The 72,089-nt window shown below is 38.9% G+C and overlaps 1 long non-coding RNA gene and 1 pseudogene across 1 annotated transcript; one reads left to right on the top strand and one right to left on the bottom strand.

Annotated features, from left to right (window-relative positions):
* Positions 1-26,140: 26,140 nt before the first annotated feature.
* Positions 26,141-28,126, top strand: LOC110895030 (annotated as a pseudogene).
* Positions 28,127-30,873: 2,747 nt separating this feature from the next.
* On the bottom strand, positions 30,874-38,618 carry LOC110905158. The gene is made up of 3 exons (XR_002572941.1): positions 38,484-38,618; positions 37,912-37,929; positions 30,874-30,899 (listed from the first exon to the last, which is right to left on the bottom strand). It is a non-coding gene; the product is annotated as an uncharacterized LOC110905158 (long non-coding RNA).
* Between the last annotated feature and the right edge of the window lie 33,471 nt (positions 38,619-72,089).

Raw genomic sequence — 72,089 nt, 5'->3', positions numbered from 1 at the left:
AAATATGATTTTAGTAAGCCAAGGACCTTAAAATGCGAAATATACCTTAAACGGGTCAAAATAAGCATATGAGCGAAAACAGGTTAAGAATTCATAAGAAACACGTGATTCGAACCTAATATGATGGTCAATATTGAAATGATGTATCTCATGAGTTTATAGATCTAATAAACAAGTTTGTTTGATATAAACACGAACGGGTCAAAATTTGGTAAAAAGGGTAATAAGTCGAAGATTTAAAAGTCTAAAATTTTGTTAATCCGGATGTTGGGTTTAACACCATGAGATGGAGAATTAAATTATGGACGCGTAGGAAAAAGAATCGTGTAAAACGGATCAATAACGAATGACTTATGTCCGTTTTCGTAAAACTTGGTTTGGCTGGAAATATGCAGCAACATAAAATGAACTTGCTGTCAAGAAGGGGGCTAGGTGGGGCGTCTAGCCCCCCTGAATCCCAAAAATTGTTTGTTTACTCCGTTTTTGTCTTGGGAACTCGTTTAAACGCGTTTTAAGTTGCGTATGACTAATTTAACTTACGTTTTTATGAGCATACGTGTATGCACATATGTAAATAGGTATGTATGTATGTATGTTTGTATGTATCTATACATGTATGTAGAAGTGTATGTAAGCATGTATGCGCGTACATATGTAAGATTATAAGTGTGTGAGCAAATACACGCGAATATATGAAGTTGTATACGAGTAGGCATGTATGAGTTGGTTATGTTGCAAATAGGGACGTATGTATGTATATATATATAACGTCATGAGTGTGCATAAAGATGTAGGTATGGATGTATGTAGATATGCATGTATTAACGTAAACGTGTTTATATGTGGGTATGTATGTATGTATGTATGTATGTAATTGATTATGTATGATCGTACGCGGGTATGAATGTACGTAAGTAGGTATGTAAGTATGCATGTATGTATGTACGTACGCAAGGTTTCAGTATGCCTGAATATGGATATTATTATTAATGTACCTTATGAATGAAGTGTAACGCAGGTACAATAAGAAAGTCTCACCACAGGTTGTATAATCAGATGGAAGGCTGGAATGTAAAGAGAATAACGAATTGAAAAGTAAACAAGAATGAATCTTGTATGTTACAATGTGTACCAATGTTATGAATTTTGTGGTGACCGCAGGTAGTACGAGTCACGAAGGATCATCAAAGAGTCGAGATCGAAGACCGAGTCACAAATGAGATTGTACGGGAACGTTGATGTCTATAATCTAGTAAACATAAGCTATGTTTTTACTTGGTAAATAAGTCGATTGATGGATTTATATGAAAGAGTTATGTTAAAGTTAAATTTTAAATGAGTCAAGGTATTCATAATGAAAGAAATTTTATGGCACGAAATTCCGCTGCGACTCTTCGTCAAATACGTATTAGGGTCTTACAAGTTGGTATTAGAGCCCTGGTTTGAGAGAATTAAGTACGAGAGTATAAGTACTTGAACTCAAACCTGTGTGCTCTTGTGATAAGGAACCCGTACAATCCATGACTCGATCAATATCTAAAGGTAGAAATGGAATGAAAATGTGTATGTATGCATTCATATGAAGAAACTAACAGTTATATTATGTGTAAGGTAAGCATAACTGCTTGGGGAGAATGACCCGTGAATGCGGTCTAGAACCGGCATTAAGGCAAGTGATAAGACAAATGGACCCCAGGTACGTAAATTTAACGTGTGGGCATATGAAGTGGTATAACTAAGCGAGTGAAAGAAAATTTTAAATGAAACATAATAATGACATGGCAATGAAGTTTTGAAAATGATACACGTGCCGAAACTTAATTCTTCGGACATAAGGTGGCGATTACACGAAGACACGAAACTAGTATGTGGATTGTGTACCTGGCCAGTACTTAAGAAACATATGACGTTCGTGAGACCGTGATAATTGCTACAAGTATGTCCGTTGGAATTAGGTAGTAGGTGGACGTGAGGGTAAGGAGGAACGTAAGACTTTCAGGAATGAGAGTATGAATGATATGTTAGAATCCGCGAGACGGATTTGAAGCATGAAAGTAATGAAGTATGAATGCAATGCTTGAATCCGCGAGACAGATTCAAGGAATGAAAGGCATGAATGAAATGTTTGGATCCGCGAGACGGATCCAAAGAATGAAAGATGTGAATGCAATGTTTGAATCCGCGAGACGGATTCAAAACATAGAAGCTACTAAAAGTATGAATGATGTGTTTGAATCCGCGAAACAGATTTAAGATATAAAAGACGAAACTAATCTACATAAGAAGAAGTCGGTAGCTTGACGATGTTTGCGTCAAACAAGTCATGTAACTAAATGTAAAGCAAATGAACAAAAGAATGATCGTAATGGGCATGCAAACCTAAATTTTAAAACAAAAGAAAGAAGTCCGAACAAGTTATGTGTTAAATGTGTTAGTAATTGACTCTTAGGAGTCATAATGAATGACGGGCTACGACTCGGACAATGATTTAAGTACGAACAAGAAGGGTAAGTTTTGTTAAGAATACCGAAATGATGTAATGAATGTCTTTGCAAGTAAGCATGAATGGAAAGAAGTACGAAGAGTACCTCAATGCATCTATGGTAAGTAAGAAATGACAGTCTGACCTGGAAAGGTCAAACTGCAAAGGTTGATGAAATGAGGAACCAGAATAAAAGAATTGCATGTAAGGAATGAAATGCGGAATGTGTTAAAGTTTGTACGTAGGATGCTGAAAAAGGAAATATAGGTGAGTAATCACCTAGTATAATGAATGCTTGAATGAAATGTGCTAACCGCTAAAATTGTAGATGATAATGTTAGGAACTTTTGATGTGATGAATAAATATGAACTGAGATAGGAAGATTACTTATAATTATGATGTGACTATGAAGTCAAACCTAGATGTGTGTGTGCAAGAGGAAATGAGAAAGGTTTCGGGGACGAAACCTTATTTAAGGGGGGTAGATTTGTAACACCCCAAAACCCGAATGTTTATATTTGTTAAATGTTCTAATATGGTACATCAAGAAATAAATAACTAGGTTATTTGTCCTAGTTAAAGTATGGTAGAAACAAATAAGGAATGAAAGTTGTGTCAATTCTAGTTAGTGACAAAACTTAAGGGACCAAAAAGGTTAGGATGGAAAGATGGGTTTTATTTATGAAAATCAACACACACAAACACACACATTCGTGTGTTCTAGAAATCGATCAGGAGCTCCATGAGCTCAAAACCCTAGCTCCCATCCATTTCATCAAATCAAAAGGCAAGATGAAGCTTAAATTCATAACCGAGCATGGATTAGTGATCACCTTCTCATGGGGATCGTAAGGTATGTCTTAAAGATTTGATTGGTGATCTTTCACGAAGTGGGTTATGATGTAAGTTGCGAATTTGTATGAAATTGGGAATGGGTGTGTGTTAGAATCATCATATAGAACATGTATTATGCATGGTTTAGGTTAATTTGATGTTTAAGGGTGAAACCCGTTTGTTATGGTGAAGATGATGACATGGGTGAATCATCCATGTCCAAATTCTTGCTTATTATTGATGTATTTTGATATATATGATGGATTCTTGTTAGAAGAATTGAAAGAAATGTGATACTACTAGGTTTGATGTTTATATATGAATGATTCATGTTAACTAGTAGGAGGATTTGATGAATTATGTATGAGATTAGGAGATTGTGCATGAATTAGTTGTACTTTATGTTTAGAAGGTAGTACATACACCCAGGGTATGATGAATTTAGAGATAATTGAGTTTAGATCACTAGTAAGTGATTAACAATGTAGTTATGAAGTGGGTTTTAGATGATGTAATGTAAATTGATGTTTACTTATGTTAATGATGTTTGGAATCATACATGTGTGTGAATGTTTAAAGAAATCGGATAAGAAATGATAGATTAGCATGTTATAAGGTTGAATGATAAATTCCATATAAGATCCGTGTAATGAAAAGGTTGTGATGAATGATGAATAAGCTAACTATCTTGAGAATGATATATGATAGTTGATGCTTGATAAGCGACATGGAAGCTTGGGACAGAAGCGGGTCAAATGGAACTTATGTGCACGGGAAGCGTACTCGGATGCAAGGTAAGTAAAGCTTACACCCCTTTTTTTGTAGAATATCTATTCAATGTTTAGATTACAAACATGGTAAGTAAATGTGTGAATTATGATGTTCCGACAAGTCTTGGTATGGGTCGGAACATGTGGTTATGTTAAGAAACTAAGTTGATGGTTAAATAGGGAAAAAGGGGCATTATGGTAATTTTGGTTGCAAGTTAACGAAGTAATAAGTTACATGGATGGGATAATGAATAGCTAATATCCCACAAGGATTAAATGGATATTTAGACTTAACGGGTCAAATGGTGAAGATGTCACCCTTTGGCGTTATCGACTAATAAATTGTTTTGTTAAGTATTATGAATTCACAGAATATATAGGATAAGAATTTGCGTTGCTATTATCTAGCAATTTAGCGGATGAAGTATTAAAACGGGTCATAGCTTTGATCCGAGTCAGGTATGTGCATTTACAATTGTAGATAAGTCGCATGATTGGTTAATTATGCAACGAAGTCTTTTGTAGTAAAGGATGGGTCAAAGATGACAAAATCGCCCTTGATGGGTAAAACGGGCAAATGGTCTTAAAAGTTGATTAGGAACAAGCTATTTGATTTAGTGAATGTTTTGAAAAAGTAGGAAAGCGAGAAATATGATTTTAGTAAGCCAAGGACCTTAACATGCGGAATATACCTTAAACGGGTCAAAATAAGCATATGAGCGAAAACAGGTTAAGAATGCATAAGAAACACGTGATTCGAACCTAATATGATGGTCAATATTGAAATGATGTATCTCATGAGTTTATAGATTTAATAAACATGTTTGTTTGATATGAACACGAACGGGTCAAAATTTGGTAAAAAGGGTAATAAGTCAAAGACTTAAAAGTCTAAAATTTTGTTAATCCAGATGTTGGGTTTTAACTCCATGAGATGGAGAATTAAATTATGGACGCATAGGAAAAAGAATCATGTAAAACAGATCAATAACGAATGATTTATGTCCGTTTTCGTAAAACTTGGTTTGGCTGAAAATATGCAGCAACATAAAATGAACTTGCTGTCAAGATGGGGGCTAGGTGGGGCGTCTAGCCCCCCTGAATCCCAAAAATTGTTTGTTTACTCCGTTTTTGTCTTGGGAACTCATTTAAACGCGTTTTAAGTTGCGTATGACTAATTTAACTTACGTTTTTATGAGCATACGTGTATGCACATATGTAAATAGGTATGTATGTATGTTTGTATGTATCTATACATGTATGTAGAAGTGTATGTAAGCATGTATGCGCGTACATATGTAAGATTATAAGTGTGTGAGCAAATACACGCGAATATATGAAGTTGTATACGAGTAGGCATGTATGAGTTGGTTATGTTGCAAATAGGGACGTATGTATGTATATATATATAACGTCATGAGTGTGCATAAAGATGTAGGTATGGATGTATGTAGATATGCATGTATTAACGTAAACGTGTTTATATGTGGGTATGTATGTATGTATGTATGTATGTAATTGATTATGTATGATCGTACGCGGGTATGAATGTACGTAAGTAGGTATGTAAGTATGCATGTATGTATGTACGTACGCAAGGTTTCAGTATGCCTGAATATGGATATTATTATTAATGTACCTTATGAATGAAGTGTAACGCAGGTACAATAAGAAAGTCTCACCACAGGTTGTATAATCAGATGGAAGGCTGGAATGTAAAGAGAATAACGAATTGAAAAGTAAACAAGAATGAATCTTGTATGTTACAATGTGTACCAATGTTATGAATTTTGTGGTGACCGCAGGTAGTACGAGTCACGAAGGATCATCAAAGAGTCGAGATCGAAGACCGAGTCACAAATGAGATTGTACGGGAACGTTGATGTCTATAATCTAGTAAACATAAGCTATGTTTTTACTTGGTAAATAAGTCGATTGATGGATTTATATGAAAGAGTTATGTTAAAGTTAAATTTTAAATGAGTCAAGGTATTCATAATGAAAGAAATTTTATGGCACGAAATTCCGCTGCGACTCTTCGTCAAATACGTATTAGGGTCTTACAAGTTGGTATTAGAGCCCTGGTTTGAGAGAATTAAGTACGAGAGTATAAGTACTTGAACTCAAACCTGTGTGCTCTTGTGATAAGGAACCCGTACAATCCATGACTCGATCAATATCTAAAGGTAGAAATGGAATGAAAATGTGTATGTATGCATTCATATGAAGAAACTAACAGTTATATTATGTGTAAGGTAAGCATAACTGCTTGGGGAGAATGACCCGTGAATGCGGTCTAGAACCGGCATTAAGGCAAGTGATAAGACAAATGGACCCCAGGTACGTAAATTTAACGTGTGGGCATATGAAGTGGTATAACTAAGCGAGTGAAAGAAAATTTTAAATGAAACATAATAATGACATGGCAATGAAGTTTTGAAAATGATACACGTGCCGAAACTTAATTCTTCGGACATAAGGTGGCGATTACACGAAGACACGAAACTAGTATGTGGATTGTGTACCTGGCCAGTACTTAAGAAACATATGACGTTCGTGAGACCGTGATAATTGCTACAAGTATGTCCGTTGGAATTAGGTAGTAGGTGGACGTGAGGGTAAGGAGGAACGTAAGACTTTCAGGAATGAGAGTATGAATGATATGTTAGAATCCGCGAGACGGATTTGAAGCATGAAAGTAATGAAGTATGAATGCAATGCTTGAATCCGCGAGACAGATTCAAGGAATGAAAGGCATGAATGAAATGTTTGGATCCGCGAGACGGATCCAAAGAATGAAAGATGTGAATGCAATGTTTGAATCCGCGAGACGGATTCAAAACATAGAAGCTACTAAAAGTATGAATGATGTGTTTGAATCCGCGAAACAGATTTAAGATATAAAAGACGAAACTAATCTACATAAGAAGAAGTCGGTAGCTTGACGATGTTTGCGTCAAACAAGTCATGTAACTAAATGTAAAGCAAATGAACAAAAGAATGATCGTAATGGGCATGCAAACCTAAATTTTAAAACAAAAGAAAGAAGTCCGAACAAGTTATGTGTTAAATGTGTTAGTAATTGACTCTTAGGAGTCATAATGAATGACGGGCTACGACTCGGACAATGATTTAAGTACGAACAAGAAGGGTAAGTTTTGTTAAGAATACCGAAATGATGTAATGAATGTCTTTGCAAGTAAGCATGAATGGAAAGAAGTACGAAGAGTACCTCAATGCATCTATGGTAAGTAAGAAATGACAGTCTGACCTGGAAAGGTCAAACTGCAAAGGTTGATGAAATGAGGAACCAGAATAAAAGAATTGCATGTAAGGAATGAAATGCGGAATGTGTTAAAGTTTGTACGTAGGATGCTGAAAAAGGAAATATAGGTGAGTAATCACCTAGTATAATGAATGCTTGAATGAAATGTGCTAACCGCTAAAATTGTAGATGATAATGTTAGGAACTTTTGATGTGATGAATAAATATGAACTGAGATAGGAAGATTACTTATAATTATGATGTGACTATGAAGTCAAACCTAGATGTGTGTGTGCAAGAGGAAATGAGAAAGGTTTCGGGGACGAAACCTTATTTAAGGGGGGTAGATTTGTAACCCCCCAAAACCCGAATGTTTATATTTGTTAAATGTTCTAATATGGTACATCAAGAAATAAATAACTAGGTTATTTGTCCTAGTTAAAGTATGGTAGAAACAAATAAGGAATGAAAGTTGTGTCAATTCTAGTTAGTGACAAAACTTAAGGGACCAAAAAGGTTAGGATGGAAAGATGGGTTTTATTTATGAAAATCAACACACACAAACACACACATTCGTGTGTTCTAGAAATCGATCAGGAGCTCCATGAGCTCAAAACCCTAGCTCCCATCCATTTCATCAAATCAAAAGGCAAGATGAAGCTTAAATTCATAACCGAGCATGGATTAGTGATCACCTTCTCATGGGGATCGTAAGGTATGTCTTAAAGATTTGATTGGTGATCTTTCACGAAGTGGGTTATGATGTAAGTTGCGAATTTGTATGAAATTGGGAATGGGTGTGTGTTAGAATCATCATATAGAACATGTATTATGCATGGTTTAGGTTAATTTGATGTTTAAGGGTGAAACCCGTTTGTTATGGTGAAGATGATGACATGGGTGAATCATCCATGTCCAAATTCTTGCTTATTATTGATGTATTTTGATATATATGATGGATTCTTGTTAGAAGAATTGAAAGAAATGTGATACTACTAGGTTTGATGTTTATATATGAATGATTCATGTTAACTAGTAGGAGGATTTGATGAATTATGTATGAGATTAGGAGATTGTGCATGAATTAGTTGTACTTTATGTTTAGAAGGTAGTACATACACCAAGGGTATGATGAATTTAGAGATAATTGAGTTTAGATCACTAGTAAGTGATTAACAATGTAGTTATGAAGTGGGTTTTAGATGATGTAATGTAAATTGATGTTTACTTATGTTAATGATGTTTGGAATCATACATGTGTGTGAATGTTTAAAGAAATCGGATAAGAAATGATAGATTAGCATGTTATAAGGTTGAATGATAAATTCCATATAAGATCCGTGTAATGAAAAGGTTGTGATGAATGATGAATAAGCTAACTATCTTGAGAATGATATATGATAGTTGATGCTTGATAAGCGACATGGAAGCTTGGGACAGAAGCGGGTCAAATGGAACTTATGTGCACGGGAAGCGTACTCGGATGCAAGGTAAGTAAAGCTTACACCCCTTTTTTTGTAGAATATCTATTCAATGTTTAGATTACAAACATGGTAAGTAAATGTGTGAATTATGATGTTCCGACAAGTCTTGGTATGGGTCGGAACATGTGGTTATGTTAAGAAACTAAGTTGATGGTTAAATAGGGAAAAAGGGGCATTATGGTAATTTTGGTTGCAAGTTAACGAAGTAATAAGTTACATGGATGGGATAATGAATAGCTAATATCCCACAAGGATTAAATGGATATTTAGACTTAACGGGTCAAATGGTGAAGATGTCACCCTTTGGCGTTATCGACTAATAAATTGTTTTGTTAAGTATTATGAATTCACAGAATATATAGGATAAGAATTTGCGTTGCTATTATCTAGCAATTTAGCGGATGAAGTATTAAAACGGGTCATAGCTTTGATCCGAGTCAGGTATGTGCATTTACAATTGTAGATAAGTCGCATGATTGGTTAATTATGCAACGAAGTCTTTTGTAGTAAAGGATGGGTCAAAGATGACAAAATCGCCCTTGATGGGTAAAACGGGCAAATGGTCTTAAAAGTTGATTAGGAACAAGCTATTTGATTTAGTGAATGTTTTGAAAAAGTAGGAAAGCGAGAAATATGATTTTAGTAAGCCAAGGACCTTAACATGCGGAATATACCTTAAACGGGTCAAAATAAGCATATGAGCGAAAACAGGTTAAGAATGCATAAGAAACACGTGATTCGAACCTAATATGATGGTCAATATTGAAATGATGTATCTCATGAGTTTATAGATTTAATAAACATGTTTGTTTGATATGAACACGAACGGGTCAAAATTTGGTAAAAAGGGTAATAAGTCAAAGACTTAAAAGTCTAAAATTTTGTTAATCCAGATGTTGGGTTTTAACTCCATGAGATGGAGAATTAAATTATGGACGCATAGGAAAAAGAATCATGTAAAACAGATCAATAACGAATGATTTATGTCCGTTTTCGTAAAACTTGGTTTGGCTGAAAATATGCAGCAACATAAAATGAACTTGCTGTCAAGATGGGGGCTAGGTGGGGCGTCTAGCCCCCCTGAATCCCAAAAATTGTTTGTTTACTCCGTTTTTGTCTTGGGAACTCATTTAAACGCGTTTTAAGTTGCGTATGACTAATTTAACTTACGTTTATATGAGCACACGTGTATGCACATATGTAGATAGGTATGTATGTATGTTTGTATGTATCTATACATGTATGTAGAAGTGTATGTAAGCATGTATGCGCGTACGTATGTAAGATTATAAGTGTGTGAGCAAATACACGCGAATATATGAAGGTGTATACGAGTAGGCATGTATGAGTTGGTTATGTTGCAAATAGGGACGTATGTATGTATATATATATAACGTCATGAGTGTGCATAAAGATGTAGGTATGGATGTATGTAGATATGCATGTATTAAAGTAAACGTGTTTATATGTGGGTATGTATGTATGTATGTATGTATGTATGTATGTATGTATGTATGTATGTATGTATGTATGTATGTAATTGATTATGTATGATCGTACGCGGGTATGAATGTACGTAAGTAGGTATGTAAGTATGCATGTATGTATGTAGGTACGCAGGGTTTCAGTATGCCTGAATATGGATATTATTATTAATGTACCTTGTGAATGAAGTGTAACGCAGGTACAATAAGAAAGTCTCACCACAGGTTGTATAATCAGATGGAAGGCTGGAATGTAAAGAAAATAACGAATTGAAATGTAAACAAGAATGAATCTTTTATGTTACAATGTGTACTAATGTTATGAATTTTGTGGTGAGCGCAGGTAGTACGAGTCACGAAGGATCATCAAAAAATCGAGATCGAAGACCGAGTCACAAATGAGATTGTACGGGAACGTTGATGCCTATAATGTAGTAAACATAAGCTATGTTTTTACTTGGTAAATAAGTCGATTGATGGATTTATGTGAAAGAGTTTTGTTAAAGTTAAATTTTAAATGAGTCAAGGTATTCATAATGAAAGAAATTTTATGGCACGAAATTCCGCTGCGACTCTTCGTCAAATACGTATTAGGGTCTTACATCCTTGACAAGTTTGAGGTCGTTTATAGTCTGTTTAAAAGCATTTACTAATATAAAATTTCTAACAGCAGGACAAAGAATGAAAAACTTTAAAGGAAAGTTTTAAGTTATTGATGCTAGCAATTTAGTTGAAGCACAAATGGCACGGCACAACTCTTATCCTTTTATTATTTTTTTAAACAACAAATTCATGCCACCAGCAAAAGCACCCGATTATATCCAGCTCCACTAGGCATAATATGCCTATACACGAATTCAGGAGGAAACCCAATAAATATCGGAAAAACCCCCTTTGTGGGAATCGAACCCAGCACCGATTGGTCCCAAATCCTCATCCGCCATCCCACCCCCAAGATGTCACTAGACTATAAAGCCATGAGCTTATCCTTTTATTATTATTGTCATGAGTAAATTGCCAAAATCGTCCCTGAAGTTTGGTTATGTTTGCCAGTTTCATCCAAAACAACTTTTTTGTACCATATTGCCCTTCACTTTTAGAATTTTTTGTCATTTTCATCCAAACGTCTAACTTATTTGCTAAAATCGTCCCTAAGTTTTGTGATTTTTTGCCATTTTCATCCATATATGTGAAAGAAAAAATAACCTAAGATAGACATTTGGATGAAAATGGCAAAAAATCTCAAAAGTGAAGAACAATATGGTACAAAAAAGTTGTTTTGGATGAAACTGGCAAACATGCCCAAACCTCAGGGACGATTTTGGCAATTTACTCTATCGGTTATTGTTATATATTATTATTTTGGAAGCAGTACCTTGTAGGTATAAGATCTTGAACAGGACACACATCCAGACCAGCATTCTGCAAAGAGAAGTAGCAAATTGAGTTGAAAAGGCAATTCTTTTGATATGTTTTAAAAAAAAGCCATACCTTTAAGTTTAAAATTAAATCTAAAACCACATCAGCCGCCAAAGTAGCATCTGCTGTGAACTCTAGAACACCAATACAAGTGCTTGGGAAAGACAAACCCAAACAAATAGGAAGCATGACAGAAACATTCAATCCGGTATCAACTTCGGATGGAATCCAATGAAGTTGATTCACACACGACAAACGATTCAGGAATGCACCACCAATGTGATTGTAAACATCCATATTATATGTATGGTTCTCAGAATATTCCCTATACATGGCAAACTCGTTGGAAAGATAACCGACCGCAAATGGTTGATTAGAAGTTGAAAGTAGCCGTCTGCCGCCGATTGTTACAGGTGCCCAGAACTGACATATGTAACCCGCCATTTGTTTCATTTTTGTTGTAGAAAAAGAAGATACTATCTTCTTGTGTATCAGCGGATACGCTGCAAGTGATTATGTATATGTATAAGAATTAAACATGAACTCAAATATAAGAGATCAACTATGTTGGTATCATCGTCATCGGAAACCCAGGACCAGTCGGAACGGATCGAGTTATGACCGCATTCACAATCACATTCAAACGAACAACAAACTTGACAATACTTCATCACGAATCAAACGAACAGTAACTATACTGAATGATAATAAAACTAACCGAATAAACTTCTGAATATGTATATATGAAACAGAATTCAGCATGTGCGTAAACGAATAACTAACAACCCTATTTATACTTGATGAAGCGTTGTGTCTCTTTGATCAAACAGGTACGAGTTGTATAACTTCCGTATGAAACGTCGCGTCCTTTTCTTCATAACCGTTGTATCTGGATTATTTGTTAAACACACCGTTTCTTGCTGCTAGGCTTCTACTATTGGACTGATCCAAATTGTTGTCATGCTGGGCTGGGCTAAACAAGTTAATAAAGACACGGACTAAACTTGACACAGTTTGTGGCCTACGGCCCAAATTCGAAACTAAACAAACTAGACACTTGTCACACCCTCAAAATCCACACGCGGAGTATTACCGCGAGGCGTGTGACGACCAGGATCTTAGCCACTAATTATTTTGAACGGATTATTTGATGTTACAAACGTTAGCATAATTAGCGACCTAATTTAAATTTTTCAAAACATTGTTTAAGTTCACAGCGGAAAGGGGAAGAAACCACATCATAATTGAAACCACAAGTTTATTAACATGTTACTTACGAACCACGCACTCCTTCCGATTGCAACGTCCGTCCAGAGCTGTATCGAGCAACCTGCAAAGCATGCAGTAGAGTGTCAACATAACGTTGGCGAGTTCACGTGTTTGCAGTTTTCCAGTTTTAATTCCAAAAACTTGTTTTAACCAGTTAATTTACCCGTTTATACATGCCATGGGGAGCTACCCCATAAGTAAGCGACTAAACTGTTTTTCCAATACCGAACACTAGGTAACCGTTGCGTTTCCGCAGGATGCCCCGATGTCAATGTTCTATCATCATTGACGGATGCCTGAGTACATTAGTTCACGACCGATCCCATACCATGGCACGGTGTGAGGTTGGTAAGACCTAAATAGCGCTATCAACTAATAACCCGTTCGCCTGGCCCCGGCGACTAATCGGTATTATGTATAGTAGGGACTTGAGTGATAGAGTTTCGTTTAGTGTTGCTCGTTGCATTTCCGTATAAACAGTAATTAACTAAAAGCTCCCAATAACAAGAGAAGAAAAGTAAGTTTGTATCCCTCACCGGGGATAATGTTGTTACCCGTATCCCACACAAGGAGATAGAAATACCGCATCCCTCATAAGGAGATAGTAAGCAATTCCAAACCAGGAAAAGTTGTTTCGTTCCGTTTCCCAACCACCGGGAATGCATGCTTTAAGTAAAAAGTAGTGAACTCACCTTTGCTTTGCTCGGTAGTCAATTTACTTGTGTTACGTTGGTCAATCATACCCTATTATGGTTATTAAATATTTATTAGGTTCGTATGCAAGTAGTGTCACGCACAAACTACACGAATCTAATACATAGCACGTAAGTCACACTAGCATATACGTTATTGGGCCTATCCTAACATATGAGCAGTTAAACACTAGCAGCACATAGTCCAGTTAAGCAGTGGCAATTAACACACAGTCCAAAACAGGTTATCACATAGTGCGGCCCAATAACGGAGTCCAACAGCCCAGTCGAAACTAGGTAGTCTCGACTCGAGACTAGGAGGTCTCGAGTCGCAACCTAGCGTTTTCGAGTCGCAACCGAAGATTTCGAGTCGCAACCGAAGATTTCGAGTAGTGCCTTCTTGAGTCGAGACCCTGAGGTCTCGAGTCCGGTCTCGAGTTATGCACATATGAGTCGCAACCGAGTAGTGTTTCGACTCGCAACCACTGGTGAAACCACTGACGAGTGGTCTCGAGTCGCAACACTGATGACCAACTGTTGAGCCGAAACCACTAATGAAAACAGTTACTGGGTGGTTCCGAGTCGAGATCACTGATGAAGCTCCTGTTCTTGACTCGCAACCATTGTGGGATCTTTCAAGAACCCTTATCCAGATCAGTGCCATCCAATCAATTTTCATTAATATGTTTTATTCTACCGTACTACTGTCGAATCAGATCAAAACACAGAAATTTCAAATATTCATAACATCTCTAAATAGTTTATCATTTAGGGTTTTCATAGTTTCATCCAACAGATTCATTCAGACAAGACAACAACACACATCATACAGGTTCCTAGTCAATTATGAATTACATTTCATTGTCCTTATCATTACCTACTGTTTCACCAATGATGTTGAAAAATTAGATTTATTATCATTACTTACTTGCATCAAAACCCTATATCAAATCAATAAACATACATTTAGATCTAACCAATAGCCACAACACATACTAGTTCAACCATTTAAATGTAAACAGTTTACTATATCATCCTTAATAATCATCAATCGTTCCCTAAATCCATCGGTTTTCATCAGTTTGTTTTAGGAGTTTTCATGCTAATAAAACAACAACTTTATCATATTAAATCACATATCAAAATCCCAATGGACATTCATTCACAGAAACCTTCATAACTATCGAACACCCATCAAAATGAACATAATTCCATTTCATAAACTAAAATCACACAGAGTTCAAAGACCAAGTACTGATGGTTATTCACTGACCGAGAAAATAAGAGGTGACAGGGGGGGGGGTGCTCGCTGCCACCGCTCCAGCCGTTTCGGAGCTCCGGCGGTTAATCGTTGCTGGTGAACTTTACTGCAACCAGCATTGTCCATCATCAGCTACTGTCACCTGCCACTAGAGTCACCGGAAAAAGCGGCAGCCGCCGTCTTCGTCGCCGCACCATCGTACGGAGGTGGTCGGCACTCTCCCTTCTTAATTTTCTGGGTTGAATGTGCGTTCATAGGTATCGAAGGCTTGTGGAAAAAAAGCATGTTGGTGAGCTGTATGCGGTCCGGAATAATCGTTCGAGGACGGGTCAGAGGAGGAGAGGAGCGAGAGTAGAGTGAGGGGTGGGTGAGTGGTTAATTCAGGTGTGGTTCGCCGGAAAGGCGGCGCCGGAGTCCTGGCTCAGGTTGCCGGAATCTCTGATCGAGAGAATGAGGGAAAGGGGGAAAAGTTTTGTGCGTGCGGCTGATTGAGTGAGCAACTAGGGTTTTTGGGCTTTTTGCAAAGAAAATGAAGAGGTGGGAGGTTTAAGCTTATATTTAAAGGGTAGGGTTTTAGGTTAGTTGGGTTGGGCCTAGCCCAAGTGCGTGAATTCGTCACACGATTAGGCTCCCTGCTCAACGGACTGGCCTAGTCCTGTTAACTAATACGTAAATAATAGGATCTCTCGTCATGGATTATTATTTCCGAAATAACAATAATGATAACAAATATAATACCAATAATAATAATAATGATGATAATAATAATACTAATAATAATAATAATAAAATGCTCGTCTGTCGACGGTCAGGGTCAAGGGTTCGAGTTGTCACATTCTCCCCATGTTACAGGAATTTCGTCCTCGAAATTTAAGTAAAAGTCATGCGATTCACTCCATATATATATATATATATACACACACACACTTGGATTACTATTTGTAGATACAAGCGTTTCCACAGAAACCCACAAAACGAACATGTAAGTCACATAGCACATAAAATCACATAGCACGAAAAATCCCGTAGCACAAGACCCACATAGCTCGTACGTATCTCGCATAGTAGAATTTCACAAATTTAATTATAACATCCAAGTAACGCACAGGAAAACTCGAAGTGTCACATTATCCCCAAGTTCAAGAAATTTCGTCCCGAAATTTAGCGCGCAGCCACTAACAAGCTAGTGTGATTAAACGTTTTCGTGGGGTGTCACATCATCCCCATGTTGGCTTGAAATTTCTTCCCGAAATTCAGTTGTAGCTTCAGTGCTGGAAGTTATGTTTGTAAACAACTGGGGATACATGCGCATCAGCTGGTTTTCCCGTTCTCAGGTACACTCTGGGCCACAGCGTGAGTTACAACGAACTCGTTCTGTTAGCTACACTACGCTCGAGGGTTTTGATTTCTTGATCATTGATCTCAACCGGTTTCTTAACGAGGCGTAGTTTGTTGCTGATCACGAGTTTCTACAAAAAGAACAACTAATGTTTCGTCTGACAGACACTTCTGCAGATTAGGCACGTAAAAGACGTTGTGTACCGCACTCAGCTCTTCAGGCAGGTTCAGTCTGTAAAGCTACCTTACCGATCCTCCCGGTAATTTCGAATGGTCCAACATGTCGCGGATTAAGTTTGCCCTGTCTGTCAAAACGTACCACACCCCTCCCAGGGTGAAACTTTTAAGTAGAACCCAGTCTCCGACTCGGAGTTCTAGAGGTTTCCTACGCTTATCCGCGTAGCCTTTCTGACGGTCTGGAGCTGCCGCCATGCGTTGTCTATTCTGGGCAATCCTACCCGTTGTGTCAAGTGCAAGTTCTGGGCCGGAAATTTGGCTTCCGCCCAACACAGAGGTGACCGGCATCTGCGTCCGTGCAATGCCTCAAATGATGCTGCCTGAATGCCAAGGCGGTGGCAGTGGTCGGAAGAGATTCTACAAAGGGAAGTGTCACTCGTGTCCATGGTCGATGACACATGTTCTTAGCATGCCTTTGAGTGTTTGGATGGTGCATTCTGCCCAACCACCAGTTTGCGGGCGATAAGCGATGCTCATGCCTAACAGTGTGCTAAAAGTCTTTTGTGCACAGCCTTGCGACGAATCAGATGCAAAACGTGGGTTTCGATCAAAGGTGATAGAAGTTGGCACTCCGTGCCCCGCAGCTACTCCTATTAGGTAGATGGTTGTAGGTTCAGAACTTATCGGTTTCCTGTGTCGCATGCCGTCGCGTGCCGTTACTAGCAGACATCTCATCAATGCCTCGAGCAGGTTAGAATTAGATGGAAGCATCTCATAGATCATCTTCCACTTGCTGGCGTTCCGGCCTATCGAGCATCTCCCTAAGGCCAGGTGATACTTTTTCGAGTTTAAATCATGAGGGGTTGCTTATATGGTCGAGAAATGCGGGCTTCGCGATGTCCAGAGTCGCGTGTTGAAAACTCAATAAGGCGGTTTGCGTCGTAAAAGTATCAGGGTAGAGCGTGGGAGTCGTCCTGTTTCCCACCGGTTTTCGGAATGGGTTCGGAAGTCTCCGAAAGAACCAAGTGTCGAATTTTTGACAGGATGGTGTAAATTCGAGTGTCGTAACTAGGGGTTGATCGTATCGAGTTCGAAGGACAGTACTTGCCACACCCGTTACCCCCGGGGTATCCTTGGCAAGTCGCTCCAACGAGTAACCTTCGCTCCAACGAGAAGGAGAAAGATCATGGAGATCCGTGAATCATAACATGAGCAGCGAGACAATGCAAGAAGGGTAGTCATATTTGTTGCGTTCATCTTGAGACAAAACATGAAGGCTTTGGGATCGGCAATAGGGATTATCTGTCGTCGATGAGGTAGCTGGTCGTACAAAAGTTGTGGGCGTTCAGAACAAAGGACGTCGCTTGCTGATAAGGGGTGCTACGTTGATGTGGTTAGCACAAAAACGAAGTAGCTAGTGAGGGATGGTCGTCGCGCGGGTCAGTAGATTTTAGGGTTTACCGAGACGGGTGGCAGGATGTGATTTCTCAGGTTGGTAGAAAATCAAGTTCGAGTGGATTAGTCTGAGTCGTGCATATGAGTTTGAAGTAGCTCTTGCGTCGTTGAGGGGTTCGATGTGAAATTACGAAAACAGGTTCTCGAGAAAAGTACGATTGAAGTAATATGTTGTTGAATTTCAGGGGCTGAAAAGTTTGTCGGCCAAAGGTCGAGTCGTTGAATTCACCAAACTGAAGAGAGATCTGGTCAAGGTTTCTAAACAGAGAAACGTGGATGTCATGATAAAGAAACGATAGGAGCGGGGATACCATCCGAGCGATAAACACGAATTCGTACGAAAGCTAGCGAAAGGATCCACAGAATCAGAAAAAAAGTCGTCAAAGAATAACGATTCTGGCAAATGGAGGATAAGGTAAGCATCTAGATTACCGTATTCGTCGGTGGGTTGACTGGCTCGTGTCTTCGTCTTGCCACGCTTTCAAACACCCCGGTTTGTAAGAAAGATATCACCTTGCTGGGTTTCGGGGCGTGTTAAGGTATAAGGTTCATCTTGAATAAGGATTAACCGTGTAACGAGGAATTAGGGGAAATAACTTCATGGTCGATGGAAAGGTGATACGATTGCTGGCATTACAGTGAGAAGCATACACCACATATGCTTTTTGTGTTCGAGACGTGCAAACAGAAACTCGAAAAGCGTAGACTTACTAGAACGCTACAAGAATCCAGGTGATCAGTCGGGTGAGGGAACAAGTCCCACCATTTAAGGCGGGAAAAGAAATACACAAGTAAAAAGGATGTGAATGACGTCGTCGTTCCTACTAATATTCCCTGTTGTAGGGGTGACTCCCCTTTGTCGATTCGTTTTCGTAACTTCTCTATGCGCTTCGTAGCAGGCCTCTCCTAAGCTAGTATATCGAGCGATCGTTCACCGCGCCGATTCGTTCCAATCCAGGGGTGATATCAGGACGTACAGGGATGAGGGCTTGGAATAACTTGTCCCTTGCCCTTAGCGTATCATGGTTTCGAACCAGGTTTAGGAGGACTCACTCCTGCTTAACACGTAACATGCTAGCCTAGCCTTCGCATGATCCACTGTATTAAATACTAAATAAACGCACATATATGCTAATTATACACGTACACACATGCGTGTTCACACACATAAGTTATGCACAAGTAAATGTCGTTAGCCTACCATTACCAGGTGAGCATCTGAGGTTGACGAACCTTGCAATCCGGAGTGTGGTGTAGTTGTGGTTTCCATTAAAGAACGGTTATAGTCTGGTTTTCTTAAAACCTAGTTCGCTATAACCAATGGCTCTGATACCAATCTGTCACACCCTCAAAATCCACACGCGGAGTATTACCGCGAGGCGTGTGACGACCAGGATCTTAGCCACTAATTATTTTGAACGGATTATTTGATGTTACAAACGTTAGCATAATTAGCGACCTAATTTAAATTTTTCAAAACATTGTTTAAGTTCACAGCGGAAAGGGGAAGAAACCACATCATAATTGAAACCACAAGTTTATTAACATGTTACTTACGAACCACGCACTCCTTCCGATTGCAACGTCCGTCCAGAGCTGTATCGAGCAACCTGCAAAGCATGCAGTAGAGTGTCAACATAACGTTGGCGAGTTCACGTGTTTGCAGTTTTCCAGTTTTAATTCCAAAAACTTGTTTTAACCAGTTAATTTACCCGTTTATACATGCCATGGGGAGCTACCCCATAAGTAAGCGACTAAACTGTTTTTCCAATACCGAACACTAGGTAACCGTTGCGTTTCCGCAGGATGCCCCGATGTCAATGTTCTATCATCATTGACGGATGCCTGAGTACATTAGTTCACGACCGATCCCATACCATGGCACGGTGTGAGGTTGGTAAGACCTAAATAGCGCTATCAACTAATAACCCGTTCGCCTGGCCCCGGCGACTAATCGGTATTATGTATAGTAGGGACTTGAGTGATAGAGTTTCGTTTAGTGTTGCTCGTTGCATTTCCGTATAAACAGTAATTAACTAAAAGCTCCCAATAACAAGAGAAGAAAAGTAAGTTTGTATCCCTCACCGGGGATAATGTTGTTACCCGTATCCCACACAAGGAGATAGAAATACCGCATCCCTCATAAGGAGATAGTAAGCAATTCCAAACCAGGAAAAGTTGTTTCGTTCCGTTTCCCAACCACCGGGAATGCATGCTTTAAGTAAAAAGTAGTGAACTCACCTTTGCTTTGCTCGGTAGTCAATTTACTTGTGTTACGTTGGTCAATCATACCCTATTATGGTTATTAAATATTTATTAGGTTCGTATGCAAGTAGTGTCACGCACAAACTACACGAATCTAATACATAGCACGTAAGTCACACTAGCATATACGTTATTGGGCCTATCCTAACATATGAGCAGTTAAACACTAGCAGCACATAGTCCAGTTAAGCAGTGGCAATTAACACACAGTCCAAAACAGGTTATCACATAGTGCGGCCCAATAACGGAGTCCAACAGCCCAGTCGAAACTAGGTAGTCTCGACTCGAGACTAGGAGGTCTCGAGTCGCAACCTAGCGTTTTCGAGTCGCAACCGAAGATTTCGAGTCGCAACCGAAGATTTCGAGTAGTGCCTTCTTGAGTCGAGACCCTGAGGTCTCGAGTCCGGTCTCGAGTTATGCACATATGAGTCGCAACCGAGTAGTGTTTCGACTCGCAACCACTGGTGAAACCACTGACGAGTGGTCTCGAGTCGCAACACTGATGACCAACTGTTGAGCCGAAACCACTAATGAAAACAGTTACTGGGTGGTTCCGAGTCGAGATCACTGATGAAGCTCCTGTTCTTGACTCGCAACCATTGTGGGATCTTTCAAGAACCCTTATCCAGATCAGTGCCATCCAATCAATTTTCATTAATATGTTTTATTCTACCGTACTACTGTCGAATCAGATCAAAACACAGAAATTTCAAATATTCATAACATCTCTAAATAGTTTATCATTTAGGGTTTTCATAGTTTCATCCAACAGATTCATTCAGACAAGACAACAACACACATCATACAGGTTCCTAGTCAATTATGAATTACATTTCATTGTCCTTATCATTACCTACTGTTTCACCAATGATGTTGAAAAATTAGATTTATTATCATTACTTACTTGCATCAAAACCCTATATCAAATCAATAAACATACATTTAGATCTAACCAATAGCCACAACACATACTAGTTCAACCATTTAAATGTAAACAGTTTACTATATCATCCTTAATAATCATCAATCGTTCCCTAAATCCATCGGTTTTCATCAGTTTGTTTTAGGAGTTTTCATGCTAATAAAACAACAACTTTATCATATTAAATCACATATCAAAATCCCAATGGACATTCATTCACAGAAACCTTCATAACTATCGAACACCCATCAAAATGAACATAATTCCATTTCATAAACTAAAATCACACAGAGTTCAAAGACCAAGTACTGATGGTTATTCACTGACCGAGAAAATAAGAGGTGACAGGGGGGGGGGTGCTCGCTGCCACCGCTCCAGCCGTTTCGGAGCTCCGGCGGTTAATCGTTGCTGGTGAACTTTACTGCAACCAGCATTGTCCATCATCAGCTACTGTCACCTGCCACTAGAGTCACCGGAAAAAGCGGCAGCCGCCGTCTTCGTCGCCGCACCATCGTACGGAGGTGGTCGGCACTCTCCCTTCTTAATTTTCTGGGTTGAATGTGCGTTCATAGGTATCGAAGGCTTGTGGAAAAAAAGCATGTTGGTGAGCTGTATGCGGTCCGGAATAATCGTTCGAGGACGGGTCAGAGGAGGAGAGGAGCGAGAGTAGAGTGAGGGGTGGGTGAGTGGTTAATTCAGGTGTGGTTCGCCGGAAAGGCGGCGCCGGAGTCCTGGCTCAGGTTGCCGGAATCTCTGATCGAGAGAATGAGGGAAAGGGGGAAAAGTTTTGTGCGTGCGGCTGATTGAGTGAGCAACTAGGGTTTTTGGGCTTTTTGCAAAGAAAATGAAGAGGTGGGAGGTTTAAGCTTATATTTAAAGGGTAGGGTTTTAGGTTAGTTGGGTTGGGCCTAGCCCAAGTGCGTGAATTCGTCACACGATTAGGCTCCCTGCTCAACGGACTGGCCTAGTCCTGTTAACTAATACGTAAATAATAGGATCTCTCGTCATGGATTATTATTTCCGAAATAACAATAATGATAACAAATATAATACCAATAATAATAATAATGATGATAATAATAATACTAATAATAATAATAATAAAATGCTCGTCTGTCGACGGTCAGGGTCAAGGGTTCGAGTTGTCACAACACTAATTAACGTTTTTGACCCGTAACATAATAAAACGAAAAACATAAACGAAACGCGGCAGATTAATCTTCGGATGATCTTGATTATGATCTTCATTCACCTCCCTAAGCGAGAACATCCGAAGCCCGCATCTTGATCACTTCTTGCAATTGTTGGTGACATCTATCTTGACCACCACTTCGTCATCACTCGTTTCTTTGAGCCAACCATTGTTGTTTGATTTTTCAGCCATGACGTTTGCATTCTTCCCACGCTTGCCCTTCATGAAGTCGAAATACCATTCGACTAGTTCCAAGTAGTAAATGTAGGCAACCTTGACTTCGTGTGCCGTCCGGCTCATAACCATACTTAGCCGCGATCACGTCCCATAAATTCTTTTCCATCACTTCCTTGAATCCACCGTTAAGCCTCACGATTCGATGTAACAAGATTAGACTAACTTCAAGACCATCGATTAATTCGGGTGGCATTGCTTTTTCACATACGATTCCAAGAAAACTTGGAATAAAGCAAATTATAACATTCTAGAATGGTGCATCGTAGAACCTTTGATGATTCTCTAGTTCCTCGTGCAACATGATGAGATCTTTCGCTTCTAGGCAACTTTCAACGATCACGTTATTTTCGATAACATCTTCCTCGTGTTGTGAAAGAATTAACGCTCGTTCCCGAAGCGTTTCTTTTGATTCATACGGATTATCTTTTTCACCCTCGAATTATATCATGAACGCCTTCTTTGCTTTCTTGGAATAAACAATTTCTTTCTTTCTTGCCCTTGAACTTTCACCATACGCCTTTTTCTTGTTCCTTTCCTTTTCGAATACCTTCTCATAGTAATCTTCCAAACACTCTTGAAACTCCTCCTTTTCTTTCTTGTACCCGTTGTCAACATCAAGATTATCATAAAACGTGTTGAGATAATCTTGTTCTAAGTCCACTTCCGACTTATCTTCATAAATATCAAACCCCTTCGAACGACTTCCGAACATCTTCTTTTGTAAACATGTATCCCCCATTGTAACCGTTTCAATTCCTTGAAACTAGAGTTGTTCTAGCTTAACACATTCTTGTCTAGACTAGGAGCGTAACTCACATATGGGATTGTTTTGTCCCTACCATCCACCGGGACTCTAACTTCTCCAATACCATGCACAAACGAGAAATCCTTCCTATTTTCGTTTATCACTAACCCAAAGTGCCTTTTGAAATACTTGAACACATTCCGGTTTCCCGTCATGTGTGTTTTGTATGTAGGATCAACAACCCAATCGAATCCGATTTACCGCCACACGTATCCTTAACCAAATAATTACTTTCAACTGGTAGTGGCGATAGATTAACATACACCGTAGTCGGTCTCAACCGATTTTCCCTTGTCTTCCCTAGAACGGTTTCCATCATTGTCACAACCCTTTCCTGTTCCTGTCAAACCTTTGGCTCTGATACCAATGTTGGTATCATCGTCATCGGAAACCCAGGACCAGTCGGAACGGATCGAGTTATGACCGCATTCACAATCACATTCAAACGAACAACAAACTTGACAATACTTCATAACGAATCAAACGAACAGTAACTATACTGAATGATAATAAAACTAACCGAATAAACTTCTGAATATGTATATATGAAACAGAATTCAGCATGTGCGTAAACGAATAACTAACAGCCCTATTTATATTTGATGAAGCGTTGTGTCTCTTTGATCGAACAGGTACGAGTTGTATAACTTCCGTATGAAACGTCGCGTCCTTTTCTTCATAACTGCTGTATCCGGATTATTTGTTAAACACATCGTTTCTTGCTGCTGGGCTTCTACTATTGGACTGATCCAAATTGTTGTCATGCTGGGCTGGGCTGAACGAGTTAATAAAGACACGGACTAAACTTGACACAGTTTGTGGCCTACGGCCTAACTTCGAAACTAAACAAACTAGACACTAATTAACGTTTTTGACCCGTAACATAATAAAACGAAAAACATAAACGAAACGCGACAGATTAATCTTCGGATGATCTTGATTATGATCTTCATTCACCTCCCTAAGCGAGAACATCCGAAGCCCGCATCTTGATCACTTCTTGCAATTGTTGGTGACCTCTATCTTGACCACCACTTCGTCATCACTCGTTTCTTCAAGCCAACCGTTTTTGTTTGATTTTTCAGCCATGACGTTTGCATTCCTCCCACGCTTGCCCTTCATGAAGTCGAAATACCATTCGACTAGTTCCAAGTAGTAAATGTAGGCAACCTTGACTTCATGTGCATCGTCCGGCTCATAACCATACTTAGCCGCGATCACGTCCCATAAATTCTTTTCCATCACTTCCTCGAATCCACCGTTAAGCCTCACGATTTGATGTAACAAGATTAGACTAACTTCACGACCATCGATTAATTCGGGTGGCATTGCTTTTTCACATACGATTCCAAGAAAACTTGGAATAAACCAAATTATAACATCCTCGAATGGTGCATCGTAGAACCTTTGATGATTCTCTAGTTCCTCGTGCAACGTGATGAGATCTTTTGCTTCTAGGCAACTTTCAACGATAATGTTATTTTCGATAACATCTTCCTCGAGTTGTAAAAGAATTAACGCTCGTTCCCGAAGCGTTTCTTTTGATTCATACGGATTATCTTTTTCACCCTCGAAGTATATCATGAACGCCTTCTTTGCTTTCTTGGAATAAACAATTTCTTTCTTTCTTGCCCTTGAACTTTCACCATACGCCTTTTTCTTGTTCCTTTCCTTTTCGAATTCCTTCTCATAGTAATCTTCCAAACACTCTTGAAACTCCTCCTTTTCTTTCTTGTACCTGTTGTCAACATCAAGATTATCATAAAACGAGTTGAGATAATCTTGTTCTAAGTCCACTTCCGACTTATCTTCATAAATATCAAACCCCTTCGAACGACTTCCAAACATCTTCTTTAGTAAACATGTATCCCTCATTGTAACCGTTTCAATTCCTTGAAACTAGAGTTGTTCTAGACTTAACACGTTCTTGTCTAGACTAGGAGCGTAACTCACACATGGGATTGTCCCTACCATCCACCGGGACTCTAACTTCTCCAATACCATGCACAAACGAGAAATCCTTCCTATTTTCGTTTGTCACTATCCCAAAGTGCCTTTTGAAATACTTGAACACATTCCGGTTTCCCGTCATGTGTGTTTTGTATGTAGGATCAACAACCCAAATCGAATCCCATTTACCGCCACACATATCCTTAACCAAATAATTACTTTCAACCGGTAATGGCGATAGATTAACATACTTACTTGGACAAATCGATGCGATATGACCAAATTTCTTGCACTTGAAACAACGAATTCCCGGTTTCCTTGGTCTTCCAACCGGTGCACTTCCCTTCATTCCGGATTTCTTCACGAACCCATTTGGAACCATTCTCTTTGGAAACTTCTTTGCCAGTGACTTCCCGGTTCGTATGGTTGGCTTCCCCTGCGCGTACTCATTAATCCCTTCCGCTGCCCGGCCGCACTTTCCACTACGAACAACATCTACACCGTAGTCGGTCTCAACCGATTTTCCCTTGTCTTCCCTAGAATGGTTTCCATCATTGTCACAACCCTTTCCTGTTCCTGTTAAACCTTTGGCTCTGATACCAATGTTGGTATCATCGTCATCGGAAACCCAGGACCAGTCGGAACGGATCGAGTTATGACCGCATTTACAATCACATTCAAACGAACAACAAACTTGACAATACTTCATCACGAATCAAACGAACAGTAACTATACTGAATGATAATAAAACTAACCGAATAAACTTCTGAATATGTATATATGAAACAGAATTCAGCATGTGCGTAAACGAATAACTAACAGCCCTATTTATATTTGATGAAGCGTTGTGTCTCTTTGATCGAACAGGTACGAGTTGTATAACTTCCGTATGAAACGTCGCATCCTTTTCTTCATAACTGCTGTATCCGGATTATTTGTTAAACACATCGTTTCTTGCTGCTGGGCTTCTACTATTGGACTGATCCAAATTGTTGTCATGCTGGGCTGGGCTGAACGAGTTAATAAAGACACGGACTAAACTTGACACAGTTTGTGGCCTACGGCCCAAATTCGAAACTAAACAAACTAGACACTAATTAACGTTTTTGACCCGTAACATAATAAAATGAAAAACATAAATGAAACGCGGCAGATTAATCTTCGGATGATCTTGATTATGATCTTCAAACTAACAAACTCACCTGAAGATGAGTTAGTATTTTCAGATCCGCTCCAAAAAACCCATGGAGTTAAATCAGAGTGAGGTTGAATGTGATGAAGAGGGGAGGTTTGGAAGGCTTGAAGGAATTCGGAGATGGTTATTCTCATGTCGACCGATAGAAAGAAAGTGTAGATCATGTAGGGGGTTTATATAGTGGTTGAATGCATGATTTTGGAAACAAAAGTGTATGACTTGTATGGAAGTTATCTTACTCCGTGATTTTATATTTTTTTAATTAAATTTGAAATCAGTGGATCCTATTTTTTCGTTACTGGGAGGCAAAAATTGGGTCCACTCAAATTGGGTCGGATTAGTTAAAATAGAATAAAATTAAACTCTCTTGTATCATATATGCAGGCCAAGAAATTGTCCGTCAGCTATACTTTTAAAGTGGCTTTTCTAGTTGGTGATTTTATGTTTGCACAATCATCATGGTACCTTGTGAATCTTGAAAGCCTGGAGATCATAAAGCTTATTCGTCAGCTATATCATTGCATTGTCTTGTTTTTACTTCAATATAGGAGTGATAAATGGGTCGTGTTTGAGAGTTGGCCGGTTGAACCCGATAATTTGATACCAACTCGAACACGACACTAGCCCGAAAATCATGTTATGAGCCTAAGCACGACATAAGCTTTCGCACGCTGACAATAACGTCCGAAATTTATTTAATTTTTCACATTTTCATATTAATACACTAAATAAATTATAATTTAGAAACAAAAGTAAAATTGTATATAAAATAATTACATTTAAAATTTTAAACTGCAAAAATGGTCATTCCTGTTTAAACTTTTATATTTTGGTATAAAATGCCTGATCCATTTAAGTTATGACAACATATTTTTTTATAATTTGTAATAATATACATGTTAAACGGGTCAACCCACAGACTTACCACTCTGCCAGGTCAACCCGACACAATTTGTTTAGCTAAATGTGTTTGTGGGTTTGACTAGAAACTATTTAGACTAAACCCAAACCCGCAAATTTTGTGTAGGTTCGTGTCGACTGTCTTGTTTTCGAGTCATGTCAAAAATTCACACCCATGCTTCAAAAGGCTTACATTAGAAAACAGAAGCTAAAACTTGAACTATAAAAGGGTATTAAAGATTTTGCTAACGGTGAAATTAAGCAAGCTTTGAGTTTGTTCGATGGTGAAGTTGAACTCGATGAATACTTGATCAAAAGCTGCTATAAAACAGCTTCATTAATCGTTGCTAGTAGTAAAGGAGTGGCGGTCTTTAGCGGGGTTGACAATGACATCAACGAGCAAATGTACCAATCCGGCGAGAAATCTTGGTCTGTCATTCCAGGTTGTTGATGACATATTGGATTTTACACAGTATGCAGAGCAGTTGGGAAAGCTAGCTGGCGGTCACCAGGCGAAAGGAAACCTAACAGCACTAGTGATATTTGCCCCTGAAAAAGAGTCAAATCTGAGAGAAATAATCGAGTCAGTGTTTTGTGAAACGAGTTCTCTAAGTGAAGCTATTTAGCTTGTGATGAATAGTGGTGGGATTGAAAGAGCCCGAGTTCTTGCTAAACAGAAAGCTTTGCGTGGAATGCCTTCCTCAAAGCGAGTTTTGGTTAGCCCTTGAAGGCTAGATTGTGTGTAAGGCTGGCTCTGAGAATTCATGCACCTTGTTCGAACTCGAAAAAAACGTACCCTTAGGCCTTAACGAAATTGGGTATTGGGAGGTCTAAACCTAATGACAATGGGCTATTAACTAATCTTTTTTTTAACATAAAAAGAGAAATTGACACATTAAGTGTATTTATGATAATTTACATCGAGATAGTTGGTAAACGGGCTACAAGCTGCGCCGCTACTCTAAACTTTAAAATAGTTTTGTAAATGGGCCTATGTTGGTGTTTGTATGGGTATACTCTATAAATTTATTTTTTTTTTACATATACATATCATTTTTTTAAATAATGTGCCCTTCGAAATATCGGGCCCTGACTGGTCGTCCTCCCCGCCCACCCTCAGTGCCGGCCATGATTGTGTGGTTCGAGGTTATACATTGGCTTTTTATCATAGATCCGGAAATTCTTTTTAAAAAGAGCATAGTTAAGATCAATGTGATCTGGATCACTATTGCAAGCAAGAAATGGGTAAGTGCTTATATAAAATGGTGATTTATTTGGGATAAAATTCGAGTTTCATCCAAGGCATAAGTGATTCCTTAAACGTGCCCGCAGACGGTGAGTAAGAAGTTGCAAACACTGCAGTCGAGTGTGGGCTCGAGACTTGAACTTTATCAGCTAGCTAACTAGAGCCGGTCAAGGGCGTTATAAACACTTTTCATGGCGGGAAGCAACACCTCCCAAAGTTCTTGATAGCTACCACCTAATATCTCATTTCCAACAGCGATACCGGCAATGCGCGGCCCGGGCAGAAAAGGCTCTACATTTTCTTTAACCCAGTTCATAGCCTGATCTTCATTCACGCCTCTATCTCTTAAAAATTCATTCCCCTTCAACCGGACCATTATTTCATTACCTGACCCTTTAAAATCCTTAAAAATTCATTCCTGAGCTAGACCATTATTCACCATCTATGTACATAATTCAATGAGCTTGGGCTACAACTATAACAAAATCATTTGTACGATTAAGGATATAAGACCAGATATCAGAAATCTGTAACTTTTGAAACACGCAGTTCATTGAATAGTTTGCAGGCAATATAAAGACGGTATACCAAAATCACAGGATCGCCAAAGGAACAAGTGACAATCAACATAAAGAATCAATGAAATAAAAGAAAGTCATCAGAAGAATTACACAAAAAACAGATATGAACTCATTTGAGAAATTGATGGTGTTCGATAAGCCTGTTTGTAAACAGCAACAATTTGAGCTAACATGATGGTGACCTTGAGGTGCTGTAAACTACAAGCTTTATAAAAGATGGATGCTTGGTAATTGGTTTTAAGAACTATTCTATTGTGTTTATCAGGCCAAATAAAGAGGTGACAAAACAAACGCACCCGTGGCAACGCGCGGACATTCCTACTAGTGTTTTATAAAATTCCAAGTATTTAGTTACGCTACACTTATTTTTATTTATGCATTGATATAAATTTTATTCAAAAGCGAGTTGTGAAGAGTAATAATGTACAAGTGATCAAACAAACATATATATATATATATATATATATATATATATATATATATATATATATATATATATATATATATATATATATATATATGTGTGTGTGTGTTATTAAAGCTAAATCACCGTTTAGTTTTTGTTTTTTGTTTTTCATGTACAACAACAACGTTTACCCTTTTTGTTTTGTAATAATACAATATAATGTTGGATAATCTGATTATATCATTATGACGTGATTATATTTCTCTTTTGGTTGCTATTTCAAATGCCAATGCCATATCCATATCGTAATGAAATGAAATTAAATGAACCGATACCGACCGAATGTAACGCACTTTTTCACATTCGAAAATACAAATAATGACATACTATTTTTAACAAAAATTGAGCATCATCCGTTCATACTATAAGCAATTCCTTTTTTTTTTAACAATCATCATTCAATATTAATTCTACGACATGTTTCAAAAGACATAAAAGTTGTAACCATACAAGATTTCATCATAAGTGTTTTGACCCGAACTACCAAAATAAGATTTAAAATCCTAACTTACTTACAAAACATCCTAGACATAAGCTTAACATTTACATTATGAAAGTGTTTTGACCCATTTACAAAAGACGACTTTAACCGGAAGCGCATGTAGGGCGATATAGTGTATTTGGTCCGAGCTCGCATCATCAAGAGTGAGATTTACCTATCATACATGACGCAAACATTCGTTAGCATAAATTCTCAAAACAAATTTCAAGTCCTCCATATACTTATTCTTATTCGACCCATTAGCGAAATTTAACATTCAGCTCTCTTTTAACCAACATCCTTATTATAATCATTCTTCCCATTCTACCATAAATTCCTTTATGCTCTTTCACCCTTACTCTTCTTAAAGATTCAACATGTAAGCTTTTCGACTCATCCGTAAATGATCAATACATACCATACACTTTCTACACATTTTCGCCATTTTGACCCGTTTTCTACTAGTTCTTACTTAAACATTTCAACATCATACTTTCCAACATTTCGACCCACTTGAAGCAGGTTAAAACACATCCATTATCTTCGCATTTCCTATCCATTTTCAATTCTCAACTTAACACAATTTTACCATGAACAATAATAATAATAATTCTACATTAGGACTCAAATATCAAGATTTACATTCATAAATCTACATATAGAGAGAATGAAGTTCATATAAACTTATCGTGGTCTTGCATTGCTTGTGACTTCAAATGACTCGTGCCTTCTGTTGGATATATGTATGTCCGACCTTAATTAAAGTCAACGTAACTAACTCGGTACGATCCAAAGAGTTACATGTTGGTAAACGAATCGTATATGTTCACGAGTAGGTAGATTATTATTTGTGAAATAATAATAGTTTAAACCCGAGGGACTTAATATTGATTAGATTATTATTAAGAGGATTATAATTGTATAATCTTAAAGGGCCTTAATGTAAGATTGGGTTTTATAAAAGGACGTTTAAGGTGGAAACCCTAGACACACTTTTATAAAAACACAAAACCCTAGCCACCCTCCTAAGCTTGGCCGCCATCCTCTTGCCGTCGACCAAGCATCGCTGCCGCCTCCTTCTTGGCCGGTTATACTCTCGGGTATCTTGTGCTCAGTTATGAACTTCCTACTAGCGAGGATTCGTTGTAGCCCGCGTGTTACAATTCCGGTGTAGTCGTCAAAGGTTGATTACTAAAACCCTATATGGTTGTTTATTCCGTTTATTTGTTTATACGCGTATAACCTTGATCCTGATTGGGAATATTTATTAATCGGATTAATAAATCAAATTTATGTAATCGGATCATGATAAATTATATAAACCGCTTCCGCTAATATCTGATACCTGGATTCCTAGCAGTGGTATCAGAGCCACGGTTACACGCGTATAGATGGTAAAGTTACAATTTTGATCTGTGTTTTATTTGTCAAAAATTATTTGTTTTGACAAAAGATCAAAAGCTTTTGGTTATCTATGGATTGTGATGTGAATCGAGCCCTAGGTGGACCTTTGTCATGCTTGTGTTGGTTATGGTTTTATTTTGATATGGTATTTTTTTCGGATATTGGATCCGATGTAATAGTATTTTTTATTTGTATTTTGTTGCGGATATTGGATCCGATGTAATAGATAGAATTAGAATAGATTTGGTTTTATTGTATTTTCAATTGTAATCCTTCGAGTACAAGATCAAGATCAAGATAAATGGCGAACAGGTACCATGAAGATAGAGATCGCGGGTCAAGTGGGAGTTTTCAAAAATTAGCTTTTGAAACCCTTTTTGACTAGTTCGTTTCGTTTCTGGCTAAAACGAAACGGCCAACCTATTAGGGGCTCGATTCGTTTTTTTTATTGTGTTTTGTGGTTGTGTTTTATTTATTGTAAATAATCTAGATAACCCAAAATAAATAAAATTTTCACAATCAAGACAACGGTTTTATTAAAACAAGTTTTATAAAACTGAAAAGTATAATTAATAAAAGGTTTTTATTAATATTTAAAACAAGATCATTCGCGATAAAATGACTGACATAGTTTAATAAAACTATATCATGCGAGCGTGGAAAGGAGTTTCTATTATCACGAATTATATAAAATCGGATTTTATAAATAATTGTGTAACTCGCCTCATGCTACGAGTTATTCAAAATATTTTTGTAAATATTAAAATAAATCCCAAATTTTAAATTGATGTTTTATGCCACCTTTAACGAGTTAACACTTCATTCTAAGTCGAACCCAAATGTTAGTGCTATACCCTGCATCTGGGCATCCATCATGAAAGAAGGTAATCATCGCGTTTCTTGTGTAACATAGGCCGGTGTTACAGTTAACAGTAAAGGACAAAACATCGCTTGTTCATCAAGTGGGCATAGTTGGGGTTAAACATACATCGTTTTAAGCGATAACCCCAAATGGAGAGTTGTGTAGTGGACATAATTAACAATCGTTGTTTACCTACATAATCATACAAGTGGATAGTGCTTAAGCTAATTCACTGTCATATGATGAATCGGGATCTCATCTTAATTAAAATTTTGTTTTTGGGTCATAAAATTAAATTAAGATATTAAAAACATAAAATACTAATTAATTAATTTTGAATTTTGTAGATGTCACTGAAAACAATCCCTCCCAATTCTTTCTCAAGTCCATCTTAGAGAAGGACAAACTGAACCACTCCAACTTCATGGACTGGCACCGCAACTTGAAAATTGTTCTCAAGGCGGAGAACAAACTGTATGTTCTTGAAACGCCAGTCCCTAATGAACCCATCAATCAGCAAACTGTTGCATATAGAAACTATGCAAAGCACTTTGATGACTCTATGAAAGTCTCATGTTAAATGTTAGCATCCATGATTCCTGAACTTCAAAGGACCATGGATGACAAGATGGCATATGAGATGAATGAGCACCTGGTTGAAATGTTCCAACAGAAGGCTCGTCATGAGAGGTTTGATGTGATGAGATCACTCATAACCACTCGTATGCAAGAGGGTACATCAGTTAGCACTCATGTGCTAAAAATGAAGGCATATGTTGATCACTTGGCTCGTCTGGAATCCCCCTTGAGTGATGAATTAGCTGGGGATATCATCCTCAACTCATTGCCTAAGTCATATGATCAGTTCACTATGAACTACAATATGATTGGGACGAAGAAGACACTTGCAGAGCTGCATCAGATGCTCAAAACTGCTGAGGTGAATATACCCAGCAAGACTGCACCAGTGCTGCTGATCAAGGAAGGTCATGTTAAGAAACCTAGCACCAAGAAAAGGGGCAATCAGGGCAAAGGGAAGGGCAAAGGCAAATTAGTTGCAAACAAGAAGCCTCAGAAGGATGCCAAGTGTTTTCATTGTAATGAAATTGGGCACTGGAAGAGGAACTGTGCTAAGTATTTAGCTGAACTGAAGCAAGCCAAGGCTTCAGGAGGAGAGTCCTCAGGTATATATGTTATTGAAATCTTTTCTTTTTCTGGCAAAACATGGGTGTTTGACACAGGATGTGGTTTTCACAATTGTAATGCTTTGCAGGGACTAAGAAAGATTAAGAAGCTGAAACAAGACGACTTGGAGGTCCATGTTGGCAATGGACAAAGAGTTGTTGTGAAGGCAATTGGAGAATATGTTCTTTTACTTCCTTCTGGTTTAGAACTTGTTTTGAACAATGTTTATTTTATTCCTAATGTTACTAGAAATATTGTTTCGGTTTCTGCTTCGCATGGACAAGGTTTCAATTATCATTTTAATGGTGAATTTATTTCTGCTTATTTTAATGATGTATTTTACTTTGATGCAAAACCATACAATGGAATCTATGAGATAGAAATCCAAAACAATAACATATTATACAACATCTCCCATAAACGTAATAAGTTGGACTTCAACGATACGTATATGTGGCATTGTAGACTTGGTCACATAAGCGAGAACCGTGTTAAACAACTTAAAACCGCAGGAATCTTAGATTCTAAGGTTTCGAAAACGTTTGGCAAATGCGAATCATGCTTAAGTGGAAAGTTAACAAAAGCACCTTTTTCAAATGTTGGAGAAAGAGCTAATGATCTGTTGGGACTTGTACATACAGATGTATGTGGTCCATTCAGAACAATGTCAAGATATGGAGAAAGATACTTTGTTACATTCACTGATGATTTCAGTAGATATGGTTATGTTTATCTTATGAAGCATAAACATGAGACATTTGAAAAGTTCAAGGAGTACCAAAACGAAGTAGAGAATCAGCTAAATAGAACTATTAAGATGCTTCGATCAGATCGAGGCGGTGAATATCTTAGTCAGGAGTTCATCAACCATCTAAAGGATTGTGGAATAGTTTCACAGCTCACTCCACCTGGAACACCACAACATAATGGTGTGTCTGAACGGAGAAATCGAACTCTATTAGATATGGTTCGATCAATGATGTGTCGACCAACCCTCCCACGCTCCTTTTGGAGTTATGCTCTGGAAACTACCGCAAAACTTTTGAATACAGCTCCAACGAAGAAGGTTGACAAAACGCCTTATGAGATATGGCATGGAAAGAAACCAAAAGTATCCTATCTCAAGGTCTGGGGATGTAACGCTTATGTCACTCTAGAATCTTCGGATAAACTAGATCCCAGAGGCGAAAAAGTGGTTTTCGTCGGATACGCTAAAAGGATCGGTTACCTTTTCAACCCCCCACTGAAAATAAGATTTTCACTAAACGCAGAGGCACTTTCTTGGAGGAAGAGCTTCTGGAAAGAGGGATTGGAGAAAACCATGTGGATCTTGAAGAAATTCGAGAATCACAAGTGACTGAACCAGTTGTTCAGACAGAACCAAAAGTAACTGAGACTCAAGGCTTGTAGCAAAAGGGTTCACTCAGACTCAAGGAATTGATTATGAAGAAACTTTCTCGCCAGTAGCCATGCTTAAGTCTATTAGAATTCTACTTGCCATTGCTGCATATTATGACTATGAGATTTGGCAAATGGATGTCAAGACCGGGTTCCTTAATGGACACTTACTATAAGTTGTCTATATGGTTCAACCTAAAGGTTTTGTCAATCCAAACAATCCTAATAAGGTGTGCAAGCTAAATAAATCCATCTATGGATTAAAGCAAGCATCTCGCAGCTGGAATCTTCGTTTTGATCAGAAAATTAAAGAATTTGGCTTCATTAAAAACGAAGATGAACCGTGTGTTTACAAGAAATCTAATGGGAGCTATATCACTTTTCTAATTCTGTATGTAGATGACATACTAATCTTTGGAAACAATATCCCTATGCTAAAAGATGTTAAGGCTTGGTTGGGAAAATGTTTCGCAATGAAAGATCTTGGTGAGGCCGCTTATATTCTAGGAATAAAGATTCATAGAGATAGATCAAAGCGGTTATTAGGTTTAAGTCAAAGTACATATATTGATAGGGTCATACGACGCTTCTCAATGTAAGACTCAAAAAGGGGGCTCTTGCCCATGGCAGATGGAACCATTCTTAATGGTGAGTAGTGTGCTAAGACCGAAGAGGAAAAGAAGAAAATGGAAAGAGTTCCATATGCTTCTGCTATCGGTTCCATCATGTACGCCATGTTATGTACTAGACTTGATGTCTCGTATGCTCGTAGCATGACTAGTAGATATCAACAGAATCCAGGAGAGAGTCACTGGGCTGCAGTGAAGAACATTCTTAAGTACTTAAGAAGGACTAAGGACATGTTCTTAATATATGGAGGACAGGATGAGGAGCTATCAATTAAGTGTTATACTGATGCAAGTTTCCAGACTGTTCGTGACGATTCAAGATCACAGACGGGGTATGTTTTCATTCTGAATGGTGGGGCTGTTACTTGGAAGAGGTCGAAGAAAAGTGTACTTGCTCAATCCACCTGTGAATCAGAATACAATGCTGCATCGGATGCTGCTAAGGAGGCTGCCTGGATGAAGAAGTTCATTACTGATCTCGACGTTGTGCCTAGCATAAAGAAACCAATCGAGATGCTGTGTGACAATATTGGTGCCATTGCTCTTGCAAAGGAACCAAGGTCGCATCAAACCACAAGGCACATACTCAGAAAATTCCACTATATTAGAGAGATAATAGAGCGTGGAGACATCGTAATAAGCAAAGTTCATACGGATCTAAATCTGGCTGACCCCTTTACTAAGCCTCTACCTCAAGCTAAACATGAGGAGCATGCTAGAAAAAAAGGGCTTAGATTTGCTAGACAGTGGGCATGATTTGTAGTTGGTATTGGTGTTTTAATTTTGAACTACAGTTACATTGAAATAGTTATTTGATTTTTTGGTTAAATGCAAGTTTAATTATTTTGTAACTGTGTTCGTTATTTGTATGTTTATATCCTTGAATAAGCGTATTCTAAAATATCCGTAGTCGATCAAATTACATGGGAATGAATTTGAATGTAAGACTATTGTGAATTGAGATGATTGTATTCATGAGATGAATAACTCAAGAGTTTGAGAATCAAAATTCACAGATATCACTAGGGAATGATACTGGATGTGACTCGCTTCAAAACGATCTCCATGGATCTAAGTCATGAGATGTTTTGATATTGATATGTTCAATCTGTCCTTTTTCCTTAGGCACATATTAAACTACATTGATCAAGGACAATCTTTGATGTTATCTAACACTGTCCTGAAACATGGGTAGTAATCCAAGTAGCGTTGGGAGGAATCCAAGGTTAAGTGGGAGTTGTATGATGCTGATGGAATTCTGTACTTCTATGGGATTAGAAGTTTAGACATTCTGGCGCCCTCGTTAACTCAAACTGGAATAAACGCGTGGCCACGCTCGGACTAAAAGTAGTTCGTTAGACCACTTTGAATTAAAGACGAGAATAGAGAATGGTTGATCAATATATAAGAATGAATGATCCATGTCTTATGATCAACGAATGTTCTATACAGAAGGGACTTATTGATAGAATTATCAGGGCTATAGTATTTGGTTAAGTAAAGTGTTACTTGAACGCAAAGAACTAGTTGACGACTGTAAAGTGTCATGCCGTGTTAAGAGCAGTGCGATACAGCTAGGCGTCCAACTCTGCACACGTTGACTCATTTAATTAAAATCGTCCAAGTGGGAGATTGTTGGATATATGTATGTATGACCTTAATTAAAGTCAACGTAACTAACTCGGTACGATCCGAAGAGTTACACGCTGGTACACGAATCGTATATGTTCACGAGTAGGTAGATTATTATTTGTGAAATAATAATAGTTTAAACCTGAGGGACTTAATATTGATTAGATTATTATTAAGAGGATTATAATTGTATAATCTTAAAGGGCCTTAATGTAAGATTGGGTTTTATAAAAGGACGTTTAAGGTGGAAACCCTAGACACACTTTTATAAAAACACAAAACCCTAGCCACCCTCCTAAGCTTGGCCGCCATCCTCTTGCCGTCGACCAAGCATCGCCGCCACCTCCTTCTTGGCCGGTTCTACTCTCAGGTATCTTGTGCTCAGTTGTGAACCTCCTACTAGCGAGGATTCGTTGTAACCCGCGTATTACAATTCCGGTGTAGTCGTCAAAGGTTGATTACTAAAACCCTCTATGGTTGTTTATTCCGTTTATTTGTTTATACGCGTATAACCTTGATCCTGATTGGGAATATTTATTAATCGGATAATAAATCAAATTTATATAATCGGCTCATGGTAAATTATATAAACCGCTTCCGCTAATATCTGATACCTAGATTCCCAACACCTTCTTCTTTCTTCGTGCCTACATGTCATAACTTTACACTTTTAGCTTTGGTATGCTTTGCTTCACATATGCATTTTACTTACTCACCATGGCGTTAAACGACTAAGCATACATTCATTTTCATTTCATAACATCATTTTATCAAGAATTCATGTCGAAGCAAAACTAAATCCTTCTAAGGCATTTCATCGAACACATGGCGTTCATACTAACTACAAAGCATAAAGTACAAGTACTTAAAGCATATTTTTCCATAATTCATCCATTGATTACCATAAGCATTCCCAACTTCACAATTTGCCACCCTAAGCATATACATATTGTTCTAAATCATCTATTCATCAAAATGTCATTAACATTAGACTACTTAGCATGTAGAGCTTCACAATTTCTAATCATTCATTGGCATTTAAGTGGGTTTTACCCCAATTCATCATCATATTCAAAATTAAACATTTCTTAACATCTACACATTCATAGCAACCAACATTCATGCTAAATTTTACATTACATTCACGAATTCCACAAAACCCACTAAATCAGACATCACTAAATCACAAATTTCGACTTACTTGATGTTGGAGATACTTAGGTGATCAACATTCCTAGTTCATGCATTCGATTAACCTTCAATTCCCCTCTTAATTTGATGGATTTTATGATGTTAGGGTTTTGAGGGGAAAGTTTCTCCTGGTCTCTCTTCTCGATCACACACCTACACTTTTCAAACACTGAACATTTTTTGTTAAGTGTTTTATTTACACATTTATCATTTTCACCCCCTCATTCTTTTCTAACATGCCGTTTTCCCCATTTCTACCTAGTTAACCTTCTTGCATACATAAGATTTTATATTTACTAAAATTTATAAAACTTTCATAATGGTAAAAATCTATATTTACCATTCCTTTTCGCCAAAATATCGAGATTATAACATTATAGTATGACATACGAAATTTGGGGTGTTACAAGTCTACCCCCTTAAAGAAGGTTTCGTCCCTGAAACATGAATACATACATTCTGATGAGTTTATTTGTATCCCTTCATAATTACATACCTCTAACTTCGATAACATGCTTTCATTCGATCATCCCTCATGATGAATCGTTCGTTACTACTCTAAACTTGTCTAATACACTTGGTAATTCACTCTTGTATGAATCAAAGTGATCCTATTACATTATTTCATGATTATCGTTCAATTGTTAAAGCTAATTTCTTAAAACTTATCTGCCAAATTATTCATTCCCGCATACCTCTAACATCTACTTAGGGGAAATAGTTATCATAATATTCAAACTTGTTCATTCCTACTCATTCATATAAAATCATAAATCAAACATCATTCAATAGTTTCTAACTAATTAGCTTCTACATACTCCCATCCTTCCAGGGCCAATATCAAGAAAAATCACTACAAGAAAACTGGGTTTTTAGTACGTGCAAAAGCGTCCTAAAATACTAATTTTATAGGACCTTTCATTTAATAGGACCAACGGTAAAAGTGTTTCATGTAAAGGGGTCGTAATAAGTCCCGGAACTAAAAAAGCGTCCTAACATCTCAAATAAGATTATAAAACCAATTTTATGGTCGCGTAATATGTATTTGAACAACCAAAATAGTGTCCTAATAAAAACATATTAGGACACTTTTACGATGTTCTAACATGTGCTTACATACTTTTAATCTTTTGGTACACTTACAAGCGTCCTTAGAAATTAATTGATAGAACCCTTATGATGTAACATTACAGCTAATTTAGTACCAAGAAAAGGGTCCTAATATAACAAATAAGATTATGAAACCAATTTTATGGTCGCATAATATGTCTATAGACAACTTAAATAGCGTCCTAAAAAGAACATATTAGGACACTTTTACAATGTTCTAATATGTGATTACCTACTTTTAATCTTTTGATACACATACAAGCGTCCTTAAAAATTAATTTATAGGACCCTTATGATGTAACGTTATAGCTATTTTCATATCAAGAAAATGGTCCTAATATCCCAAATAAGATTATAAAACCAGTTTTATAAACATACAATCAATATATAACATCCTAATAATTATTGTATAACATCAACTAATGAAAGAATCATTATATTTTAAATAAGCATGTTCATAACAAAAGCACTAATCATAAATAAGTTATAACATTATCTAACATAAAGTCTTAACAATTAACAAAGAAATTAAAAACAATTAAAGAAACAAGAAGCATTAAATCTTGAGTCATCATGTGTCCTCAATCCTCATGGACTACCTACAAATAAACCATCCATGTATAAGCATTAAATTCCATGATATTCAAATTATTTGTATTACAAGTTTAACAAATACATAACGAGATGAATGGATAGGGCCATGCGATGGATGCACCAATACAATCTTGAATTGTAGAAAATAAACCATATGGTCTTACCAAGTTTTCATTTTTTTTATTGGTACTTGAACATTTACCTCACACCATTCTGGTCCAATCCCTGTACCACCAACTAGATCATTTGAGTCCAAGCTCTCGACCCTTTCTCTTGCTACAATCTCAGTAGAGTTTAGAATGCTTTTGAGAAAAGCTTCATCTTCGACCTAGATTTTAGTTTTCAACAAATATTTATTAAACGCTAGTCATAATAGTGCAAAAAAAATCATTTTACAAAAAAAAATTAATAAAGTTTAACACTAGCAGGCTAACATTTTTATAGAAAAACAAAGGAAAATTGGTTTTTAATAATCCCACGTTTACAAACAAGAATAACCACCACCACACTACACACTAATCCTTTGTAGTGTAACTTTTAGTTGTTGATGTTATTTATGATGAAAAACTAATAGGATTAAAAATGAAGAAGATTACTATTGTGGTCATGTAATAGGTGGAACACTAGAGATTTATATAGAAAAATACCCGTAAACATTGATGTCCATTGGTTACATTGGGGAAATGTTATGATGCAAGAGGTTGAACACTGGAACCACCCCTCGACTCTTTCATCTCTGATACTTGGGCTCATAACTGGACCACAGCACTAGTAAGTTCTTCAGATTGAGACTTCAATTGGATGTTTTTTCTATGACATGCCGAACGACTTGGTATTACACCCCAAACATCAGTACCACGAACACCCAGACCATACATAACGGCATCACCATTTCGATCATTACCCATTACTTTAGAAAAAACATCATCCGGTCCAGGCATATCGGTCGAGCCCTCGGGAAGATTAGAACTAAGTTGTTGCATCTGTGCCTATATTAAACATAGTAACAAAAATAAGGTATGTATTTTTAACAGCATCAAGAACATACATATTTTTAATTATGTACATTTAAGAGTGCAAGCAACGCTTGTTTTTTGGCGGCCTTAACTTTATTCCATGGTTTATAAACCGGACAATACTTTCCACTCCTTGAAAGGCTTCCCATGAAATGGGTCAGTTGACTACTTTTGTCATTAATAGGTTTGTGTGCATTAACTAAAACAGGAATTCTATCCCCTTTTTCTTGGGCCCAAACCTTTGGCATACGCGTTGGTCCTTTCACTCTTTTACGTACATTCTGAACTACAAAAAGTGAACATGATTTACAATGTACATGTATACATTAAAAATACTAAATAGGTTCACCCGCTGACCAGTTCAGGACTGTTTTAGGCTGTTCTGTGTTAACACGCTGTTTTAGGCAGTTTATGGATAATACACTGGCCCTACATACCCGTTCACCCCGACCCATTCAGGGTTGTTTCAGGCTGTTCTGTGTTAACAAGCTGTTTTACGTTGTTCTTTGTTAATAGGTTCAGGGTTGTTTTAGGATGTTCTATGTTAACAGGCCTGACAAACGCAAGTGTTACGAGGTATTCTATGTATGGTTTGTGCACACAGTAACAATAAGATTAAAATGCTCTTGTTGCTTTCTTTGACAGTTCTGCAAATACACAATCTATCTATACACTCTTTCTACTGTTGTAGAATCTAGCCCTATAGTTTCAAGTACATCTGTAATATCCAGGCCTTAATTGTTTCTGCATATAAGATTAAAACACAAAAAAGACTAACCAGAAACCATTGCTATGTGTAATACACATGTTTGGTTTTTTTATAACTTTGTATAGTGAAAATAAAAATATTTAATATATTAATACAAAGTTTGGTTTTTTTATAAAATTATAAATGAGAAGGAGATTAAACTAAATAATAGATGTAATTTTTTATTATTTGGTAGATTTATTCAACCCAATTATACACGGGTTTTTTTAAAGATACGACGTTTTTAGCATTTAATATACAAAATTACATTTATTTCATATGTGTAATACACATGTTTTTTAAAGATAACTTTTTTTATTATTTGATATATAAAATTATATTTATTTAACCCGTACAATATACGGGGTTCATAAAGATATAACTTTTTATTATTTAACCCTTTATTTAAAACTCCGTAAATGTATAAATGATAAATAATATTAGTTAATTTTATTTTAAGTTTCGTAAAATCCATTTGATACCAAACTAAACAAAACTTTCAAATATAATTAATTCAAATAAATAATATTATAAATGAGAAGGAGATTAAACTAAATAATAATTATCCATAAGATATTAAACTAATAATATTTAGTAGGAGAATTATCTATAAAAGAACCCCGTGTAATACACATGTCCCTAAATAAAATTTTTATTATTAATTTGGATACCTTAACTACCATGTGATTAACGATTTGTCCCATTAATGCGATTAGGAGGGTTTCTAATCGTATAGGTTAATAAATTTATTTTAAAATTACCCCTAGGTTATATGGTGGGGTACTTTAATAATATTTTTTATTATTTGGTATATAATTAATTCAAATTATAATTATTTATAAGAGGTGGCCTAATATGATGACAAGTGTCTTTAAAGTGGTTTCTTTTATTATACAGTGTAGATTCATACCTCAACTAGGTTAGGGGTTTTGTGCCTTTGTTCAGAACTAGTTGATGCCCCGCCCACGTTGCGGGGCGATGGCTGAATAAAGAGCGAGTGTTAGGCAGCTCATTGACACGAAAAACAATTAAATCGAGTCAACCATTTAAAAGAAAACACTTTTATAGTTTTGATAAAAAAAACTAAAACAATGGCAATATTGTAATTTTTAACTGAGGGAAACTTGTATTTTTTTCTTTTTGCTGGTGTAAAATCGTAATTTACCAAATGCTAAAGTGATGGTAGTACTGTAAATTTAAACCAGGGCAAAATTGTAAATTTCCACAGGGGCAAATTCGTAATTTTGAACTTGGGGTAACAGCGTAATATAAATTTGAACTAAGGGCACAATCGAAATTTTAAGCTGGAGGCAAAATCACAATTATATTTTGAACCGAGGGCAAAATTGTAATTTTGTGTTGGGGGCAAAAACATAATTTTATTTTGAACTGGGAAAAAAACGTAATTTTAACCTGAGGGTGAAATCATAATTTTTTAAACGAGGAAAAATCACATTTTTGAACAGAGGGCAAAATCGTAATTTTTAGCTGGGGGCAAAAACAAATTTTTATTTTGAACTGGGGCGAAAAGGTAATTCTGAGCTGGGGGCAAAACCACAATTTTATTTTGAATCTAGGGAAAAATCATAATTTTGAGCTGGGGACAAAAGCGTATTTTTATTTTGAGCTTGGGGCATAAACGTAATTTTAAAGAGGGGCAAAAATGTAATTTTAAAATGGATATAAAATAATAAACTGGTTGGTCCAATGGGAGAGTGCCAGGCAAAATCGTAATTTTGAATTAAGGGCAAAATTGTAATTTTGAGATGGGGACAAAAGCGTAGTTTTATTTTGAGCTGGGGGCAAACCGGTAATTTTAAACAGAGAAAAAAACATAAGTTAAAATGGATATAAAATAATAAACTGTTTGGTCAAATGCGGGAGTGTCAGACAGCTACCTAGACAGCTACCTGGCACTATTCCCCCATTTGGTAAATGTATGTATAGGAAATAATCTTTTGAAGAACATGGACCATGCTACTAGAACTGAATAAGAGAGACGAGAATGAGAGGGATAGTGAATGAGGGAAACTTTTAGAAGAAATTTTAGAGGAATAATCAATTGATTAAAATTTTGGAAAAAATTGGAGGTAAATACGAGGAATTTTTTTGAATTTTGATTACCTCCAAATAGGGTGATAAACAGATCGTGGGTAATGACACGAAAACTCGAAATTAGACCCATATATAATCCATATAACCTATTTTTTAATTTTTCGCATAATAATATTAGAAAATCATAATTTTATAACAAATACAAATGTAAATAAAATATTACATTTTAGTTGTAAAATAGTATGTCAATTTCTATTTTAAGATATAATTATGGTATAAAATACCAAACCAAATTAGATTTTGACATAAAACACACTTTGAAAAAAAAAATAAACTAGAGATAGTTTAAACGGGTCAACCTGTCAAACCGCCAGGTTGAGACGAACCGACTCATTTAGCTAAAATAGTTCACGTGTTCAATCTGAAACTGAGTCAAACCCATTTAAACTAAACTCAAACCGCAAATTTCGTGTTAGATTCGTGTCGTGTCAAAAATCCACTCCCCTACCTCCAAAGATTATTGGCATAAGAGGGTAAATTGTATATTGAGATTGATATTGTTTATGAATGGCATAAAAAAGCTCAATGTCGCTAAAAGTGTGTAGCAAGAAAATATAGCATAAACAAAGTGCTACTAAAAATGTAAATTAGTCGCATAAAATCTAAATGCCACTAAAAGTATGTATCAAGCAAACATGCATGGCATACATAAAGTGCCAGTAAAATCCTTAATTAGTGGCACAAAAGCTAAACGCTAATAAAGGTGTATGCCACTAAATGGCTTTTTGTTCGTAGTGTCTCAAGTGTCTTTTTAAGTTACATTATAATAAAACTCTAGCGAATAAACGTCCAATAAAACTAATGTTTTATGACTCAAATATCAAGTGTCATATTAGGGTGTATTATAATAAGACCACAATGATTAAGCGTCCTATAAAGTTTAAAGTTATAAGACCTAAGTGTCAAGTGTCCTATTAAGTTAATTTCTAATATGACTTCGACTAGATAGGGTCCTATAACACTGAACAGTTATGACTTAACTACAATGTGTCCTATTAAGTTATGTTATAATAGGACCCTAGATCATCAAGTGTCCTAATACAATACCACATAATGGGACAGTAACAATTAAATGTCTTATAAAGTACTTTATTAGGATCTACATTTTAAGTGTCCTATTAAATTATATGATAATAGGACCCAAAAAAATCATCCATCCTATTAAATAGTTTTTTAGGACACCAATTTAGTATAGTATATTATAAAAGGACCCTAAAAGTTCATTAGTCCTATTAAATAGTTTTTTAGGACCCTCTTTTACAAGCGTCCCACAGAAAAGGTCCTAAAAAACCATTTTTGTTGTAGTGAATTTCTTTCATGTCACTTGCTTGATAGTTCTCTCCATACTTTTCTTACAATACCTACGTATAATTTGTACCCGAGACCAATATTTCTTTCACTGATGATCTATCATAACTGTATGGTTAAACACAACTCAATGTATACGTTTATACAAATCGTGTACATACTATCTGTAACACCCCGTGTTACGAAAGTCAAAGTCAAAGTCAAGATTGAAGTCAAAGGAAGAAAAGGTTGCTAATTGCAATCTGTCACTCCTTGCTTAATTAGTGACTTGACTTCTTTGGCTTGTAATAGAATCTTTTATTTTAATCACTTTATTTGTATTATGTGGAGTATCTATTAATAATCGAGGATTAATCGATGTTTATCGCATGTTTTATCGCTTATCGCTAATCGCATCGCAGTTGCGCTCGCACCTTGATTGGGAGATTCTGAATATTGTTTTACGCATGTGTGTTACTTGTGCATGTTTACTGTATGTTTGTGGTGATTAATCGAAACGCAATCGCAACTTTATCGCATTGCAATTGAATCGCAAACGCTAAACGCAAGTTAATTATTGATTGTATGTTAGATATAGTGAGGGTTGGTTAAGTTATTTTTAATGAATGTTAAATACTATCGCATCGCATACTCGCTTAAACGCATCGTTACGCTCAACACACGAAACAAAACGCCAAAAGCCAACTCGTCGGAGCCACTCGATCGAGTGACCACTCGATCGAATGGCCATCGGATCGGATAGCCATCCGATCGGAGTGTTATCCGATCCGGTGACTTCCTATTCGACACTCATGCTCCTTTCCCTTTTTAGCATCCTATAAATACCCCTTTGTCACATCACAAGTGATGTGACAGCTCCCTCACTCGACCGGCAACGTTCCAGACCTTCTATCTCTTGATTTCTCGCGATTCTTATAAGTTTTCAACCTAAATCTTGTACTTCGATGATCTGCACACACTTCTTCATCTTTTTATCTTTTAAATCTTAACTTTTAACCATGAAATCAATGGATTTGAGGTGTTCTAGGGTGATGTCATCATGAAGTTCTTATGAACTTCAAGTTGTGACCTCATTCCACCAAGAATAACTCAGATCTAAAGAATTTCCACACAATTTAACAACAATATTGCATAGATCTAAACATTTTCAAGTTAAAAAGGATTGAAAGAAGCTTTCCCAACTTTCTTTCAACTCTTTTACACTCAATGCACTCAAAACCGATAGAATCGGAGCTCATCCAGGCCTTCTGCTCTTCTCTAGTGATGTGTCGGTCTGAGATTTGGTTTCTATCCAAGAGACAACCGATTTCGGATTAAACAAGAACGACCGTCAAGAAAAGTTGACTGGTCAGATTTGGGTGATTCATGTTCGATCAAACGACTTGGGACTTGATGAGGTTCCGTTGTTTAGGACGTTGTCATACCGTCTCGAGTAAACCGCAAAACTTTTCAAAACAATCAAGTTCAAGACGATCAGGTTCGTTAGGACGGATTGCCGTCCGTTCGGATAGTCATCCGACCGAACTACTATCCGATCGGGTTGCGCTTTGTTCCAACACTTAATCATTTTCCTAATTTTCAAAGAACATCAGTTTCTAACGGATTGTTATCCGATGGGATTGCTATCCGATCGAGTGACCATCCTGCTGTGAACTTGTTCTCACTAAGTGTCCTGTCACTCAGATCGCTATCCGATCGAGCGACCGTTCGATCGACGACCTGAAAGGTAGAGATACTTCTCTGTTTTCAAAATGCTACAACGAAAACTTCAAAGCCATCATACACAAACACATCCATCCCAAACGAATGTCAATCCGACCGAATGGCCATCCGATCGGATGACCATCTGAATGGATTGACATCCGATCGACTGGCCATCCGATCAGATGGCCATCCGATCGGATCACCATTCAACACTTGGTCACTTTTCACCGTTTAACGTGTTGTTCCTTCACTTATGCTATCGTTAACTGTTCAGGCTAATCTTCCAGCGCTCCCTTCAATCCAAGATAGTGTTTATTAACTTAAACGCTATATGTGAGTATACTTGAACCCTTTTTGCTTTACGCACTTTTGGGTGTTACATACGTTACTTATTCAAATCACAATCGACACACAACGCAAACACTATTTATACGCTAACTGTTATTGCATGCTACGTGTTATTCGATGAATGCTTGTATGTTATGTTAACACAGTGATTGTTGCCTGACACCTTAGCAACGATAGTACTATAGTTTGGACTCAGCACCTGTCGTGGATAGGGGTTGTTAAGGGCTTTACTTCACGTTTCCCAGTGGGGATATGTGTTGCCCATCTTACAACTCGCAGTCACGTCTGTGAATATTTCTCTTTCGATAACCTACTTGCCTTCACTTTGTACATGTTACATGCTGGTTATGCGTAAACTATTTCGAACTCTATTATAGTATCAAACTTGTATGCTCACCTTTACACTATGTGTATTGACCTTTATTTTAACGTATGTGATAGGTACTTAGGTTGCTATGCTTTACCTTCTTTTGTGGAATCAAGTAGGAATGAGAGTCTAGAAACAAAGACAATTTATTTATTTAAATTTTAGTTGTCGGGAATGTTTTGTTTTGAGATATCTATGTCTGTAATAATTAGTTACTCGATGGGTGATGGTAAGGGAGGTAATATTAACTATCCGGTAATTTAGTTGTTATGGAATTTCTCTTGACAATCTGTTTCGCTCAGTGCCATGCCCTGATGTTTCCGTCATCGGTTGGGATGTGACACTATCTTGCTCTAACCTCTTTACTATCACAACTGTCTTTCCTAAAGCATTCGCACTGCACTATTTTCGAAAATGAACGAGTGATTAGATCGAGATTAGGTGTGAAAACCGCAAACTCTCGATTAAATCGCTTGTTCGACCCGCATTTTTACTATAAACAAGAAAATTTGCGTTAAATCAGGAGTGAAATCCGTACTTCGACGCAAATCTCTCCCCCAATCCCATGATTTTATCACACAAATAGGAATGCAGTCGCTAAGTTAGGGGTGAAACCCAAATCTTGATGACTCATTCCATACTCTATTTTGGTTTTACAAATCTCTCACCAAAGTCTCGATGGATTCCAACGACTCCAGTTGCGTGAATAACCAAAAGGATGCGTGCCATTCACCGTATGCCGGTGATAGAGCACAGTCTATTAGGCCAAAACATATCCTAGTAGTCCTTGAGAATAGTCGAATCACTTTGGTTAGTCAAACGTCTCTCAAGCCTTAGACAATCTATCTTCGATTTCAAGCTCGCAGTCGATGATTTTATGTGTTTCGATTCTAAGCCCGCAATTGCTGACTCTGATATTCGTTGTTTTATGTGAATTTGTATGCTTTATGTGGTTTTACCTGTTTATATGTTTCGGATTTTGGTGATTTATACGCTTTTCGCTTTAATCGACACACACTACTCGCACTACACATCTATCTCAAAACGCTAAGAAAACGTTACTACTTGTGGATAATCGCACGTTATGTTACTCGCTTATGCTATACTATTCGCTATGCTACTCGTTGTGTTCTCGCTATTCGCAATCGCTACTCTCGAACTCGCGCGAACTTTGAATGATAGGTGAATACATGCAATATATGTAGGGGAATACGTGCAAAATATATTGTGGTTTCTGTATTCTGTGTGCCTGACGTGCTTCTGTGCCTTACGTGCTTATGTGCTTATGTGATTATGTGCCTATGTGATTATGTGTTTACATGGCTATAGGTGTTCCTGAGCTTTATATGTAGTAGTTTAGAGCGGAGTGAGAGTCTCTACTAGGGTTAATCGAAATTTGAGTCTGAGTCCTGTGGCGATGTCAATTGTAGACAATGTCATCATTTGGATCATTTCACTCCCGAATCGCTCGTCGCAATCACGAGGACAAGCGCATCGCCTCTTTGGTCGCTAAGCAAATTGCGAAAGTTATCCCGCAAATTGTTAGTGAGCTGAATGAAAAATGGTAGCAAGTCCTCTGAAGAGTCAGGACAGATTCACCACGAGCTACTTTTAGCTTCAAGCATTTCAAAGTCTGCGACCCGAAGGAATTCACTGGCGAAGATGGGCCTACAGCCATGTTACAATGGTTTGATTCTATTGAAGTCACCCTGCGTCAGAGCAACTGTCCGGAAAACCTTCGCACTGTTAACGCCACCGGCGTCTTCCAATCTTGTGCTCTAGATTGGTGGACGGCCGAGAGAAATGAACAAGGGAATGATGTAGCTTACGGGCTGACATGGGATGAGTTGAAGGACTTGATGATGAAAGAGTTATGCCCTCCCCACGAGCTCCAAAAGTTGGAGGACGAGTTCTGGCATATCAAGCAAATGGATGGCGACAACGCTAGCTTAATTGCTCGCTTCAAGTAGTTGAGTATAATCTGTCCAGGTCAAGTCTCTACGCCCGAAATCACCATCAAGAAGTATATTCGTGCTCTTCCGGATTGCGTGGCTGATTTCGTTCAAGCTGCGAAGACGTCAACAATTGAGGAAACTTTCTTACTCGCTGCTGAAATAAACGACAAGCGAGTCAAGGCTGGTTATTGGGATAAAGCCTCCAAGAATCTTCATCAAGTTACCGCTGCTTCAACCGCTGAGACCGCCACCGCACCGCAGTCTTCAAAGTCCTCCCGACGCAAGAGGAAGAACAACAACAGTAGCAAAAATTGCGTTGTCACCGCTGCCGCTCCTCTTCAAGCTGTACCAGCTCAACCGCAGCCTTAACACCGCCAAGCCATGGCACCAGTTACCTATGCACCGCCGGCCAAGCGGGCATACACTGGTCTTCACCCGGCTTGCCCTACATATACTTAACATCATCTAGTAGGAATCGCTTGCAGATACTGCGTGCATTGCAACATGTACGGCAATTTCACCGCCAACTGCCGTACTGGTCCACGTCAAGCTCCAACTCCAGCTCAAGGTCCAGCTCCTGCTCATCAAGCTCTACTTCCCGCTCCTCAAGGCCAAAAAGCGGCTCCTGCTTCCGCGATCCACGCTAGAGCTTGCTTTGCGTGTGGTGATCCCAACTATAACAACCCTCAAATTGTTTCCGACACCCCTAATATATTTAAAATGTCCCCATATGTCTTAAATTATACCCCGAATGCGAAAACCGGACCCTAAATACCATATATAATTAAAAATAACATAAAAACAAGATTTTAACCTCGCTTGCGGGCCGCGAATGTGTTGGCGGTGACCTATGTGGGCCGCGACTGCTCAAATCCCAGGCGAGCCCCAAGGCTGCCACGTGTCACCATCCGTGTCGAACCTATATCGACGAATCAGCAACCCTAGAGTCTACACCCCTGTGCCGCAGGGCGCGAAGATCCCTTAGGGATCCTTCGCGGGCCGCGGGGAACCTGAAATCAGGCCCTATAAATAGAGACGAGCAACCTTCAGTTTACGTCGCTCAATTTTTTTTTCTCTCTCGAATTTCATAAGTGTCGAAGCTATATTCGGGTAGTATACCCCCTAATTAGCGAAGTTCTGCCTCGTTTTAAGTATAATAACCCCGGTTACGTATTAGATACGCTGCCCGATTGATCCAGGGTTTCGTAACGGCTGTCGTGGTTCTGCCCGACGTAGACGTTGGAATGCCGTCTCGGGGAGGGTATTACTAATGGAAATATTGGATTATTTTACTAACACGTGTGCATTTGTGTAATTAATGGATAATCACCAGGAAATCCTTAAAGAAAACCCTAAGACAGCATTGTGAGTAATCTCCTTTTTGTAAACTGTTTTCACAAAACCTTTATTTATTTTAAATTATAATTTGCAGTGATTGAGTCTTTGTAATCTTCAATTACTGCCGGTATGTTGGGGTTTTGTATACAAAATGTGGAACACGTTACCATTGGACAAAGAGTTAGCCAATGTGTAATATGACCCACCAGTCAGGATTAACAGTACTGAATGAGTAATTGTGTAGATGTAAACATTGTAATCACGCTCAATACTGCTAAATGATAAAACTCTTCTTGATTAAACTGGGATTCACTCACCAGTATTTCCCACTGACAAAATGTTTTTAAACGCATTTCAGGTAACAAAATGTGAAAGCCAAATAGAAGCCAACTGGACAGCACTGAAGGGTTGGAAAAGTGGCTATAAAAGTTACCGAAATAAAGAGATGTTTTTATTAAATAAAATAGGGTTTATCCCTATGAAAATGTGTGTACTGTAAACTTGGGAATTTCCCATGTGTTTAATATTATAAAAGTGTGTTATTTTACTCTGATAAAATATTTCCTAACTACGATCCTGATGTAATTTCCGCTGCCAAATTAATAATCACCGATACCACTGAAAATGGCCCTGGACAACCGTTCCCGGGTAATTCGGAGACGGGGGTTGCGATAGAAGGTGGTATCAGAGCTAAGCCACTGATTCAGCCACATAAGTGTTCTGCTGACACCAAGATATTATTCAATATGTTAGGAAATTATCCTAGAAACTACGTGCAAATCTGTATATTATTATTTTGTGTTATTTGACTATTTGTTAGTTTACAGTATGAGCGACCAAGGACCTTCAGACGCTTACCGTCAGTTGTCCAGCTCACCTAGGGACGAAGGCACCTCTTCACAGCCTACCCTCTCAGGGTATTCAGCTGACAATGAAGATGGGATATTCGTGTTTAAGGCCCAATCTGAAGAGCCATTCCCCTCCTAAAAGAGAGAATGGTTCAGCAGAGGAGCGCATGAACGTAGGAAAAGGATGAAAAAGTTACAACAGCAACGAGCTTTAGCAGCCGTTAAGAGAGAAACAGATGCTCACACCCAGGATATGCTCAATAGGAATCTAGTAAACTTTCACATCTTAGCAACTACAGCTGCAGACTCTAATCTAGAGTAACTCATAGCACCCCAACCATTACCCTTGTTTCCCACACAACCAATGGAGATTGAAGCCAACCCAGAAAACCAAATCCAAATGCATGATTTTGACCCAGCAGAGATACCTAGATTACCAGCACCGAATCCCTTAGACCCAAACTACGACCCGTGGTTTGACGACCACAGGGATTACTAGCAACGCTACCCAATAACAGATGAACCCATGCCAAACCTAGCAGCCTACCCAGATCTAGACCCCTATTATGATAATGATCAATTCATCAGGGAAATTCTAGAGAATCCTTACCCTTACCAAGAACCTATGCCCCAGTTCCCAAACCCAGTACCAGCACCTGCACCCCCAATGAGTTCAGAAAATGTGCAAGAACTCCGAAACTTTGGTGAGGAGATTTTAGAAGGAAGCGAGAGGATGAGGCAGATAGGGGAACGACTCGTCTGGAAATATGACGAGCGTAATATGAATTTCTGGATGAACCCCTATCATTAGTAATAATAATAATAATATAATAATATATATATAATAACATGTGTGTATGTTTGAAAAAAAAAACTAGACAATATCTACTGATGCCTAATAGTATTGTAATTTCAATTTCAGTTGTATTGTAATATATATGGATGCATAGTATAAAATAGAGTAAGTCGCAAAGCTCGACGCCTTTGACCAATATATGTGTTGTGTGATTGTTTCTATTGGATATTGTCTTGTTATATTAATATGTGGAAAATGTTTAAAATTCAGATGGACAACGAAGTGAACCAGGAAAACCAGAATAACAACGATAACCCGAACAACAATAATAATGTAAACCAAGTGGATAACAGTGCCATCCAACACATAGTGGCACAAGGGATTATAGATGCGATGCCATATATTATTAAAACGGTTAAGGACGCGGATAATAAAAGTAACAATGGCAGTAAGCGACCTACTAAACCAGAAAACAGCGTAAACAATGGACCAATACTTCAAGTGCCCATTCCTAAAAAGAAGAAGAACCATATCTTATGGTTGTTCTTACGAGGAATTTTGGTCCTGTAAACCAATAGAATTCTCGGGCAATGAAGGACCCATTGCAACTCTACGCTGGATAGAAAAGACTGAGGCAGTACTAAAAATAAGCAAGTGCGCGGAAGAGGATAAAATAATGTTTGCTTCCAATCTGTTTAAGAACTCAGCCTTAGAATGGTGGAACACTATCCTCCAGTCCAGAGGAAGTGACAGGGTTTACAATATGGAATGGCAAGAATTTAAGAACATGGTAGAAAGGAAATTCTGCCCTCCCAATGAAAAAGAACAGATAGCAAATAAGTTCTTAAATCTTAGAATGACTAGAGTGGATAGTAAGGGTTACACTACTACATTCTTCGAATATGTTAGAATAGTGTCAACCCTTGCATCACCAGAACCAGTATTAATCTCCCATTACATCTGAGGATTAATCGGGGAGATTAGGCATGTAGTCAAGGCAGCTAGACCCCAAACCATAGAGGAAGCTGTAGAACTAGCAAACACCTTGACTGATGAATTAGTTCGTACGCGAGAAGAAGACCAGAGGAGAAACCAAGCGCAAAGGCTTACCCAGGAATTCCGTTCTGGAAATTCCAACCGTGGGAAAAATGTAGGTTCTACGTCTGCACCTTATTGCAAGTATTGCAAAAGGAAGCATTCTGGAAGATGCTCCATATACTGTAACTTCTGCAAAATATCTGGACACAAGGAAGAAGACAGCAGGAAGAAACCTAACAATAGGATATGCTACAACTGTGGAGAACAAGGTCATATCAAGCCAAACGTCCGAAACTAGCTCCAGCCATGAACAACAAGAATACTAAAAATGCTAGAGAATTTATTCTGACTGCAGAAGAAGCCAAGATGACTCCGGACGTAATTGCCGGTACGTTTTTAGTTAATGATGTTTTTTGCTAAAGTATTATTTGACTCTGGTGCAAACCAAAGTTTATTAATACTTAGTTTTGCAAACTTCTCAATCAACCATTAACTAAACTCCCAGAAGAATGTCTAGTAGAAACAGCAAATGGGAAAACCATTAAAATTTCCAAAATCTTGCAAGGAGCAAGAATAGAATTTTTAAATCAAAAGTTTATTGCAAACCTTTACCCAATGAATCTGCCAGGATTTGATGTTGTATTAGGAATGGATTGGTTAATAGCCAATAAAGCCAGTATTTTATGTGATCAAAAGTCAATCCAAGTAAATTCACCAAAGGGTGAGAAGATCACAATTAAAGGAGATAAGCCGTCCAGATCCACAAATTCATCTCTGTAATGAAAACAGCTAGTTATATAAGAAAAGGATCATTAGTGTATTTGATTTTTATAATCACTAACACTAAAGGAAAAGAGCTGAAAGATATTCCAGTAGTATCCCAATTTCCAGATGTGTCTCTAGAAGAATTACCAGGACTACCACCAGACAGAGAAGTTGAATTCAGAATCCATCTGCTACCAGGAACAACACCAATTGCCAAAGCACCCTATCTCTTGGCACCTGCAGAAATGCAAGAATTAAAGAAACAATTAGACGAATTGTTGGAAAAAGGATGCATGCAGCCAAGTTCATCGCCATGGGGAGCACCGATATTGTTTATCAAAAAGAAAGAGGGATCAATGCGAATGTGCATTGATTACCGTGAATTGAACAAAGTCACGATTAAGAATCGGTACCCATTACCGAGAATCGATGATTTGTTTGATCAATTGCAAGGAGCTCGATTTTTCTCTAAAATCGATTTACGATTAAAGGTACAGGAAGAGGACATTCCTAAGACCGCTTTCAGAACAAGGTATGGTCATTATGAATTTATTGTCATGCCATTTGGTTTAACCAATGCCTCAGCTGCATTTATGGACATGATGAACCTAATATGTAAGCCATATTTGGATAAATTCATAATTGTCTTTATAGATGATATTCTCATTTACTCTAAGAGCAAAGAGGAACACGCAGCGCACTTCTAAGTTTATTGAGAAAATAAAAGCTTTATGCAAAGTTTTCAAAGTGTGAATTTTGGTTAGAACAGGTACAGTTTTTGGACATTTAGTCAATCCTGAAGGCATTCATGTGGATCCCACCAAGATCGAGGCAATTACTAAATGGAAAACCCCTGAATCACCAACTGAGGTTAGAAGTTTCTTAGGATTGGCCGGTTATTATAGAAGGTTTATTCAAGATTTTTCTTGAATAGCCATTCCTTTAACTAAGCTAACCTGTAAATCTGTTAAGTTTGAATGGGGACCAAAACAAGAAGAAGCCTTTAGAATCCTTAAGCAAAGAATAACCAAAGCACCCATATTAGCGTTACCAGAAGGAACTGAAGACTTTGTAATCTATTGTGACGCTTCTAAGTTAGGTTATGGATGTGTGTTGATGCAACGTCAAAAGGTTATAGCTTATGCCTCTAGACAACTTAAGAATCATGAAGACAATTATACAACCCATGATCTAGAATTAGGAGCCATAATCTTTGCCCTTAAAATTTGGAGACATTACCTTTACGGTAGTATGTTTACCGTTTTCACAGAACATAAGAGTTTAAGATATGTTTTCAGGCAAAAGGAGTTAAATATGAGACAAAGACGCTGGATGGAAATTCTTAGTGCTTATGATTGCAATATCCAGTACCATGCAGGAAAGGCTAATGTAGTAGCTGATGCTTTAAGTCGAAAGTATCATGAAAAGCCAAAAAGAGTGTGTTCTCTTAAGTTAAACCTGCAGGTAGATTTAAATGAACATATCAGGAAAGCACAAGAATCAGTAATCAAGGACGATACTGAGAAGTTGAAAGGAATGATTAAGGAACTAGATCAAGGGACAGATGGAATTTGGAGATTCCATAAGAAAAGAATGTGGATACCTAAATTAGGAAACCTACGCCACCGTATATTAGAAGAAGCCCATAAGTCTAAGTATACGATGCATCCTGGAAGTGATAAGATGTATCAAGACTTAAGAAAGAATTTTTGGTGGATAGGAATGAAGAAGGATATAGCAGCATATGTTTCTAAGTGTTTAACCTGTTCACAAGTTAAAGCTAAACACAAGAAACCCTCAGGTTTGTTGCAACAGTTAGAGATGCCAGTTTGGAAAGGGGAATTGATAACAATGGATTTTGTTACCAAGTTACAAAAAACAAGAAAGGTAATGATACAATCTAGGTGATTGTAGACAGGCTAACTAAGTCTGCTAATTTCCTACCAATGAAGGAAACTTTCAGTATGGAACAATGAGCTAAATTGTATATAAATGAAATAGTTTCATTACATGGAATTCCTTTATCAATTGTTTCTGATAGAGATAGCCGTTTTACCTCTTATTTTTGGGCAAGTTTCCAAAAGGCAATGGGAACCAATTTGAATCTAAGCACCGCTTATCATCCTGAAACGGACGGGCAAAGCGAAAGGACAATTCAGACGATGGAAGATATGCTTAGAGCTTGTGTAATTGATTTCGGAGGTAACTGGGACGATCACTTACCATTAATAGAATTTTCTTACAATAACAGTTACTATACCAGTATCAATGTTGCACCATTCGAAGCACTTTATGGACGAAAGTGTCGAACGCCAGTCTGTTGGGCAGAAATTGGAGAGAAGCAGCTATCCGGACCCGAGATAGTGCAAGAAACAACCGACAAGATCATCCAAGTCAAGGAACGACTGAAAGCAGCACGTGACCGACAAAAGAGCTATGCTGATAACAGACGAAAGCCGCTGGAATTTCAGGTAGGTGACAAGGTGTTATTGAAAGTCTCTCCTTGGAAAGGAGTGGTAAGATTCATTAAAAGGGGAAAGCTAAGCCCCAGGTGTGTTGGACCTTTTGAGATTATTAGAAGAATAGGACCTGTAGCCTATCAACTACAACTGCTAGAGGAAATGACAGGAATACATGATATATTTCATGTATCTAATCTCAAGAAATGCTTAGCTGATGAATCACTGGTAGTACCTCTTAAGGATATAGAGGTAAATGAAAATCTTAAGTTTGTAGAAAGGCCCCTACAGATTGAAGGCAGAAAGGTCAAGAATCTTAAACACAAGAGATTAGTTCTGGTCAAAGTAAAATGGGATTCCAAGAGAGGAGCAAAGTACACTTGGGAGCTTGAATCAGAGATGCAAAGGAAGTATCTACGCCTATTCCAGTAGACTCGAGGACGAGTTCTAAAACAAGGTGGGGAGGATATAACAACCCTCAAATTGTTTCCGACACCCCTAATATATTTAAAATGACCCATATGTCTTAAATTATACGCCGAATGCGAAAACCGGACCCTAAATACCATATATAATTAAAAAATAAAATAAAAACAAGATTTTAACCTCGCTCGCGGGCCGTGACAGCTCAAATCTCAGGCGAGCCCCCAGGCTGCCACATGTCACCATCCATGTCGAACCTATATCGACGAATCAGCAACCCTAGAGTCTACACCCCTATGTCGCGAGGCGCGAAGATCCCATAAGAATCCTTCGCGGGCCGCAAGGAACCGGAAATCAGGCTCTATAAATAGAGATAAGCAACCTTCAGTTTACGTCGCTCAAACTTTTCTTTCTCTCTCGAATTTCATAAGTGTAGAAGCTATATTAGGGTAGTATACCCCCCTAATTAGCGAAGTTCTGCCTCGTTGTAAGTATCATAACCCCAATTACGTATTAGATATGCTGCCCGATTGATCCAAGGTTCCGTAACGGCTGTCGTGGTTCTGCCCGACTTAGTCGTTGGAATGCCGTCTCGGGGAGGGTATTACTAATTGAAATATTGGGATATTATACTAAAATGTGTGCATTTTGGTAATTAATAGATAATCACCGGGAAATCCTTAAAGAAAACCCTAAGACAGCAATGTGAGTAATCTCCTTTTTGTAAACTGTTTTCACAAAACCTAGATTTATTTTAAATTACAATTAGCAGTGATTGAGTCTTTGTAATCTTCAATTACTGCCGGCATGTTGGGGTTTTGTATACAAAATGTGGAACACGTTACCATTGGACAAAGAGTTAGCCAATGTGTAATACGACCCACCAATCAGGATTGACAGTACTGAATGAGTAATTGTGTAGATGTAAACATTGTCATCGCGATCAATACTGTTAAATGATAAAACTCTTCTTGATTAAACTAGGATTCACTCACCAGTATTTCCCACTGACAAAATGTTTTTAAACGCGTTTCAGGTAACAAAATGTGAAATCCTAATAGAAGCCAGTTGGACAACACTGAAGGCTTGGAAAAGTGGCTATAAAAGTTACCTAAATAAAGAGATGTTTTTATTAAATAAAATAGGGTTTATCCCTATGAAAATGTGTGTACTGTAAACTTGGGAATTTCCCACGTGTTTAATATTATAAAAGGGTGGCATTTTACTCTGATAAAATATTTCCTAACTACAGTCCTGATCTAATTTCCGCTGCCAAATTAATAATCACCGATACCATTGAAACTGGCCGCGGCCGACTGCTCCCGAGTAATTAGGGGACGGGGGTTGCGACACCAACCATTTCTCAAACATGTACCCCAATCGAGTGGTGAAGCAAGAGCCACAACAGCAGCAGCAGCAGCCAGCAGCCCACGGACGTACTTTCAACATCAACGTCCACCAGGCCCAAGCAGACAACAACGTGGTTTATGGTACGTTCCTTGTGAATGGTATATATGCTTCATGTTTATTTGATACTGGAGCCGAGAACTGTTTTGTATCGTTTGAATTCGAAAAGCTCCTTAATTTAAGGGCGTCCATCTCCCCTCGACGTTCGATGTTCAAGTTGCCACTGGAAGAACCGTCGCTGTTAATTCAGTTCTTCGTGATTGTACTCTCGAACTCAACAATCACATCTTCCCTGTCGATCACATTCTGATGCAGCTTGGTAGTTTTGATGTCATAGTAGGCATGGATTTTCTTCGTGAGAATCATGCTGAAGTTGTTTGTTTCGATAAGATGATTCGCGTCTCGCTCGCTAATGGTGATCAACTGTGTGTTTATGGTGAAGTCACTTCGAAGAGACTCCAACTCATGTCGTGTGTTCAGGCTAGCAGGTACCTCCGCAAGGAATACCAAGCTTTCTTGGCACACATTGTAGTAACGGAGAAAAAGGAAGTTAAGGCAATCGAAAAGGTGCCTGTAGTTCGTGATTTTCCTCTTGTCTTCCCTGATGAGTTACTTGGTTTACCCCCGAGTCGTGACATTGATTTTCGTATCGACCTCATTACTTGAGCCAACCCTGTTGCTAAATCTCCCTATCGCCTCGCTCCGTATGAAATGCGCGAACTCCCTGTAACGCCCAGCGTCCCTAAACTCTAGGACTTTATCAAGATTAGTCCCTGAAGTTTGTCTAGTTGTCATTTTAGCCCCTAATCTATGTGGAAGTCTATGTTATATACTTGAAATGCCTAAATCTACATGTGGAATGTCTATATCTTGGGAATGTCTATATCTATATGCTTGGAATGCCTAATTCTATATCCCGAATGCCTAAATCTATGTTGGAATGTCTAAATGTATGATGGAATGCCTAAATCTATGTTTGAAATATCTAAATCTATATACTTTGGTGCTTGACTCTTTAGACTCGTGAACCTTGATTCTTGGTTAAACGAGAGACTAGAATTTTGTCACTGGCAGAATCTACTAATCATGTAAGCTTTTTATGTGTATGTTGTAATCTAGTTTTTCTAATTCTCAAATAATATGCAACGCCTAATCTAACTCGCAAAACAAATAAGAAACGGGAACGCGTTAAGGTTGGAGTGGCCAGAGTGGCAATCCGATCGGATTGTCACTCTATCGGTTGACCATGTGACAACCCTCACAAAACCAGGTATCCGTACGATTTAATTAACTATTAATTGTTGCTTAATTACTGTGCTTGACTGAGATTACTGATAAACTGCTACTTGACTATTGATACATGTACATATCTGCATCATACTTTGATTTCCGTCACTACATTATTTACTTACTGAACTCTAGTGACAAACATGATGCACAGTAGCACAGTAGCACTTGAACGGATAACCTATTGAACATGCTGATATAGCCAGCATCAGGCAAACACTGCCTCTAAAGGCCTGAATGAGCCAGAAATATTTTACTACACCCATAGTGTGTGTAGGGATACAAGGGTTGTTAAACTGCGTCTCTAGGAATAAGATACAGAGATTGGATGTGCCTAAAACGTACTCTAAGCACAAAACACAGCACTTTTATCAACATACTAGCTTCTAGCTAATTAATAAAGTGCCAAAACATAAGGAAATATTCCTGACACTTTGCTGAATAAATTGTGTCGCTAAAAATATTATTTACGAAGCTTAAAGGATTACTTAAGCACTTTAACGGATTACTATCCAACCGAACAACCGGACTATACCCGGAACACAAAAATATTGCCAAAAATATTATTAGTCTTTTTCTGAGTCAGTTAGGGTCCCTGATTACCCTAACACCCGCTTTATAACGCGTCATGCAACTAACGGGGTTAATCTCTAAAGTAACCGACTTAACATAACTAAACTCTAACTGAACAATTGAAACCCAACCGGATACCCCCCCCCCCCCTAAAGAGATCGGCCAAACCAAGGGGACAAGAGAGTACACTTTTTGATTTTTAAATTGTTTATGTTGGATATCTAGAGAACACGAGAACCGTTGGACGATGATCAAAACTTTTCCTATAAATAACATCACTAACCTAGAGATTATCACATCCACATTTCACCAACACTCACTCTCTCTTGCCCTCTCCCCACTCTCGGCCGAACACCCACACTTGTCCACCATCATTTTCGAGCTCTTGTTCATCCATTCCAAGAACACACAAGGCTTACGGATCACGTATAAGGAAGCTTGAAGCAAGCGGAAGTTGAAGGACCTCGTTTCTTTGCTTTTATCCACGCCATTTTCGACTAGATTCTTCCCTAGCCCTGAGCTAGAGGTATAATGTTTAAAACTCACTCTCGATCGTATCTAAAGTGGTTAATATGATTTTTAACGGTTAAAAGTCGGAATCATGCGTTTTGAATCTTTAAAGTCTACTAAAACTCGAATATTGTTGGTTAAAAGCTCATAACATGTGTAAATGTTGTAGTATTCGAATATGTTGATTATTGAGGCTCGATCTACGTTGTGGTGGCTCTTATCATCGTTTAACCCGACTTTGTTAAGATCATAGATCTTGACATAAGCTTGTTTCTGTCGGTACGAGGGTTAAAAGGTGAAACTCCACCACACGAGAAACATGAACTTGTGTAAAAGTATTTTGACTTGTAAAATAGTATTTAAAACGAGCCGATCTACGTATGTACAAGTGGTATATTCGTAGAACCAAGTGTCGAGAAAATCATGTTTTATAAAAGTTGGGTGACATGTTAACAAATATGATTTTTACAAACTACAAGTGTACAAACACTTGTGAAACGAAAGATCCGACAAAGTAACAATTTTTATAAAAGTTTTCGGGAAGTTGTAAAGGATGATTTGTTCTAAAAACGGGGTTTTTACAAGACTAAACTATTTTATACATAGATCCACTAAATATAAGGTGATCTACACTATGACTTTCGGAAAAACTACAAGTTCATGTAATAATGCGATTTTACATACTAGTCTACAAGTTTGATGTGTTGAAACTAGTTTGAAGTATCGGAAATTGATTGGTTGATTTAAAGAAGTGTTGGAATGATTTTGTAAAAGAAAATGATACGCTTGAAAGCGTGGCCACCTCCAGTTACAGGGGAAACTCTGGCGAAATTTTTCTAAAATCTAACACTTAGAATTATTTGCAAGTGTTAAACTATTTTGAAATGTTTTCAAAATACATTTCGCCAAGACTTTATTTATTAAATAATCGGAGGTGGGATTTTCACAAAAACTAAACGTGATAAATATTTATTCGATAAATATATTTTTCACCACACTGTTTATGATTATTTTGTGAAAATATATAAATATTATTTTTAGAGTAAAAATAATATTTACAAACTTTGACGAACCCAAAATAATACCAACGCCTACACGACAAACATATAAGTTACAACGGTAATTACTATTACCACTTACTCGCCAAAACGTAACTTACGCTTTATACGGAAATATTCATGAATGCGTATTTTGTCAACGTATTATTTTGGAAAGTATTATGCGAAGAGAAAATATAATATTTTTGAGAAAAATAATTATATTTTGGAATGAGAAGTAAAATATATTAAGTGAGACTTAATATTATAAACGCGCATGTATTAATTCCCCCATCCTTGGGAAGGAGATTAACTACCAAATATATACAAGGAACAGTTGTCTAACTGTTTCCCGAAAATTAAACTATAAAGCTAAAGCACGGCCATCCGTCTAATAGAATTAGCACATGTAGGTCGTTGCACAGCTTTCGGACATTTGGAGTGCTTGATTTAGCGACGCACTGACTGTGAGTTCATGTCCCCCTTTTCTCTTAACTCTTTTCAGTTTTATAAACTGCGGGGGTGAAATACATGTTACTATGATTATGAAATACTTGATACATGGTATGGTTAGCGTAAGGAGGGTTATTACTTAGATCTTGTGAGTGGGTAGGCGGGAACTGGAGGCCATTAATCCTCATGGTAGGACCGAGGGACGTAAGCGGTAGATCTATCTGGGTGTAGCGAGCCCAACTCCAGGTCCAGCATAACGGACCTTGGGGTGACTTTGTGCCCGGCGTAAAATCCGCTAGGTTTGAGTCTTCCTACTTGCACTTCACACATATCAATGGCCTTGCAAACCATTGGTGATCTCTTTTTCCTTATTTGCTACATACCAGGGTTTTGATAAATACAAAGGTTTATTTACTCACTTTCGCATGAACTCGCTCAACATTATTGTTGATTTTTCAACTTACATGTATTTCAGGGAATTAAAGATCTGGCACGGTATGGCATGTTTTCCGCTGCATAAGTCACCAGGGTCATCCAGGGTTCGGGGAATGTGACTCTTTCCTGGACAAGTCACAGTCCTTGAATCGTGTTTATGTTATGTTTGTGGTTGTAATGTTTAGACAAGTTTATGGTTGTTGGGTGTTAACCCGTTAAGATAATGTTTTACTATTTTACTTTTAATGGATGATCTTGCATATTTTTAAATTCATGTAGCTTTGTTATGATTAAGCTATGGTATTAAGAAGTCACACCAAAATAACCACGCTTCCGCAAAGCCAGGGTGTGACAGCTTGGTATCAGAGCTCTGATCATAGCGGACTAGGATTCCTTCTTGAGTCTAGACTATGATCACTAGGGCTCTCACGAAAACATTTTTACTGCATACCACTTAAGTCCAGATCCAAAACGTCTTTATAAACAAATGTTGAGCATATTTTATTTATTATTTTTAGGCTCAGTCTGGGAGGCTGAGGCTCGGTCTGGGAGACTGAGGCTCGGTCTGGGAGGCCGAGGCTCGATCTAATGGATCTAGGTAGTTGTCTAGTGGGACTAGGGAGTCAGTCTGGGAGGCTGGGAGAATTTGCTAGTGGGACTAGGGAGTCAGTCTGGGAGGCTGGGAAAGTTTGCTAGTGGGACTAGGGAGTCAGTCTGGGAGGCTGGGAAAGTTGGCTAGTGGGACTAGGAAGGACAGTCTGGGAGGCTGGGAGGCTAGTGGGACTAGGAGGATTAAGTGATTATTACTTGGTAACTTGTGTGATTACCTGATTTACTGATTTTTGTGCATGTTTGTGTTTATGTTACAGACCCATGGACTCACCAGCCACGGGTGATTCAGATACCACCGGACCTTTACCCATAGTATCGGACGACATTGTGTCTTCAGAGCACGAGGTGCATACCTCCGACTTCACCAGCACCGATGATGATGACTTCCAGCCCTTCGCTCTGCCCGATGGCGCTGATGAGCATATCGATGACCCACCTGCTGAGTATCTTCCCTTGGTAGCGATTCCAGCTCCCATACCCCTTGCTTCATATCCAGCATACGACTTGCTACCCGACGCCGAGGCTGATGGCGATGTTGATCTCTTTGAGGACGAGCCTTTTGAGGATGAGATTCCTGATGCAGCCCCTCTTCCCGCTGGCGATCTTTTGATGATCGCTGGTGCTCCTGTTGAGGACTCGCCCGCCCATTCACCCGTCCCAGACTCCTTTGAGTCTGTGGCATCTGCACCGTCTCACGAGGTGAGCACGCAGCATTTTGTACACAACTCGGACCCCGATCAGGCATCTTCTGCCGCACCCATCCCGAGCTTTGTGTTCGAGCACGACGACATTGAGGATTCTGATCCCGTTTTTCCTCCAGGATTTGATCCTGACCACGATATTGAGTATATTCCTATGGACCAGCATATGGAGGACCCTGTTGATCCCGTTGATCCTGTTGATCCAGAGTTTGATTTTGATATGGCTTTTGATGACCCAGAGCCTGCCTTGGCCCCAGAGCAGGCAGTTGCTCTAGATCCTGTGCATGAGCATGACCTGGTACATGCCGGCGTTCCTGATGAGCCCATATTAGCAGACCCACCTGTTGGTGACCATCTTGTGGACATTCCTTTGATTGTTGACGACCATATTATAGCTGATGATCCTGTTGTTGATCCACCTTTTGTTGATCCCCCTTTGATTGCTGATATCCCTGTTGACCACCCAGTTGAGCATGTTGCACCAGTTGACCCTGTCATTGCTCCATTTGATCCTGTTCCCCTCGAGCCTGAGCACGCTCTGTTTGCTGATCACCTGGATCCACCCGATGAGGACGCTCAGCATGGTTGGATACCTGCTGACGAGGATGTTCCACCGTTTCCCCCACATCACACTGATGCACATCATGCTGATTTCTCATTTCAGATCCCTGTGACACGATCCGATGATTTCACCTTTCCGATCCCTCAGATTATACCTTCAGCGAGGCCTGGAGAGGGCTCTTCAGCCCACCCTTTTGGGCACATACCGATGTCTATTCCTTTCGTGCCCCAGATGACATCTGTTCCACCTTCTATTTCACTTGTTCATGCAGCACCATTCGATCCCACCAGCACGCCACTGCTATGGTCATCGTCCTCTCCGATGCCACCCACTGTTCCATATCATCCATTCCATATGGGGCACACCATAGAGGACGTCTTGATGTCCTTTGTCCATCAGCATGAGTCCCATACGCAGCGACTCCAGGAGCTCGAGAGAGCTCAGCTATCACTAGGTCCATGTCATGGTCAGACATCTTCACCTTTTCAGTCGTTTCGATCATTACCCCCGGACTTCGCTGCCCGACTTCTGACTTTGGAGCAGCAGATCGCTTCTGTTATTCGCACTCAGCAGGCGATGGAGGAGGACTGGCTTCATCTACGCCGTTTACTCTACACTCATTTTCCCCGTCCTCCACCCCCATCCGCATAGAGCTCATCGGTGCTATAGAGGTAGACGTTGGTGAGACGACAGCGATTGTGACTGCACAGCCTTTTGGAGACCACCTGATGTTACTGACTTTTGTTGATACTTATTTGATGTACCTGATGTATGTGATACTGATATGATATAGTTTTGTACAGGGGTGATGTAGCCCCTATTTGATTGATGGTTGTATGCCACACTTACTACATTATGGTCTCGATATATGTAGCAATCGCGGTATTCTCACCATATCTGATGCACTTGATTTCTTATTTATATCTTTGTGACATGGGATGTTGGGACATGGGATGTTGTGTGTATAATGATCGTAACATGGGATGTTGTGTGTGATATATTGATAACATGAGATGTTATGTGCTATTACTATTACTATATTCGTATGCTTACTATGGCCTGACCGATGTATACATCTTTAGAAGATGCCGCCAAGACGTCAACCTCAGCCAATGCCTACTACTCAGGACGAACTACAGCAAGTCATTGCTGCTGCTATTGCTCAATGCCTCGCAAGGAGGAATGAGTGGAAGCAACTCCGGCAACACGGGCAACAACAACAATCCACCGCATGGGTGTACTTACAAACAATTCTTGGACTGCAAGCCCATAAACTTCGATGGCACAGGAGGTGCTGTTGCTTTCGTCCGCTGGGCCGAGAAAACCGAGTCCGTGCTTCGCATGAGCAAATGCGCGCTGGATCAACAAGTCACTTACATCTCAGGGCTATTTGTGGATGGAGCCCTATCCTGGTGGAATCTACAGGTCCAGACCCTTGGCGAAGCTGCGGCTTACGCACTGACCTGGACTGAGTTGAAAGAACTCATGCGCAAAAAGTACTGTTCTCGCGCTGAAATTCAGAGATTGGAGACCGAGTTTTGGCATCTAAAAATGGAAGGTTCTAAGATAGCTGAGTATGTTCAGGGGTTCCACGATTTGTCGCATGTGGTACCCTACATGGTTACGCCTGAGTTCAAGAGGATTGAACGCTTCATTTGGGGATTGGCTCCTCAAATAATCAGCATGGTGACTTCCTCCAAACCTGCAACTATCACGGAAGCTATTGATTTGAGTGTGGCTCTCACCGAAGAGGCAATTCGGTTGAACAAGTTTGATGAAACTGAGCCCAAGAAAAAGGAGACTCATGTGGAGTCATCTGGAGGAAATAAGAGGAAGTTTTCGAATTTCAAGCAGGGCACCAGGATGGTGGTTAAGAAAGGGGAATCGAATGCGCCGGCTCAAGATTCAGCTGGTGGTAGGAAGAAAGGTAAAGGATATATGGGTGCTCATCCCAAGTGTAGTTCATGCCAACGCCATCACTCTGGCCGATGCGGGCCAAAAGTTTGTGAATCGTGTGGGAAGACTGGTCATTCAAAGGACTCTTGTTGGGCTAATGCTGGCCGGGGAGGCCAAGGAGGATATGGGAATAGGAACAACCGTGGTGGTGCTGGGAACCGCCCACAAGGAAACCAGGGAGGTGATGGAAGCCGTGCCAATCATGCTAACCAAGCAGGCGCCATGAATCGGAACCAGGGAAACCATCAAGCTGGAAACAATGGTGGAAACGGGCAGAGGCCCGGATGTTTTAATTGCGGAGATCAAGGGCATTACAAAAGGAATTGCCCAGAATTAAACCAGGCACGCGGAAGAGTTTTTAACATGGAAGCCAGGGAAGCGCGCCAGGATCCCAATGTTGTCACTGGTACGTTCCCTGTAAACCAACGCTATGCATCCGTTTTATTTGATACTGGCGCCGATTACAGCTTTGTATCGTTAGAATTTAAGAATATGCTTGGTTTAGCCGCTAGTAAGCTAGATATTCCGTACTCGATCGAATTAGCAAATGGGAAGTTAGTAGAAGCCAACGAGGTGATTCGAGGTTGCGTAATCGAGCTGGGAGAGCGTGAGTTTGCTCTCGATCTACTACCAGTCCAGTTGGGAAGCTTCGACGTGGTAGTAGGGATGGATTGGTTATCGAGTAACAAGGCCGAGATAGTTTGTCACGAGAAGATTATTCATATCCCGATCGAAGATGGTGAGACCATTGTTGTTCATGGAGAGAAGCGTGAAACGCCGTTGCGGATTATCAACTGCTTGAAAGCAAGAAAGTGGTTGCGGAAAGGATGTGTTGCTTTTCTAGCACACATTGTGGATAAAAAGGCTACTGAGCCGAAGATCGAAGACATCCCTGTCGTGAGGGAATACCCAGAAGTCTTTCCAGAAGACTTGCCTGGATTGCCGCCTCAAAGGCAAGTGGAGTTTCGCATAGACTTAGTTCCAGGCGCCGCGCCTGTGGCTAAGGCACCCTACAGACTTGCTCCGTCTGAGATGCAGGAACTGTCGACACAACTTCAACAGTTGTTAGACAAGGGATTTATCCGACCGAGCTTCTCGCCTTGGGGAGCTCCAGTTTTGTTTATAAAGAAGAAAGACGGCAGTTTCTGCATGTGTATCGACTACAGAGAGTTGAACAAGCTGACGATCAAGAATAGGTATCCCCTGCCAAGAATCGATGATCTGTTCGACCAGCTTCAAGGTTCAAGCTTCTATTCAAAGATCGATCTTCGATCTGGATACCATCAGCTACGGATACAGGAGGAAAGTATCCCGAAGACAGCCTTCAGAACTCGATATGGACACTACGAGTTTCTCGTTATGCCGTTTGGTTTGACAAACGCACCTGCTGTGTTCATGGATCTGATGAATCGAGTTTGTAAGCCGTACTTGGATAAGTTCGTGATCGTATTCATCGATGATATTTTGATTTATTCAAAGACGAAGGCTGAGCACGAACAGCATTTAAGAGCCATTCTGGAGCTGCTAAAGAAAGAACAGTTGTACGCCAAATTCTCTAAGTGCGAGTTTTGGCTAAGGGAAGTGCAATTCCTTGGGCACGTGGTGAATGGAGATGGAATCCACGTGGATCCAACCAAGATCGAAGCGATCAAAGATTGGGAAACGCCAAAGACGCCAACTGAGATTCGACAATTCTTGGGTTTGGCTGGCTATTATCGAAGGTTCATCGAGAACTTTTCAAAGATCGCTCAACCGTTGACACTCCTCACGCAGAAGGATAAGAAGTTTGATTGGGGAATCAAACAGGATGAAGCGTTTCAGATATTGAAGGATAAGCTTTGCAACGCGCCAATCTTAGCTCTACCAGAAGGCACTGATGATTTTGTGGTATACTGCGACGCATCGCGTCAAGGATTGGGTTGTGTGTTGATGCAACGTCAAAAGGTTATCGCCTACGCGTCACGCCAACTGAAAGTGCACGAAAAGAACTATACCACACACGATTTGGAGCTAGGTGCAGTGGTTTTTGCCTTAAAGATCTGGAGACACTACCTTTATGGTACAAAGTGTACGATCTTCACAGATCACAAGAGCCTCCAGCATATATTCAACCAGAAGGAGTTGAACATGAGGCAAAGACGATGGGTCGAGCTGTTGAATGATTACGACTGCGAGATTAAGTATCACCCAGGGAAGGCAAATGTGGTCGCCGATGCCCTAAGTCGTAAGGAAAGGATCAAACCCATAAGGGTTAGAGCTTTGGAGATGATAATTCAAACCGACCTTTCCTCGCGCATTCGTGCAGCACAGAAGGAAGCTCTCAAGGAAAGAAACCTTGCAGAAGAGTATCTCTGTGGGATGGAGAAGTTGTTGGTACCAAACAAGGGAGGAACGTTGTGTTTTGAGAAAAGAATGTGGGTTCCTTTGTTTGGTGGTTTAAGGAAGGTTATTTTCGATGAAGCTCACAAGTCACGGTACTCTATCCACCCTGGAGCGGATAAGATGTACCAGGATCTTAAAGATTATTATTGGTGGCCTAGGATGAAAGGCGATGTTGCAGTTTATGTGAGCAAATGTTTAACTTGCGCCAAAGTTAAGGCGGAATACCAGAAGCCTTCGGGACTTCTGCAACAACCAGAGATTCCCAAGTGGAAGTGGGAACAAATCTCTATGGATTTTGTTACGAAGTTGCCAAGAACGCTAAGAGGCCATGACACTATCTGGGTGATAGTGGATCGATTGACGAAGTCAGCACACTTCTTGCCTATCCGCGAGAAGGATCATACAAGCAAGTTGGCTGAAATTTACATGAAAGAGATTGTTACGCGCCATGGAGTACCTCTCTCGATTATCTCTGATAGAGACGGAAGGTTCGTGTCAAGGATATGGCAATCCTTCCAGGAAGCTTTTGGCTCCAAGTTGAATCTGAGCACTGCGTTTCACCCACAGACCGACGGTCAAAGCGAGCGGACGATTCAGACATTAGAAGACATGCTGAGAGCATGTGTGATGGATTTGGGCGGTAGCTGGGATAAGCATTTACCCCTGGTTGAGTTTTCATACAACAACAGCTACCACACCAGTATTGGTGCCGCGCCGTTTGAAGCTTTATATGGGCGCAAGTGCAGATCACCGCTTTGTTGGGCTGACGCAGGTGATAGACAATTGGTTGGTCCTGAAATGGTACAGGAAACCACAGATAAGATCGCGCAAATCCGAGACCGTATCAGCGCGGCTCGTGACAGGCAGAAAGCCTACGCGGATCGAAGCAGGAAACCTCTAGAGTTTGAGGTTGGTGAGATGGTTTTGTTGAAAGTATCACCCTGGAAGGGTGTGGCACGCTTTGGGAAGCGTGGGAAGTTGAATCCGCGCTACATTGGTCCTTTCAAGGTTTTGGAAAGAATTGGGACCGTAGCATACAAGTTGGATCTACCTGCCGAACTGAATAATGTTCACGATACATTTCATGTATCCAATCTAAAGAGAAGTCCAACTCAAGTTAACGTTGCCATTCCTACCGACGAAATTCATGTTGATGACACGCTCCACTTCGTTGAAGAACCTGTCGAGGTCACGGATTGGAAAGTAAACAAGACCCGCCGGAGCAGTGTCAAGCTCGTCAAAGTTCGTTGGAATGCTAGACATGGTCCTGAATTCACCTGGGAGCGTGAAGACCGAATGAAAGAGAAATACCCCCACTTATTTCCTGAGAACCCTGCTTCTACAAGCAGAATTTAAAATTTCGGGACGAAATTTATTTAACGGGGGGAGAATGTGACAACCCTCACAAAACCAGGTATCCGTACGATTTAATTAACTATTAATTGTTGCTTAATTACTGTGCTTGACTGAGATTACTGATAAACTGCTACTTGACTGTTGATACATGTACATATCTGCATCATACTTTGATTTCCGTCACTACATTATTTACTTACTGAACTCTAGTGACAAACATGATGCACAGTAGCACAGTAGCACTTGAACGGATAACCTATTGAACATGCTGATATAGCCAGCATCAGGCAAACACTGCCTCTAAAGGCCTGAATGAGCCAGAAATATTTTACTACACCCATAGTGTGTGTAGGGATACAAGGGTTGTTAAACTGCGTCTCTAGGAATAAGATACAGAGATTGGATGTGCCTAAAACGTACTCTAAGCACAAAACACAGCACTTTTATCAACATACTAGCTTCTAGCTAATTAATAAAGTGCCAAAACATAAGGAAATATTCCTGACACTTTGCTGAATAAATTGTGTCCTAAAAATATTATTTACGACGCTTAAAGGATTACTTAAGCACTTTAACGGATTACTATCCAACCGAACAACCGGGCTATACCCGGAACACAAAAATATTGCCAAAAATATTATTAGTCTTTTTCTGAGTCAGTTAGGGTCCCTGATTACCCTAACACCCGCTTTATAACGCGTCATGCAACTAACGGGGTTAATCTCTAAAGTAACCGACTTAACATAACTAAACTCTAACTGAACAATTGAAACCCAACCGGATACCCCCCCCCCTAAAGAGATCGGCCAAACCAAGGGGACAAGAGAGTACACTTTTTGATTTTTAAATTGTTTATGTTGGATATCTAGAGAACACGAGAACCGTTGGACGATGATCAAAACTTTTCCTATAAATAACATCACTAACCTAGAGATTATCACATCCACATTTCACCAACACTCACTCTCTCTTGCCCTTTCCCCACTCTCGGCCGAACACCCACACTTGTCCACCATCATTTTCGAGCTCTTGTTCATCCATTCCAAGAACACACAAGGCTTACGGATCACGTATAAGGAAGCTTGAAGTAAGCGGAAGTTGAAGGACCTCGTTTCTTTGCTTTTATCCACGCCATTTTCGACTAGATTCTTCCCTAGCCCCGAGCTAGAGGTATAATTTTTAAAACTCACTCTCGATCGTATCTAAAGTGGTTAATATGATTTTTAACGGTTAAAAGTCGGAATCATGCGTTTTGAATCTTTAAAGTCTACTAAAACTCGAATATTGTTGGTTAAAAGCTCATAACATGTGTAAATGTTGTAGTATTCGAATATGTTGATTATTGAGGCCCGATCTACGTTGTGGTGGCTCTTATCATCGTTTAACCCGACTTTGTTAAGATCATAGATCTTG

This window comes from Helianthus annuus, chromosome 2 (genome assembly GCF_002127325.2).
Source record: "Helianthus annuus cultivar XRQ/B chromosome 2, HanXRQr2.0-SUNRISE, whole genome shotgun sequence".
Classification (NCBI taxonomy): Eukaryota; Viridiplantae; Streptophyta; class Magnoliopsida; order Asterales; family Asteraceae; genus Helianthus; species Helianthus annuus.
Note: the sequence above shows the minus strand (reverse complement) of the source record. Positions and strands in the feature narration are given on the sequence as shown.